Source organism: Pleurodeles waltl, chromosome 2_2, assembly GCF_031143425.1.
Source record: "Pleurodeles waltl isolate 20211129_DDA chromosome 2_2, aPleWal1.hap1.20221129, whole genome shotgun sequence".
Classification (NCBI taxonomy): Eukaryota; Metazoa; Chordata; class Amphibia; order Caudata; family Salamandridae; genus Pleurodeles; species Pleurodeles waltl.
Window position 1 is genome coordinate 546841556 of NC_090439.1, and position 72089 is coordinate 546913644.

The following is a 72089-nucleotide window of genomic DNA, read 5'->3' on the forward strand; positions in this document are numbered from 1 at the left end:
CAACTAAATCAAAGTTCATGGTCTTTAACCTGCATAAGTCATTTAGGGGGATAATGACTATAGCAGGCCAACCGGTAGAGAGAGTTAGTCAATTAGACTCTCTGGGGATTAGATTAGCAGAAGACCAACAGTGGTCGGCACAGATTGGGGAGAGCTTGTCAGTCCTCAGGCAGAGGTCAGCAGTGATAGGGTGGGAAATTGCTAATATTTTGGAAGGGGAGATCTCACCTGCTATTACAGTTTACAAAGCAGCGGCAGTGGCGCTTCAACTTATGGTGCTGAGCTTTGGGGGCACTGCAATTCTAGGTGTCTAATGACGGTAGAAAACCGCTTCATATGTAATTTCTTGCTGCTGCTGATGAGTACCCCTCTTATACCCCTTAGATTTGACATAGCTTTAAACGAGGTTCACAATGAAATTGCTCTAAGACCTCTTATGTACTGGGTCCGTCTTTGGACTTCCCAAATACTTGTCCACCTATCAAACAGCAATAGATGAGTTCCTAGTGGACGACCGTGCATTAAAAATCCCTTGGTTTAAATATATTAGAGATATGAGTAAATTCCTTAAAATGGAGGAGGTGTGGAGAGATCCTCGTAATTTGACCAAGAAAGCAAAAGCGCGTTAAACGAGGTGCTACTGGGAGACTATCCTGGTGCAAATTTGGTCCAAAAAAACCCAAGGTAGCAGGACGCTACAGTTTCTGTTATCATAAATGTAGCTCCAAGTTTGAGGCCTATATGGATAATGTAAACCCCCCCAACACCAAAATCCTCTTTATTAAATTTAGATTAGGGATCTGCCACTTAAGACATTTACTGCGAGATGGAGCACAGAGGATTGCAATCTGACCTTTTGTCACTTTTGCCAGGAGCAACCAGAGTCACTCGCACATTTCCTGTTTTTCTGTCCTAGATATTTGGTTCCCAGTAAGAAGGGGATCATTCCTCTATGCAGGTCAATGGGGATAAGGGAATGCAATACATCCTTACGCATCTTGGCAAGTGACACAACTGATAAGGTAGTCTTTGCAGTTGCAAGATACTTACAAAATGCATGGGCCATGAGAACCAGAGAATCGCTATAACTGTGTGTTTTAATAAACCTATTTTTACTTAATGTAGCAGCAGATTACTGACTGGAATTAAGACACAAAGGTCCATCAGATTTTAAGAGTGATGTCTGTTTTGTATTGTTTTAACAACTATGCGATTTTCCAATTTATTTAAGAAGGAATTTTAGGGTCTCTTAATGTATTATGTGGTATTCCTCGTTTTTTTTTTAACTGGTTTACTGTATGATTATGGTATGGTGTCTATTGAATACTTTTATGGCTTTTAGCTGAAATAAAGTTATTTATTGATTGATTGATTGAAAACCTATCACTCATAGATAGCACATAGATGTCAGCAGTAAACATACTACTTGTTTAGCTGTTTCATAGGAAGATGGCTGGAAGATGAGGAAAATAAGACTGGAAGGCAAAAGACACTATGGGGGTTGTTACAACTTTGGAGGAGGTGTTAATCCGTCCCAAAAGTGACGGTAAAGTGACGGATATACCATCAGCCGTATTACGAGTCCATTATATCCTTTGGAACTCGTAATACAGCTGGTGGTATATCCGTCACTTTACCGTCACTTTTGGGACGGATTAACACCTCCTCCAAAGTTGTAATAACCCCCTATGGCTTTCATTACAACCCTGGCGGTCGGTGATAAACCGGCGGTAATACCGCCAACAGGGCAGCGGTAACAAAAATGGAATTATAACCACAGCGGAAACTGCTCAGACAGACAGCCACTTTCACACGCCGACCGCCACAGTGGTAGCAACAAGCACCATGGTGGAACCGCCAACAGCCAGATGGAAGACAATGTACTGCCCACACCATTATGACCAGCCTATCCGCCACCTTTTCCGGGGCGGTATCAACAACATCAAAAGCATGGCGGAAACAGAACACAGAAGTCAAAGGACTCACCTGTGGAGACACAGGAACACCCACGATGCCATGGAGCCTGAGTTGCACATATTTCCCATGCTCGTCTACCTTTTCTTGCATTACGAACAACAACCCCGGCGAACACGACCACGGTGAGTACTGCCGCCTAGTACACAAGGGAGGGTGGAGGAAAAAGAGAGTGACACACACACGCAACACGCAACACCCCCAACACCATACACACAAACAGATGCAGTATCATTACATATTCTCCCCGTACCCCTGAGGAATAATGCAAGTACAAAATGATTTGAAGAAAGTGAGTGTAATACAAAAAAAATACTAGGAGTAAGTGCATCAAAATCCAAACGTATATACATATTTACAAATATAGGGACACTGCCCAGTCCTCAATGTCCATTGGCCACAGGGATCAGGTTGAAAATACACAGGTACCTCAGGGGGACAGGGAATAGGGTGGCACCTCATCCGGAAGATGTTACAACACCACTGGTCCTGGAGGGGGCTGCATGCCCTGTGCGATGTCCTGGGGAGTGCAAAGCCACAGTCTCTCAAGTGGGTGGTTTGCCCACTACTTGGTTCTGGGGAGTGCAAAGCTACAGTATCTCTAGTGAGTGGTTTGCCCACTGCTTTTTCCTGGGGAGTGCAATGCCACAGTCTCTCAAATGGGTGGTTTGCCCACTGCTTTGGTCCTGGGGAGTGCAAGGTCACAGTCTCTCAAGTGGGTGGTTTTCCCACTGCTTAGTCCTGGGGTGTGCAAGGCCACAGTCTCTCAAGTGGGTGGTTTGCCCACTTCTTGGTCCTGGGGAGTGCAAGGCCACAGTCTTTCTAGTGGGTGGTTTGCACACTGCCAGGTCCTGGGGAGTGCAAAGCCACAGTCTCTCAAGTGGGTAGTTTGCCTACTGCTTGGTCCTGGGGAGTGCAAAGCCGCAGTCTCTCAAGTGGGTGGTTTGCCCACTGCTTGGTCCTGGGGAGTGCAAGGCCACAGTCTCTCAAGTGGGTGGTTTGTCCACTGCTTGGTCCTGGGGAGTGCAAAGCCACAATCTCACTAGTAGGTGGCTTGCCCACTGCTTGGTCCTGGGCAATTCAAAGCCACAGTCTCTCTAGTGGATGGCTTCTCCACTGGTTCTGGAGGGGGCATTGTGCCCAGTGTGCTTCATCCTGGGAAGGATGTGGTAAGTGGATGACTTCTTCCACTGGTTCTCGAGGGGGCATTGTGCCCTGTGATGCAGATCTTGGGGAGTGCAAGGCCATAGTCTCTCACCTGGGTGTCAGACCCACTGGATTTGGTGGGGCCAGGACACACAACAGCCCATGGAGGCAGGACTACACACTGTTTGCCGGCGGTGACGGCTGCTCAGTGTTGGCAGTGGCAGGGCTGATGATGATGCTGGCAGTGGTAAGGGGAGGCTCCAGCCCATCCCCTGCAACCTCGGACGGCTGCCCATTGGGGCTTCTGCTGCTGGCAGTTGCGCTGGTGGCGGTGCTGGCAGTGGTGGGGGGAGCTCCAGCCCATCCCCTGCAGCCTCGGATGGCTGCCCACTGGGGCTGCTGCTGGCAGTGGTGCTGGTGGCAGTGCTGGCAGTGGTGGGGGGAGGCTCCAGCTCATCCCCTGCAGCCTCGGACGGCTGCTCACTGGGGATGCTCCTGCTGGCAGTGCTGCAGGTGGCAGTGCTGGTGGTGGTGCTGGCTGTGGTGGGGGAGGCTCCAGCCCATCCCCTGCAGCCCCAGCTGGCTGCCCACTAGGACTGCTGCTGCTGGGAGTGGTGCTGGTGGTGGTGCCGGTGGCAGTGCTGGTGGCGGTACTGGCAGTGGTGGGGGGAGTCTCCAGCCCATCCCCTGCAGTCTTGGATGGCTGAGCCACAATGGTTGGTGGTGGGGGCTCCGAATGAGTCCCAGCACCAGGCCTCCTGTCCTTCCTGCCTGCTGGTGCAGGCCACTTGCTCTTCCTGTCAGCAGCCGGGGATTGCTCCTTGCCTAGTCGCAGCAGGTGCTGCCTTCTTGCCCTTCCTAGTCACAGCTGGTGGTGCCTCCTTGCCCTTCCTTGATGCACCTGTTGCAGGCACCCTGTCAAAGTTACTGCCTGGTGCCCGAGATCCTCTACTACCTGCAGTAGCTGTCGCCACTACTGTGCCCCTGGACTGGGTGGCTGAGGTGCTTGCCTGGGCTTTCTTCACCCTGGCCTGACGTGAAGGACGAGGGGAAGGAGGGATAGGGAAGAGGTCAATGGTGGAAAGGAAAGCTTCTTAGGGACATTGGGGCGGGAAGAGGGTGAAGGTTTGGGAATGGAGGAAGAGGAAGTAGTTGTAGGATGTGTCTGTTTGCTGAGTTTGAGTGCAGGTGCATGGGCTGGATGCTGTTGTGAGGTGGATGGCTGTTGGGTGTCTGAGTGCTTGTGTCCCTTGGGAGGAGGGGGCACAGACACAGTGGGAGAGGACACAGGGGACGTGTGCATGGAAGTAGGGGTGGTGACTGCCAATGAGGGGCGTGTAGTGATAGGCATGATGGTGGTAGTGGATGAGGATGTAGTGCATGCAGGTGTGAGTGTGGACACTACTGGGAGGGAGGTGGACGGGGAGGGGGACACAGTGGAGGCAGTGGATGTTGGTATGTCTTCATCTGGATGGTGTTTGTCTGAGTGCCTGTGGGATGATGTGTGGTGCTTGTGTTTCCCTGCACCACTCCTGTGTGTTGTCCTGGGTGCATGCTCGCCTGCCTGTGTGTTTGGGATAGATTGGGGTTGAGAGGAATGGGATTGGGCAGGGGAGGTTGGAGCGGGAGGCTAGAAACAGCGACAATGGCTTCCATCAGGGAGAAGGCCAGAGCCTGTATTGATCTCTGTTGGGCTTCCATGCCAGAGTGAATGCTCTCCAGGAATGCATTTGTTTGTTGCAAATGGGCTGCCAGCCCCTGGATGGCATTCACAATGGTTCACTACCAAACAGAGATGGTTCGCAGGAGGTCAATAGCCTCCTCACCAGGGCAGGAGGGCTAATTGGGGCAGGGCCTGAGGTGCCTGGGACAAAGGAGATGACTACCCTCCTGGGTGAACGGGCATGGGAAACACACTGAGGGGTTGCTAGGAGGACGGTGCTGGTACAGGGTGGCGGCTGTACCTGTAGTTGGGGTGGGCACAGAGGTGTCTGCCACCACCAGGGAGCTTCCATCGGAGGAGGTGTCACTGTCAGAACTGCCCCCTCCAGTTTCCGTTGTGGTGCTCCCCTCGCCCTCCGTCCCACTGGTGCCCTCACCGTCGGTGGATTCGGTCTACTGGGTCCTGTGGGATGCAGCTCTGTCCGTCGCCAGTGCCTCTGCTCCTTCGCTAGATGATACTAATGCACATAAGGACAGGGTGACAAAACAAAAAGGGGGGACAGGACAAAGAATACCCTTGGTCAATGACGGGAACAACACCACCATTGGTGTACACAACAGACTCACGCTCAGGGAACAGACCTACGCACTAGGCAATGCACTACCAGTCACAATGCTAGTCACCAGCCCATGGACAGGGATACCTAACGCCAATTGCAGCATGCCTGAGACCCACAGACCCCTGCCCAGTAGTGGAGGCCTACTAGCTTGTTTGGAGGAGGTTGACATCAGACCCTGCCCAACATGGGCCCTACCCTGCACTGGCCGGCCTGGCCTAGGGGCACCCACAGGCCCACATCCCCCACCCGGATACCACCCCACCATGAGCAAGTAGTATATTGGGGCACTGTACTCAGCCTTTTGTGGCTGCTGTGGTGCCCCCAAGTGCCCATACAGCTCTGGATCGGCCACCGCCAGTATGTAGGCCATCGGGGGGGGGCAGGGTTCGACAGGCAGCACTTCCTCGTTGGGAGGCCATTCCCAGCCGGGCCTCCACCATCTTCCATGCCCAGCGTCTCAGGTCCTCCCATCGTTTGCAACAGTGGGTGCTCCACCTGCTGTAGAACCCCAGGGTCCGCAGGTCCTTGGCGATGGCACACCATATACCCTTTTTTTGATGGGCGCTGACCTGCAGAGAAATACACATGGGAAAAGGTAACAGTCAGACTGTCCTGCCTGTTACACTCATGGCCCACCATAGCCCTCACATCCCCTTATGCACAGATGTTGCCTACCATACATGCAGCACGCTGCCCATGGCCCTTACCCCAACACCCTCCCACACGAGGCCCTCACACACAGCACTCCATGCAATCATGCATTCCATGCATCGTGCTCACAGTGTACTCACCTGTTGGTCTGGAGGCCCATACAGCATTCGGTACTGGGGTAGGACCCCATCCACCAGTCTCTCCAACTCCGCGACAGTGAAGGCAGGGGCCCTTTCCCCAGTGACAAGAGCCATGGTCAGTTCCAGACACAGGTCACAGCAGCACTTGCAATGTAGGTCCTCTCCTGTTGAAGGTCATGTAGCAAGTGGGAGAACAGATAGAAAATGGCGGGCACATCCAAGGTGGTGCATACCATCACCGCCGACGTACATCACCATTGGCCACTGTAACCCATAGGGCCCAATGGGATCCAATGAGGATTTGCACAGAGGTTTTCGACCGCCTCCCTCAACGGCGCACAACGTCAGCAGAATTACCTTATTTCCACCTGTCCCTCCATACAGGATAGGTGGATGCCATTTGAGGGGAGGGGGCAGGCCATGGCACCTAACTGGGTCACAGTACACATAGGCACCATGTGGGCCCATAAAACAATATTGTGTTGCAGTCACAACATGCAATGCAGTGTAGTGTTTGGAATATGGAATAGTGACCAGCTACTCACAGTTTACCCCCTATATTGCAACCGCTGCGGATGACTAGGAGATGGAGACATCCCCCCGTTTACAGGCCCCTGGTGGACATGTGCCTAATTGGAACCTGACCTGATATCTGCTATCCGTCAGCCCACTGGGATCCTCCCTCTTGTGCAAGTCCTATCTCTGCTCCATTTTCTGGGAAGTGGCTCCTTTCAAGTGAAAGTGGGCTTGGCAGCAGGAACGTCTCAGCCAATGTTCTCAATAGTGCTGACCAGTGTATTAGCTTCCCTGATTAAACACATGTGCAGCTACATCGTTTTCCCCCAGGTGTAGGATTTGGCCACAGTGTAAGCGGATTTCTATGCAATGGGACATATCCCCATCATTATTGGGGCTATTGATGGTACACATATAGTATTTGTTCCCCCCCCCCCCAGAGAAATGATCAGGTGTTCAGAAATCGAAAGAGCTTTCACTCCATGAATGTGCAGATAGTGTGACAGGTGGACCAGTACATCTCCCATGTCAATGCAAAATATCCTGGGTCTGTGCATGATGCCTTTATCCTGAGGAATAGCAGCATCCCATATGTGATGGCTCAACTCCAGAGGCACCGGGTGTGGCCAATAGGTGAGCCCTGGTTCCCACCAAGGGGTTGTTGGTGTATGGGTATGGGTATGGTGTGGGCCCTAAGGGTTAGTGTGTGTAACAGTTGGCCCTTGATATTTTCAGATGACTCTGGTTCCCCCAACCTCTCATGGCTACTGACCCCTGTGAGGAATCCCAGGACAAAGGCAGAGGAACGTTACAATGAGGCACATGGGTGAACAAGAATAATAATAGAAAGGATATTCAGCCTCCTGAAGGCCAGGTTTCATTGTCTCTATTTAACAGGTGGATCCCTGTACTGCTCACCCAAGAAGGTCTGCCAGATCATCGTGGCATGCTGTATGTTGCACAACCTTGCCTTATGTCACCAGGTGCCTTTTCTGCAGGAGGTTGAGGCTGGAGATGGGCATGTGGCAGCAGTGGACCCTGTGGACAGTGAAATATGAGGAGGCAGAGAATGAGGATGAGGACAACAGAAGTGTAATAATTTGACAGTACTTCCAATTACACAGAGGTAAGACACTGTAATTACACTTTACATTGACAGTTTTGTATGTGACATTGTCACTGGCAGGCTGATTTTCCCACTTCTATGGCCACTTACTGTACCCTTTGGCATCTCTATTTTCAGATATTTGTGCCCCACTATCACTCCTGGTGTGTTGACTGCAGCCAACTACAGGTCATTTCTATGTATACATTACTATACAGTTGTAGTGCAGTGTTTAAAGCTTGTTAATCAAATACATGGTTAAATGATTTGACAGACTCCATACTTGTATTTATTCAAATGGTGTTTATTTGAGTGCTAATGATTAGAGGGGATGTGAAATGGGCTGGGGTGATGGAGGAAAGTCCAGGATACAGTCCAGTCTATTTGTATCACAGGTGCATTGTCCAAAGGGGCATCGAAGGGGAGCAATGGCAGTTCAAGATGGACAGGGTGACAGAGTGGGACACAAGGTTGACATTCAGGAAAGTCTTATTTCCTGTAGGGGGTCTTGGCAATGTTTTTTGGCTTCTGTCTGGATCGCAGGGACCGTTTGCAAGGTGGTTCTTCTTCTGCAGGGGGTGGGGTGCTGGTGACCTGTTGTTCCTATGGCAAGGCCTCCTGTCCACTAGCGGCAGCAGATCTGGAAGTCTGTTCATCGGTTTGGCTAGTGTCTGGAGCCTGGTGGTGTGCCACTGCCTCCCTCATGGTGTTGGCCATGTCTGCCAGCACCCATGCAATGGAGACCAGGGTGGTTTTAATGGACTTCAAGTCCGTGATCCCCAGCTGCTGGGTCTCCTGCAACTTGTCCAGTATCTGGCCCATCATCTCCTGGCAATGGTGGTATGCTCCCAGGATGGGAGCCTTGGGACTGCCCTCACCCTGTCGCACAGCAGTCCTCCCAGCTTCCCTGTTGTCCTGTGCCTCTACCCCTTGAACCGTGTGCCCACTGCCACTGCCCCCAGTTCCCTGATCATCCTGTGTTTGTGAGGTGGCCTGGGGTCCCTGTAGTGGTGGACACACTGCTGATTGACGTGTCCTGGGGAAGGTGAGGCTGCTGGGTGGGTACTGTGCTGGTGTTTCCTAAGGGGGGAGGCTCTGTGGTGGTATGGAACAGTGCCTGGGTTACCGACTGTCCGGAGATCCCTGATGGACCAGGTTGGTCCAGACGTCCAGAGCTGCTGTCATCACTGTGGGCCTCTTCAGGATGTAGACTGGAAGTTGCAGACACCTCCTGTCCTGTGACGTTAGGCGGGGGACCTGTGGGGATGTAAATGCAGTGTTCTTGTTTCTCTGTGTGTCATCTTGTGCATGGGTGTGTTGCCCTGTATGGTTGTTATTGCCCTAGCAGCTTTGCCTTGTGTGAGCAGTGATTTTGTGGGCTAGGTGATTCTCTCTAATGTGCATGCTTTAGTGATGGGTGTCCATGCAGGTCTCTGAGGGGTGTCCATGCATTGGTGTTGCATGCAGGGCTTGGTATTGGGATGGGTGAGTTATGATGGTGGGGTATGTGGGAGGTGGTGAAGTGATGTGAGTGAGGGTAAGGGTGGGGGTTGTGATGGGAGGTGGGGGGTGAAAGTAGTAAAGAGTTTACTTACCAGAGTCCAGTCCTCCTGCTACACCTGCGAGGCCCTCAGGATGCATGATTGCCAAGACTTGCTCCTCCCATGTTGTTAGTTGTGGGGGAGGAAGTGGGGGTCCACCGCCACTCCCCTGTACAGCTACTTGGTGTATTGCTGCTGTGGAACGTACCTTCCCCCGTAGGTCGCTCCACCTCTTCCTGATGTCATCCCTTGTTCTGGGGTGCTGTCCCACGGCATTGACCCTGTCCTCGATTCTCCGCCATAGCTCTATCTTTCTAGCAATGGACCTCTGCTGCACCTGTGATCCGAATAGCTGTGGCTCTACCCGGATGATTTCCTCCACCATGACCCTAAGCTCCTCCTCAGAGAACCTGGGGTGTTGTGGTACCATAGGTGTATTTTGAGTGGTGTGGGTGAGGGTGTGTGGGGTGCTGTGTTGGGTTGTGTTACGTAGGGTGCGTGGATGGTGTTTAGGTGATGGTGGTGTGTGTCTGTGGTCTTGTCTGTGGTCTTGCTATCTCTCTTGTGGCACATGTTTGTATTGGTAAAGGGTTGTGGGTAATGTGGGTGTGTGTTTTATAGTGGTGTAGGTGTGTGTAGTTTGAATTGTCCAATGTGGTGGGGTTTTGTTAGGTTGTGTTTATTTTGACCACAGCTGTATGTAGTGCCAATGGTTTACCGCCATTGAATGTCCGCTGCAGTGATTCGTGGGTCATAATGCTGTGGGCGTAGTTCTGTTGGCGTAACGGTGTGGGTTTTGCTACCGCCAGTTTATCACTGACCTTTGGTCTGGCGGACTTGTGTGTGTGTGGCGATATAGTGACAGATTGCTATGTGTGGGTCATAACATAGGTGGCAGTAATCCGCTGTGGCGGCGGTATGTTGGCGGCAGTCAGCATGGCGGTAAGCGGTACTTACTGCCAATGTCATAATGAGGACCTATGTGCCTCATTTACTTAAAAGTGGCACAGAGAGGCGCTACACCAAAACTTGCAGCACTGCGCCACTTCAGAAATGGAGGGATGTGCTGCATTTAAACCACTACGGCGAACCCCTATGTTTTCCCTAACACTGGCACTAAAATTAGCTGCATAGCGCTGATGCCGTCCTGCACATAAACAATAATTAAAACAATAATCAATAGTGTTTTGATCTTCCTATGTGTGCTGCATTCTGCAGCACACATAAGAAAAGAAAAACGAGGAGAAATAAAAGTATTTTTCCTCATAACGCCATGCTTTGCCGCTTCCTCAGGTTTACGAATACCCAAAAATCTGGGGCAGGGTTAAAATGAAATTAGTTTTTCAGTAGAACACACATAGTAGCACCCATTGCATGCCCCTCTGCTGCAGAAAACAAGCCACAGCTTGACCAAATAGACTGAATAAACTTCAGGCATGCCGAGGCAGCGGTGTGAACATTCTGTATAGCACTTAAAAAACAAGCTTCCTAACTTCCACTACGACCATAAGACCACCACTGCTGAGCCTTTTATTTATCAGAAGATTGCTGACCAAGTCATCTGCCGTGTCCTGCCAGGTGCAGACTAACAATTCACTATTAAGCATCCAATATTCTGGATGTGCAATGTAAAAGAAAGACAATGCACACAACATGTAAATCACGGCAAGACGCTGTACCTCTCTGTGAGACTTCCCATTGGCTTTTATCTAGCTATTGCAAGCTGCTATTTCTGTTCATGATCTGCTTTTGTTGTGCCACAAAAGAGCTAAATTATATTTATTGTATTTGTTTTACTTTGCAGTTTTCTAGAGAGAAGATGGCCAATGTGCGTCAGAATACTGTGCCATAATAATGCAGAATACAACACAAAGACAGAACAATTGAATAAAACACAAATCACAAAGAAAACACATGAAAAAGAGATGATTAAAGTGTTTATGTATCTAAATAGTAACAGATTTACATAAGACTTGCAACCTCAATCTGAGAGCCATGCTTTGTGTAAACTTGGAAGACTGCACCAGCTGTGCACTCACGGCCTCATTACGAGTATGGCAATCTTACAACCACCACACTTTCAGTTGTGGTGTGGAGTGACGCCTATGCAGCGGTCCAACTGCCCTGGTGGTCTGACTGCCAGCTCTTCCAGGATCTTGGAACCCGATGGTCTGGCAGTGGCAAAGATCCTAATCTGCCAGGGCGTTGCTGCATGCAGAGCTGCCCTGCGGATCACAACCTTGTTCCTAGCCAGCCTTTTCATGACAATAACACTGCCATGAAAAGGCTGCCGGAGAACAGGGGGCCACAGGGGGGCCCCTGCACTGCCCATGCACTTAGCATGGGCAGTGCAAAGGCCCCACTGCCCAGCACCATCGCCCAGCACCATCGCAATGTTCACCGTCTCCTTTTCAGACAGTGAACATTGCAAGGGTGCTGGTGCACCCTACTGGCTACAGTATTGCCGCCGGCTCGATTACAAGCCAAAGACAATGCTGTATCTTGTTTCCCACTAGACTGGCGACGGAAAGCTAGGTTTATGCCAGCCAGCCTAGCGGGAAACTCTTAGTGGGTCCGGCGGAGAGATAGTCAGTGTGGCAGCAACCACCCCAATTGGAAGTTCACCGGATGGTGAAAACCGTCCACCGAACTCCTAATCAGGCCCTCAGAGTACAACCCTTGTTATTCGAAAAACCATGGTGAACTGCGTTGAGCTTCAGCTCCTCCTGCTGAATAACCCTGGTGACTCAAGACAAATGTGCCCTTTGCCACCCAGATCTAGGGACATCTCTTAGTGGTTACTGTAATTCTTTATAAACTGGTGCTTTTCTGGAATGCTCATCCTCCTTGCACTCAAGTCCTGACATAAACAACCATGACTTTTAAGGTAAGCCTGTGCTATTCCACATGGCCAAAGAATCCACAGGTGATTTTATTGTTAAAGCTAGCTAGGTGATCACACCTATGGCTAGAGTGACTAAACACAATTTTGCACATTTTTCTGCATTGGCGTCACTTTAAGGTTTACTTCAAGACAGAAAATTCCACTATTTATTTGTATTATATTTTGTCCTCCTTTTTATGCAGGTTATTCCGTTAAAGGGTGTGGGGGACTTCTCCACATTGCCATAATTGAATTGGCTTTTGTAATGATTTCATGTACATTTGCTTACAGACGTCACTGATTGCTGCTGACCATAGGAATCATAGCCTCTGGCAGTATAAATAGGGAAGTTGGCCCTGATGAAAGCCCTAGATGTTTGTGGCTCTTGTTAGGGGGGTTGAACATTTTTGACCTACATTTAGGGTAGAATGACTTCCTTACTCTTTTTTAATCTTACCAGATAGAAAGAAAATAAAGTTCTGGATTCTAGTTGTTAGGCCATTTAAATTTTTCCCTCTGCTTTTGTCCCTGGCATCCCTTTGTTATATCCAGGTACACATGACAGTGGTAGTGTTGACAAACACACTACCTGCACCTTCATTTTTGCGGAGAAACCCACTCATATCAAGATTTTTTACAAGAATGAGAAGCGTACTTGATGATTTAGCATGACACCAATAGGTGGGTCAGGGTTCAAAGTCTTATTAACAAACAAACCAATATTTTGTTTTTTTAACTGGCGGAGGAAGACAAATCCATATTCACTAAAGGAAGAAGATGTTATGGTTTCCTATGTGACTGTAGTTACTTTAGTAGTGCAGTTTGTGAATAGCAATGAGCTTACTCATTTGTGGGTGAGTCCATGTCCCTTCTTGAACCCCTTCCTTCCACTCCCTTAACCCCTCCTTACTTCTCCCCAAATCTCTCACATTTAGTAAAACGTATGTCCCATTTTTCAGCCACTGCCCTGGTCTCGTCCATATTTAGCGCCATATTTATGGCCAAGTCATGCAGCGCAGCACAGCAGATCACCTTGTTGTGCTGTGCAACAGGGTAAGGGCAGGAATTTGCCACATTTAAAAGAATACAAATTTCGGGCAGTGAAATGCGCGACGGGTGCTGCTGCACCCGCTGCACATCAACATTGCCGCCGGCTCTATTATGAGCCGGCTTCAATGTTGATGTGACTTTTCCGCTGGGCCAACGGATGGAAACGCTGTTTCTGTCTGCTGGCCCAGCGGAAATGTCAAAATAGGGTGCCACGCATACCGCCAGCACTGGCGGTATTGTGTCGCCTGCGGCTTCGGCTGTCTTTTTTCAAGACCCCCGAAGTCTTAATAAGGGCCATAATCTTGTAGTCTTTGTTGTACTATTGTAATACTATTAATGTACTACAGAATGCAGTTCATGAATAGGGCATACTACAGTTTCTTGTTTGTAGAAGTAACTACGGGTGTGCAAAATTCATGTAATATGCTTTCAATAATGCAAAAAGTATGCAAAATTGCACATAACTAGGCAAAATGTAAATTCATGATTTTGTGTTATATGTTAGTGTGAAATACATTGTTATGTCAGTATTTTAGGCAAGGACACATTTAAACAAAAGCACAGCAAACCACAGCCACTCACAATGTGTTTTTCTTAGTCATCACAGTAAATGTTTACCCCAAATTGCATAATTTGTGGTAATTGTTTCTGCTAATGGTGCTTAATTACACAAAGTGGTATAATGGTGAAATGTAATGAATTTTACATAAAAAACGTTATATGAAACTCCCAAAATTACATGACATACAACAATATCATCTGATTTTGCCCATACTTAGTAGCAACGTAGACTAGTACATTTGCCTCCAACCCCTTTGTTGGAGTGAAGACTTGTAGAGCTACACTTTTGAGAATCTTTAGACTTAACTTTTTTTTACTCAAAAGCATAAGAGTAAATTACACATGTAAATTACTCTAATGGGTAAATTAGCTTTATGACTAATACAAACAAACTTTTTGACCTCTTTAGTGAAAATAAATATTTTCAATCATTTTAAACACAGGGGAAATATATCTCCTGTGTTATTTGATTATCAGCATAGTAAATAATATTACATGTGAATGGGGTACATTGATGTAGGTGCCTATTGAAGGGATCTAACAGATTCATTTATTTAACTCATACAAACTTTCTTAGACCTGAGTTTGGTGCCATTATAATAGAACAGCCATCATTTATTATGAGAGGCTTTTATCACACCAGGTATGTTATTCTACTAACAATATTTGAGCAACTAAATTTTTACAAACAAAAGGTGTGATGTGACTTACATTCGTGCTTTAATCCGGACCTACAATTAATATAATTTTGGTGGCCCATCCAAAACCAATGCTTTTGCCAGGATGTGTTTACTGAACTGATAGGCTTAACTAAACCCACCCAAATTGGGTAGGCTGGATATACACACATTATGAGGTTTGTATTCTTCTCTACAGGATGGTGGCTTTTGAAGGATATTGGAGTAGACTGTTGTTAGAAATGGGGTCTTTGGTTGGCAGTTCAAGGAAGGACCCTCACTCTAGTTAGGCTAAAGGAGAATCACCCTCAGCTAACCCCTGCTCACCCCTTTTGGTAGCTTGGCACGAGCAGGCAGGCTTAACTTCAGAGTGCTAGGTGTATAGTATTTGTACCAATACACACAGTAACTTAATGAAAACACTGAAAAATTACACAACACAGGTTTAGAAAAATAGAAAATTATTTATCTGAACAAAACAAGACCAAAATAACAAAAATCCACAATACACAAGTCAAGTTATCACAAAAAATGCAAAAAGAGTCTTCATGTAATTTTAAACACAACGCTAATGCTGTAATCCTGAAAATGTACCGTGGGTGCATCAAAAATAACCCCGCACTGGCGAGTGTGCATAAAAAAGGGCTTGCGATGCATCGATTTCAATCACGAGCGAGACCGTGCGTCATTTCCCCTTTAGTTGGGTCGGCGTGCGTCTTTTCTTCTCTCTGCAGGAGAGTGATGCGTCGATCTGGTCAGCACTCTTGGGTTCGGGCAGGCCTTGCATTGTTTGTACATGCCCAGCGGTGTTTGCGTCAGAAATTCAGCCGCACGATGGTCCAAAAACCACTCAGCGCGGGTTGCAATCTCACCAGCCTCCATCAGCGATGCTGCGTGTTGTTTCTCCAGCCGCGGGTGTTGATCTTCCGGTCGCATTGCAGGAGAGCGTTGTTTTTCAGCTGCGAAGAAGGAGGTGTGTCGATTTTTCAGCCGCAGATCGGAGTTAACTCGATCTTTTACCTGCACGGCGGTCTGTGCGCGGATTTCTCACTCTTGGGCTGCCAGCTTCTCTTTTCAGGGTCCCAGGAACTGGATGGGTATCACTTAGCAGAGTAGGAGTCTCTCCAGAGGCTCCAGGAGCTGGCACAGAGAAGTCTTTGCTGTCCTTGAGACTTCAAACAACAGGAGGCAAGCTCTAAATCAAGGTCTTGGAGAGTTCTTCACAAGAAGTAAGGCAACACAAAGTCCAGTCTTTGTCCTCTAGCACAGGCAGAAGCAGCAACTGCAGGATGGCTCCACAAAGCACAGTCTCAGCCAGGGCAACTCTTCTCCCTCAGCTCTGCAGCTCTTCTGCAGGCAGAGGTTCCTCTTGGTTTCCAGAATTGTTCTCAAATCTGTGGTTTTGGATGCTCTTCTTATACCCATTTTGCCTTTTGAAGTAGGCCTACTTCAAATCAAAGCCTCTCTTGTTTGTGAAATACTGCCTTGCCCAGGCCAGGCCCCAGATACACACCAGGGGGTTGGAGACTTCATTGTGTGAGGGCAGGTACAACCCTTTCAGGTGTAAGTGACCACTCCTCCCCTCCCTCCTAGCACAGATGGCTCATCAGGAAATGCAGTCTACACCACAGCTCCCTTTGTGTCACTATCTAGTGAGAGTTGCAACCAACCCAACTGTAAAACTGACCCAGACAGGGAATCCACAAACAGGCAGAGTCACAGAAATGGTTTAAGCAAGAAAATGCCCACTTTCTAAAAGTTGCATTTTCAAACACACAATCTTAAAATCAACTTTACTAAAAGATTTATTTAGAAATTGTGAGCTCAGGGACCCCAAACTCCATGTCTATCCGCTCCCACAAGGAATCTACACTTTAATCATATTTAAAGGTAGCCCCCATGTAAACCTATGAGAGGGACAGGCCTTGCAACAGTGAAAAACTAATTTAGCAATATTTCACTGTCAGGACATATAAAATACATTCCTATATGTCGTACCTTAACCATACACTGCACCCTGCCCTTGGAGCTACCTAGGGCCACCTTAAGGGTGCCTTACATATAATAAAAGGGATGGTTTAGGCCTGGCAAGTGGGTACACTTCCTAAGGCAAATTTACAGTTAAAAACTGCACACACAGACACTGCAGTGGCAGGTCTGAGACATGATTACAGAGTTACATAGGTGAGTGGCACAGCCAGTGCTTCAGGCCCACTAGTAGCATTTGGTTTACAGGCCCTGGGCAACTCTAGTACACTTTACTAGGGGCTTACCAGTAAATCAAATTTGCAAATCATGGATAAACCAATTACATGCACATTTTGTGTAGGAGCACTTGCACTTTAGCACTGGTTAGCAGTGGTAAAGTGCCCACAGTAACAAAAAAAAGCAAAAACAGAGTCCAGCATACATCAACAACCTGGGAAACAGAGGCACAATGTGAAGGGAGACCACACCAAGGATGAAAAGTCTAACAACTGTTATGATGATTTAGAGTTGGTTGAAGAATTACAAGTTCCATAGGCTATTATGGAATAGTAATACAGCAGGTGAGATATCTATCACATTTATGACAGAATAACCCCCTCCCCAAACTTTAAATCAGGCCCACTGTTGTCTACCCCTAGTTGTAAGTAACAATTATATTGAATTAAATTCATTATTAAAAAATGCTATCTTCCTCAGGTTGAATTACCTCTTCCAGAGTCTATAACCATGCCATCAGTTAGTGTTTGTGGATTTAGTACCTTAACTGCTGAAATACAAAATGCTCCACTATATTATGTTTCCCTGATACAAAACCAAGGACTTTAATTTTCCACATACAGTCTGTGACATACATTGTAAACAAGAAAGGAAAATGAAACCCAGATTGCAATCCATTTTAGGGACATGATACACAATTGTGAAGGACAGAATAGAGTTACATTTATTAATAACTGATACAAATGTGCTATGAAGACCAATTCATGAGTGTAGTGTTTTCAAAACTAAAGGGCTTTGGTTAGGGTTTCGTCATTTTGTGAGGCTACTGTACTCAAGTGATGGGTAAACAAATCGATATAATGAGGCTAGAAGCCCCTCTGGTTCAAGTGCCATTGGAATTTAAAGACTGCGATTGATAAATTTCTGAAGATTTTAACACCTCAAGGACAGGGAATACACCTTTTATTCATCCATCCACCTGGCCTGGGTCATGACCTACACCAAGGCCTTAATGACAGGATTAGCAAAAGCAGAGTTAGGTTGTATAATAATTTCAGATCATACCCCAGTCGTGGTTGAACTATATGGTATTGCCACATCCTCTAGATAAAAGAGATGGTGGTCTTCAGAAGATACCTACTGTAGGATACAGCTAACACTGCAGAGGTCAGAAGGGAAACTCAAGACTACTTGGACTTTACACACACTCTGGAGATTCCAATGAATCGTCTACGGGGCTCTCCAAGCAGTAATTATGGGTAAATTAATGGTGGTAGCAGCAGCAAATAAGAGAAATGGAGGTTTATCTTATCAGATGAGCCCATTAACTCAAAGAAACCGTAGTGTCAAAGAAACACCCACACATTGGATAGGCTTTGCAACCAATAATGAAGATAAGGGGCCAACTCAAGGAGCTTCCAGTTAACAAATATTTGTCCTTACGCTAAGATGTAAATTCTACAGAAAAGATAATAATGCACACACTGCTGGTGAAATTAAGGTACTCAGAGGGAACAGGTAAATAAGTAAAATCGTAACTCAAGGAGGGAGCTGCCAGCCTGCTCAGAAATGGTTTCCATACTCCAAATATTTCAAACATCTGTCCGCATTCCAATGGAATCCATACACAACAACATGTCATGTGTATAGATAACCCCAGATACAACACATCTCCCTCCCTACAGTGAATAACAACAACAAAATGCAATAGAATAAGATGCAGAGAAAATAAAACTAAGCAAAAAATGAAGAAAATAAGATCTAATTCATAACTGGAGAAATACATTTTTGAGTATATATGGAGTGGAGCACATTAGACCTCCAGTTTATGACCCCCAGAGCAATAGGATGGTTGAGAGGTGGAATAGGCATTCGAAGGAGAGGTTACAGTTGGCTTAGGGTCTGGGAAGCCAGTGGAGGATTGCTGTGAAGAAGTTTGTGTGGGTATATCGCACAACACCCAACAGTGCCACGGTGAAGGTGCATTTTGATATTACGTGGGACAGGAAAGTGAGAGGTCTAATTTCCAAAGGAGTGAAAAACAAAACAGTGCCGTAAATATTGTTGGACCAAAAAACAAGTTTGGAGTAGGATAATGGGTGCATGTGCAAAGAGGTGAAGGGAGGACAAAAGTTTGGCAATGTTTTTGGAACCTTTACAAGTGAAAAAGATGTATACTGTGCTAGTAAGTGATGGCAATGTGTGGAACTATAAGAAGGTGGAAAAGGTTGCTGAGTATCTGTTGGTTTTTTAAACTTTATTTATGATTAGGCAGCAGACGAGTTATCACATCAGCATTCATAGTATTCAAAATAAATACCAATTTATAACAACCAAATGGCATAGCTTGGCAACCCCAACATTATTTCTCCCATCCTTCCCATCAGCTTTAATCCCGGAAATATTATCCTGCTAGTATTCAGTGACTAAAAACATATCACAGTGTATGTGTATAACATTCGCTTAGAGATCGTACCAAATCACCGCTAACTTGGGATTGCTGTTGATTAACCTGAACACATATACTACTACATCTTGAATCCCGCAATCCTTTCATTTTGTCCAGATCTTTTAACAGCCACGTCCACTTTGCATATAATTTTTCAGGTCCCATAACCCTCCCCATCTTCTGATGCCATTGAGACATAGTAGGTACCTCGCTTGATTTCCAATTAAAGACTTTGCTACTAAGATGGCTATGAAGCAGCATCGAACCAGCAACGTTGGGAGCTTATCTGCCATGAATAAAATACCAAACAGAGCTCCTGGTGAATCCGGGTCAATCACTTGACTTGGCCTCTATCTCCTTGAACACACTGACCCAAAATCCATGCAGTTCTGGGCGTAGGAAAATCATATGGACCCATTTCCAGAGTCAGATCTGTATCTAAAACAACTCCCATTAGTATCTTCAAACATGTGCTTGAATTTCGCCGACATATAATATAGCATCCGTTTACTAAAAAAAGATAATACGTTTAAAGTTTGCAGCTCGGATCACTTTCCCTGTGATCTGATTACAGAACTTCCATTGTGTTTGCGTTACCATCCTAAAACTGATCGTCGTTATTTTATTCAGGTAATCTGAGACATTATTATCTCCCAAACTTATAGTCAAAACTCTGTCCTAATTTCTTATATCTACTAGGTGAGCTGTTTCCGAGACCTCCATCAGACAACCCATCAAATACGTGTTGAATCTGATTAGAACTAAAATACAAACTTGAGGGTTTTACATTATTCTCTTGGATGAGTTCTTGCCAAGAAACCAAGCGGTTATTCTGGCAGAAGTCCCCCAGCCTTGTGTAGCCAAGTCCTCCCCATGTATTAATCATGGCCTGACTCAAGTGGAGGCCCAAGTTTGAGCTATGCTTGAGCTTTACCTCTGGATGAAAATGGGGCACTTTAAACCAAAGCCAAATATCATTAAATCATGCTACTATAATTCGAGGTGTCTGATACCTAGGCCCGTATTTATACTTTTTGACGCTAAACTGCGCTAACGCAGTTTAGCGTCAAAAAATTTTGCGCCGGCTAACGTCATTCTGAAGCGCCATGCGGGCGCCGTATTTATTGAATGGCGTTAGCCGGCGCAAGCAGACCGGCGCTGCCTGGTGTGCGTGGAAAAAAACCACGTACACCAGGCAGCGCCGGCGTTGGGAAAAGTGGCGCTAGGGCGTCTTAAAAATGGTGCAAGTCAGGTTGACGCAAAAAATCGCCTCCACCCGATTTGCGCCATTTTTAACGACGCCCAGACGCCATTTACATGACTCCTGTCTTAGTAAAGACAGGAGTCATGCCCCCTTGCCCAATGGCCATGCCCAGGGGACTTAAGTCCCCTGGGCATGGTCATTGGGCATAGTGGCATGTAGGGGGGCACAAATAAGGCCCCCCTATGCCACCCAAAAAAAAAAAAAAAAAAAAAATTATACTTACCTGAACTTACCTGAATGTCTCTGGGATGGGTCCCTCCATCCTTGGGTGTCCTCCTGGGGTGGGCAAGGGTGGCAGGGGGGGTCCCTGGGGGCAGGGGAGGGAACCTGTGGGCTCATTTTGAGCCCACAGGCCCCTTAACGCCTACCCTGACCCAGGCGTTAAAAAGTGGCGCAAATGCGGGGTTTTTTGACCCGACCACTCCCGGGCGTGATTTTTGCCCGGGAGTATAAATACGACGCATTTGCGTCGCCGTCATTTTTTTTTACGGGAACGCCTTCCTTGCATCTCATTAACGCAAGGAAGGCGTTCACGCCAAAAAATGACGCTATTTGCCCATACTTTGGCGCTAGACGCGTCTAACGCCAAAGTATAAATATGGCGTTAGTTTTGCGCTGAATTTGCGTCGAAAAAAACGACGCACATTCGGCGCAAACGGAGTATAAATATGCCCCCTAGTTCTTTTTGGGTGTCTGGGAATTCATCTGAATGCAACCGGATCCACCGCAATTGTTCTCAGCATTTCATTTCACTTAAATAAAAGTTGCTTTCATCTGGCATATTTCTCAGAGATGATGTTAACCAATTTATGCCCATATTTCTACTTTTTTAGCATCACATTTGTGCTGCTTTTTGATGCAAAATCAACCCAAACGTACAAAATACAACTGTATTTTGTAAGTTTGCACAGATTTTGCATAAAAAAATTACGCAAATGTGGCGCTAAAGAAGTAGAAATATGGGCCTTAAAATCCCCTGTAGTGATAGTCTGTCCTCTTCCTGAGCCAATTGTAAATTCAGAAGCTTAACTCTTGGACGCTTATTTTGCCAAATAAATGTACAAATATCTTTCTCAACTGTTTCAGAGAAGGAATTTGGAATCGTTATCATGATATTAGTGAAAGCAAATAAGAAAACTGGGAGAAGATTCATTTTTTCAAGGAAATACGTCCTATAATTGTTAACAGAGGCTATCTACCCATTGAAGCAAGGTCTGTGTTTCATCTATTAAAGATTTCTAGTTAAGATGAGACCAGCATAATCTGATGTGACTCCAACCCCTAGATGCCTTATAGGGTGTCTAGCTTGAAATGAAGCTGTGATACTGTGGGAAGAACCTCAGCCGAGCACCCAGACAGCAATGCATCGGACTTAGCCTGATTGATTTTTTATCCCCCTAAAGCCGTAAATTCCACAATTTTATATAGAGCATATTGAAAATTCGGCTTATTAACTGCCAAATAGAGTACAATATAATATGCATAGAGCTTAGGCTTGGGGGCAGTGGCAAAAGGGGGGGCAAATAGTCCTTGCATGTGGCACAAGCCAAAGGCTTGATGAAGAGCACAAATAAAATTGGGGACATTGGGCATCCCTGTCAAGTTCCGCGCTTGACCATTAATTCCCCTTCCAAAAAGTTATTTATAAATAGTGAGATCTTAACCCTGTGGTATAATTTGCATATCAAACTAACCAATTTATCGGGGAACACAAACGTAAGCAGTATAGCAAAAAGAACTTCCCATCTGACCAAATCAAAGCCTTCTCTGGGTCAAGCATTATAGCAGCGGCTTTCAACTGCTATTGGGAGAAAAATATAAATCACTAGGACAAAAAAATTGGTATTTGCGGCCATCAATTTTCCGGTGATAACCCATTCTGGTCCCCATGTATAACTGCTGATCCTACAGAGGAAATAGTTTTGGCCAATATTTTTGCCAGACGTTTATAGTCACTATTGAAGACACTTATGGGATGATATGAGTTTGAATCATCTGCCAGTTTATCTTTTTTAGAAAACTAATGACTACTGACTCAGTGACTGAACTCAGCAAGGGCCCCCCCTGTAGAATTTGATTAAAAAGCTGTACCAGAAATGGGGCTAATAGATCTCAGCTGGCAGTCCATCTTTCCCCCTGGTTTTATTAATAGTCAGTTGGACTTCCTCTAAAGCATGGGTACTCACAAACTTTTTCTCGGGCCAAAATTGCAGTATGGTTTGTGGCCGAGGGCCGCACTGAAGTGACAGCGGGGGGCGGGGCTTAGAGGGGGTGGGGCTTAGAGGGGGAACAACCACCCCACCCCCTTATTCAAAACAATGCTAAACAATGCTGTATTTTGAATCCAGGTATAACTACAAACCTACAAAGGGGACATTTTGAAAAACATTTTTATTATCAGGCAATAGTAATCTTAAGAGGCATGGCATGGTAATTCTTGTGAACAGGATATTCAGCACAGGCCCAATGCAGCACAGTTTTCTCTGAGTCTGGAAAATAGGTATGTCAAAGGAAGACATACTACGAACTTATTTTGCACTTCATGTCTCTTATTAGTGTTCTGTAATCTGGTATTATGTCTGAAACGGCAAGCCTTAAGAGCTGATCCAGATGTAAGTCTGTTAGCTTATTTCTGAATTTACTCTTCAAAAGTCCCATTGTGGAAAACGAACTTTCGCAAACATATGTTGACCCGAACATACAAATTATTTTCTGGGCCACTGTAAAAAGAACAGGAAATTTGTCAGAAGGCACAGTGTTCCAGAATTCTTCTGGTGCCTGCCCCAAAAAAGATGCTTCAAGAGCTGAGTTATGCTGCATGTCTATCAGCTCCATTTGTGCTTGCGGTCTTTTCACGCCAATAAGTTAAACAGCATCAAGATTTCGTGCACTCACCATCCAGGGGTTTTCAACCAGCCTGAATAGGGGGGTGAGGGTTCTGAATTGAGAAAATCGCCTTTTGATCTCCCCAGAAATGTCCTCAAGACATGCACCAAGATTTAGCGTTGGCAGCATTTCTTGTGCATTTGGAAACCTCTGAGTCACAGCCAACAGTTTTGGAAAGTGGCTGAAGTCAGCAACATCCAGTTGTTCTTTGAATAGCACAAGCTTACTTTCAAATGAGTAAATACCATTCATCATGGACCACACAAGCTTTTGTTTGCCTTGCAGCATCAAATTAAGAGCATTGAAGTGTGCAAATAGATCTGAAAGAAAATGGAGCATTAAAAGCCATTTCACATCCTTTAGTTCTGGGAATGTTTGACCTCTGCTGTTTGTAAAGTGTTCAATTTCAGGAAGCAAAGCAATGAACCGCTCCAGAACTTTCCCTTTGCTTAGCCATCGCACTTCAGTGTGCCTCAAGAGGTCTGTATATTCAGCTTCAGAATCCTGCAGCATAGCCTTAAAAAGTCTATGGTTAAGGGCTTTGGCACGAATAAAATTAACCATTTTCACTGCAAGTTTTAGGACGTTATTCAGTTCTCCATGCTTTAATTTTGCACACGGAACTTCCTGATGAATAATGCAGTGGTAGTCTATTACAGGCTGTCCAGTGAGCTTCTTTTTAAGCAAAGATACAAAGCCTCTGTCATGGCCTACCATAGCAGGCGCGCCATCTGTTGTGATGCTAACAAGACTGTCGAGTGGTATGTGATGTGTTTCGAAGTAGTTGCAGATACTGTCCAGAATATCTTCTCCTCTTGTTTGCCCGTGCAGTGGTAGAAGGCACAGGAGCTCTTCTTTGGGATGAAGTGATTGGTCCAAATACCTCACCCAAACTAATAACTGGGCCACATCGCCTATATCTCTGGACTCATCCATGGCAATGCTGAAGAACGGTGACTCTCTGACAGCTTTGATCACCTGCTCCTGGATATTTTGACCCATTGCCTCTATTCTGCGTGCACAAGTGGAATCCAATAGCTGTAAGGCACCAATTTCTTTTAAAATGCTGGATTTGTTGCTATAGTTCTCAAACAAAATTTCAGCTGCTGAAAGGAAACATTTCTTCACCAGCTCTGCCTCTGTGAATGGCTTCTTATGTTTGGCAAGCAGGTAGCATATTTTGAATGATGCTTCTGTAACAGCCTCAGATTCCTTCATTTGGCTATAATGGGATCGTAATATGGTGGACAGGATATCCGTCATGTTTGTGAATGAGTAACCTCCTCTGCCAAACTCTAAATCAGGCCCAGTACATAGTAACGATCATAAGTAACTCATGTAAACAATGCTTGGCACTAGCGGGTAATTAGTTGATGGGCATTGTTGCAAAAGTGGCAGTCAGTACCATCTACTCTACTTTGAGGGACATAACCTCTTCTACAGTTTTTGAATGTTTCTGCCACCACATGTTCTGGTGAGGATATTCTGTATGAAGGTTGCATAGGTCCTAACAGGCACCAAAGACAAGCAGTAAAAATCGTCCCTCAATGGCTCGGTAGCCGCTAGTGTCCCTAGGTTAGATTTGGAAAAGGCAAGGGATGATTTCTGGAAGATTATGCCGCCCACATACTTCCTTTAGACTCTTTATGACATGGGGTGGGCAGGTGTTATTTCCATAGCAAATATCCAACTGCTTCAGAAGGGGCCATTTATCAGAGAGCATGTGAGCAATTAATGACCTCGCAAGGACAGGACCACTTGTGGGGGTGGCTAACAGCACACACCTATGCAGTAGACCATTGTTTTCTGTATTACATCACATGACTCTGCTCATGAACATATGCACAGTGCCGCTCTGGATTGCTTCCCATTATGGCCTCAGGAGCATACTTAAGCTTTCGGAGCAGACATTTTCAAAATAAAGGGCAGGAGGGGGCGAGGGATGCAGTGATCTCAAGGGGGCATCATTTACTATGATCATGGTAACCCAGGACGAGCAGTGCTATGTTTTAGTGATGTCAACCAGCTGATAGTGAGCCACTAGGTAATGTTTTGTCACTCATGTCCTATAGGATTTTAAGTGTGGGGAAAGATACAAATAATGCTCAGAGTCCCTCACAACAGGGAAACTTGTAGAGAGGCCCGGCTACCGATAGCGTGTTGGCAACCATGTATTTGTTTGTATTTTTAAAAGGGTTAACAAAACATTTCAGCATTGTTTGAATAGGTAATTGTGTTCTGAGCGGCTGAATTTATTGAAATATTGTGAAAATCAGTTTGTCTTTTTCGGGGGCCCATGGACTTTTTAACACGCAGGCGGGTTTGAAGTCTATTTTATTAAACAAAAGACTGTTACATCTCACAGTTCGCGCTGACTGAGTTGATGCTGAAAACATCTATCGTCTCGCGGGCCGCCAAGCTAGGTCCGTGGGGCCTCTGGCGGCCCGCGGGCCGTACTTTGAGCACCGTTGCTCTAAAGTTATAGGCGCAATGAAAGCCTCTGTTGGTTCTGAAGTTAACGTAGGGATTCGAATTTTAGACAGCCAGCTATTGATACCTGAGCTAGGACTCATAAATACAGAGTAAATGCCTGCATAATGCTGCACAAACACCTGCGCTATGTCTGGGCTCTGCCCATGAGTTACTTTGGTTAGAAGATCAATGATTTTCTCAATTATATTAGTATTTGCACAGTGTTTCAAGGAACATGCCAGATATCTTCCAATAAGTTCATTTTCCTGATATCTTCACTGATGATAGGAGGAATGATTGACTATTTCTCTGGCCGTCATATATTCTCAAAATTCTGATTTTACCTGATCTAACCTTCCCAGAGTGGTTTTATTCTGGGGCTGGGGTCACGTTTTTGCTGCTTATTCCAGACTGTTGACGAGGTCAGTATATTCCCTGGTCTTCTCTTGTCTTCGAGTAACTGAAAAAGGAACTGCCTCCCCTCTAAAAAAGGCTTTCAATGCTTCCCAAACTGAGCTGTCCAAGGCGCAGTCAATGTTAATCCTCAAAAACTCTTAAGTTTCCTTTCATCTGTGTAACACAGCTGTCATTTGCAAGTAGTTCTTTATTGAAGCACCATCTTGCCTTTGATATAAGTGCGATCTTTAACAGTATTGTTAGACTGATCAATGAAGGATAAGAAAATGCATTATTCTGAATTATAGGATCCCCCACCGAACAGATTGTGAGATTAGAAAGAAGTCTAACCGTGAAGCTGTGCCATAGTGTTTCGAGTGACTTGTATATGAAGATACATTTTGAACATGCCAAGGGTCTATAAAAGCAAAATCACGTGCCAGAGCTTGCAGTGCTGAAATTGATTTAGGTTTGTTCAGTTGCTTATTTGTCAGTGAGGTATCAAGCCTTAGGTCTTGAATTAAATTGAAATCTCCACCAATTATTATGTGCCCCATCTCATGTTGTAAGAACAAGTGAAGTTCATGCAGTGGGGAAGACACATCCTCTATGGGACCATAATAACTCCTATAAAGTAATATTTCTCTACCCATACACACTTTTACCAAAATCCACCAGGCTCTTGGATCCCTCATACTTTTAGGAACTTCTACCTGTACTGTTTGCGCAATTAAGATTGCTATGCCACAAAGTGCTGCCTGTGCTGAAGCGAAAAAGGAATGCTGTATATCAAAAGGTATTCGGCGGAGACAGCCATCTGCCCTCAAGGTTGTCTCTTGTAAAAATATTACATCCGCTTTTAAGGCCCTAAACCAAGCCAACAAGCCATGGGCCTTTATTCTATTATTAAAGCCATTCACATTGCACAATGCCATTTTCACTTTATATCTAGATATTGACAGTTATATCTCACCCATTTGTTTACTGCCATTTTCTCAATTATCACCACCCATTTACCTCGCGGCATAGTGACCCATCCCACCCTTCCACCTCTGAACCCTGGATACAAGCCTGTCATGAGCCTCCTACACACCTCCTTCCCCACTTCCCACCCCTGCCCTTCTGCCCCAACCCTCTACCATCCTTACCCTGTGCTTGGTGCACTGGTATGCTGCCCCAAAAAGTCCTATGAGGCAGTTTGCGGCAACTGTTGAAATAAAATAACCAATTAGCACCAGAAAACACATTCCTCTTAGAAAGGTACATGTGCCACATTACTTTGCTTTCCACCCTTCCCCAAAACATGGCAGGCCTCTATATCAGCACAGATCAACATTTTGACTTTATGACATATCCTTTTGACATATCCTTCCCCCTTCCCCTGCCTGGTTCACCTGTAGAGCTGGTGTCTCCCAAAGCTGACTCCATCAATTCATCTCCCCTGTACACATTGTTTCACCCTGACTCATAAATTGTACATAACAGCTCCTGTGCTTGCTGTACAGAATGTAAAATCTGTAAGCAACCCTTGTAGAGAGCCTTCATCTCTGATTACTGTATGATAGCAGCAGGAGCTTCACTTGCTGAAAGCTGCTAATCAAGCTCTTGAACTCTTTTCTACAGTGTGCTATCAGAGCAGACATATCAGAACCATTTAATGAGAAATCACCTGGTATATGATAGGATTTGTCATTAATGGCTTTAGATATAATCAGTTATTTTATTCAATAGTCACCAAAGCCCACCAGGGTCGTCCTTGGATATTTTGCATTTGACAATTTAATATTAGTAACGTGATGTGCACGTGTGATAGTTAAAATCAGTTTCTGTATCTTTGCCTCTGGATACACAAATGTTTTCACTAGGTCAGAGATGGGATTGATTACTGTTTGTCCATTTTCACCCCCTTCCGGGACCACAGTAAATCTCAGATTTGTGCATTCTGACCTATTCTCTGCCTTTTCAATCTTCACCTGCAATTCTGTTGGTTCGGCTTGGAGTTTCACCACAGTACAGTCCTGCTGTTCTTTGACATCTTCTACATCCGAAACTTGCTGTTAAACATCAGATATCCACGTGGTCAAGTTCTGCATATTATGATTAATAAGATTATGGTGCTGCTTAGTTCTTTTGTTTGCCTCTTCCTGTGCCACTTTTAATGTTCTTAATTTGGACAGAATCTGAAGAAGAAATGCTTCTGTAGGAGGCCCTGCCTCCTTCAGCCTCATATCTTCTGCATTCAGCTTGTATTACTTCTGAATGTTGTACTAAACCGGCTGTAGCCGTTACATCCTGGATACTGGGGGTGGTAATGTGCAGCTCCTCGTGACCCTTCTGCTGCCCAGCATCTTTTGGCCCGGGTGCCACCAAGGCAACTTTTCGGGGGAAGGTACTGCCTCCTGTTTTCTGAGTGGCAGATTCACCCTTCCACTGTTCTGCAGCTGGAGAGTTGCCAGCCATACTTAACAATGGAGTATCCTTCCAGGAATCTTTTGAGCCAGTCCCGGCAAACAGGGATTACTCTGTCCCTTCATTACCTCTTTAGGTGCAGCCTTGAGTAATCCAATCAACAATAGAGTATCTGAAGCAGCAATCACACTTCGTGCATGGGGCGCAGGGCTGGAACCTGGAGTGCTTGTCTCTATATTTGGGTTCTCTCACCCCCCCTTTCTAGTGGCATTGGTGTGCCTGCCCCTGGTTATAATACTACTGGATGTTCTGTTCAACTTTTTCAGTAGATAAAGAAGAATTGTCTAATGAAGAGGAAGGTGACTGACTCTCTGTTATCATTTTGTCCAAGCTTTGAGCTGTGCCAGCCAGCCTGGCTGTTGCATTGCTTGCATGTTAATTAGGAATGTCTTACATCTTATATCTATTGTCTTTAGTTTTCCAAAATCTTGCTCCAGTGAGTCAAAGATTCAGCAATATTGCTTCCATTGCAAGCCCATTAGTCGCTTGAATGATTCAAACTGGGTTCACTCGCAATAGTGACGTTAACCAGAGGAAGCTACTCTGGCCCATCAGCAAAAAAATAAAAAAATTATAGCCCATGCCCGTAAGTTGGGATGCAATAATACACTAAACCGTTACTCCATGCAGGCGACTGCTGTCAGGGCAGCAATAGAACTATCACTGCTGAATGCGCTGCTGAATTATGTCCCCACACAGCAGCTATTTTATGGGACTGCTCAGTGCAAAGTAGCTGATCTCAGTCTAAAAATACTGTGCTCGTAGGCACTCTCTATGCGGGAGCCGATCCTTAGGAACATGATCCTACTTGTGAGATGAGAAGAGAGGACTGTGATGCAGCTCAGTAAAAGACCAGATGGAAGCCGTTCTGGCATAGGGATCATGTGATGGGATGAACTAGATTTTGTTTTATAGAGGGTGCCAATATGCTGTAATAGATGAGGCAAAAAATCATAATTTGATCTTATTTTCTTTATTTTTCTCTTTGCTCTATTTATCTCGACATATTCTTGTAATTGTATTCTGTTCCAATTGTGTTGTTGTTATTCAATATATTGAGAGAGATGTGTTGTGTCTGGGTTTATCCACACACATGACATTCTGTCGTGTATATATTCCATTAAAATGCAGAGGAACATTTGGGATGTTAGGAATGCAGGTTGCAGGGAGTGGGAAGACTGTTGCTGAGCTGGCTGCCAGATCCCTCCTGGAGGTATGATTTTAATTAGTAAATAAATCTCCTCATGCCGGCATTGCTAGGCAAAATAGTGTCCCTTGTGAGTGCCACTGACATGCGCATGCACAGTGACTTCAGTGGTAGTAATGTAGGTAGGACTGTAATGGAAAAGCTGCGATCGCAGCCTCATCAGTAAATTATCCATGACTTGCCATTGATTGATCTATAACTCCCCAACAAGTCACTGAGTAACCTCTTTTCCGCTCCATGCAGAGATGCTGTGTCAATGGAAGAATCCATGGTATGCCAGATTCCACACTGAAATAGCTGCTGCTTGCCTGCTGCTGGTCCCAAATTGGTTGCTTTCCTCCTGGGATGAGTTCAGTCCTCATCGCCAGTGAAAAGAAGGTACTCACAGGAAACAGGTGAGTAAATAAATATTTATATACTAAAATGTTGGCCAAAGTATTCTTGGACATGATATATTGATACCAGGTGGAGTTTGTCCAGGGATGACCAAGAGGAATTATCACCTTGTTGGAACATTTAGCAGGAGAAAATAAAGATGGCACTGCATGCCCTACACATAGAAAAAGTGTTTAAAGGATGAGTAGGTCCTTCATAACTGAAATAATGTGAACATTTGTGATTGGAGAAACTTATATAAATTATTGGAGTTGGAAATTTGAGTAGTTTTCTGTGGCATAATTGTGGAACGTTTTGGGGAAATTATGCAATATTATGATTAATAACACAAAATGCAAATCTGTCATCTAGGGCTATATTTTAGAGCAAAATGCATCCTAAAGTCAGTTTTTGACTAGTTTCACAGTAAAAAAAAAGTGGCACAAGCAACACCCGTCCGCGTTCTGTCCTTTTGCATTATTCCTATGCCCTTGCTGTAAAATGTTGCCATGGTTGGCACTTAATTAAGTAACATGGCATAGGTTAGAGATTTGTGTGTAACCAGTGTAACATGAAATTCCCCAAATTACATGAATTACATTGATGTAATTTTCACAAGGGTCTAAAATGAATATGGTGACAGCTACATATCACAAGCCTATATCTAGGCTATTACTCAAAATGGAGCCTTTTAGCTGGTTTACCATAAGTAGATGGATAAGGCCAGGCACCGGAAATTCCCCCTTTTGTTTGTGATGACCTTTGAGCAATTGGCAATGGTTTTCGCATTCCATGGCAACTGTAGTGGTAATATTGGATGACAAGAAGAACCATATGTCCCTATTTGTGGAGTCAATTCTGACAGTGCAAGATGTCCCAAGTTTCTTACAACTCTGATATCCATTCTAGCCAACACTGAGACAGGTTTAGGATATAAAATAAACATAGGGAAATTGATCCTACTGTGGATTAATCTGGGCATTTAGGAGAAGGAAAATACTAATACTAAATTGCAAACCTTCTTTAAAGTTTCCAGAAAACTTGGTGAAATACTATACAAGACCATGCTAACACCACAATACAAGAAAATTAAAGATGGACTGCTTAGGTGGAAGTACACATGCATATCATGGTTAGGTAGGTACATGCATATCATGGTTTGGTAGGATTTCTTCCATTAGAATTAATATTGCCCCCAAGGTGCTCTATACCTTTCAGGCCCTCCAAATCCAAACTAGCAGGGAGGTAATTGCATCTCTCTAGAGCAGTGGTTTCCAACCTTTTAAGTTCTGGGGACCCCCATTTAATCATTACGAAACCTTGGTATCCCCTACTGAGTCATTACTGGAAGCTGGGGATCCAGGCCTAAGCACTGTTGATGATTTGAACATCAAAACAATACACACACTCTTTTAAAAAGCATCCATCAAACAAATACACAAATCATGACATATTTTATTGTATTTAAAAACACATAGTATTTTTTAAATACCTACATTTAAATTTTAATAGAAAGGATGGAGCTTTTCTAAATTCAACTGAAACAACTCATTGTCCATACTGTATTGTGTTTGATGCACCTACACTGCTCCCGTGAATCAATCTGAGGATTCTAATGTAATATTTAGCCTCCAATTTCCAATTCCTCCACATTTATACTATGTTTTGAAATGTTCAAATATACATTTAGCTTCTTTACATATATACACTATATTAACATTTAATTTTCTAAGTAGTCTGACCCCCTGAGAAGGCTTCAGGACCCCTCAGGGTCCCCGGACCACAGGTTTGAATCACTACTCTAGAGGGCCCTGATGGTGTTGTGTAGCAGGGGGAGCCATCAAATCTGTATACTAGCAAGATTGCATAAAGTTTCAGAATACAGGAGAGGGGGAGGCTTCTCTGATGATTACAGAGTGTCTCAGTTGAGGCTGCAAGGTGATAACACCAGAGAGACCAGTCAGATCTTTGAGGGACATGGTATGGGTATCTAAGAGAAGCATACCTCAGAAACTCTATTGAGCCACATTAAAGACACGCTTTTTGAAATGTGAGATTCTGTAGTTAAAGTGTGACACTTCATGACATTTCCTTCACACCAAATGCTCATTATTTTCAACCAATACTTCACATGCGTTTGTGAATGGGTATTATATAAGAAATGAAATGAAATGGAATAGGAAAATCAGGCGACCTTGTTGAAGTGGTTTAGATATGATCATTTGAAAAATTTAAAATAGTGTTAAGAGTGCTTGTATAGAAAAGGTTTAGGTATCGACTACTGAGGACCTACACCCTGCTTCTTGCAATTAGACAATAAGGTCCCTTCATGAAAATGATAAAAAAAATCACTGGCATCAAGAGAATAGGCTCCTCCCCATATCAAATCATTACAACTTCAAGTAATACAATTGAGTGGAGGTACACATCTCAATGAGAGAGGAATTGGGTGAGGAGAAAAAATTCCAGTGGGATTGGGGGAAGTGCTAAAGATAGATATAATGACAATACCTAATTTGTGCAGCATAGGGGGTCCTCCATAAAGGTGATGATGGGCTGGTATCTTATCACTGATGATGATGATCCTGGATTTGTCAGACAGATGATGGAAGGGATGCCAACAAGAGGTCAGACCCATTGCATATTTAGTAGACGCACCCAATAGTAGAAGAATATTAGAAAAAGGTTCTCAACAATTAGAGAAATGGTAGGGTTGTCAGTCTCATATAACCCCAAAAAACAGCATTTCTGGCTTTATGGGCTGTGGGTTGGGATTCCACTAAAGGGACTGGAAATTGATATTTCAACTTCTAAGCTTTTCAAGCAAAAATTGACACTTTCACCATATCTGTGATTTTAGACAAGCTGTGACACAATGGCCTTGTAACAGCTGATGAATAAACACATCAAATTAAAAGAAGGACTGTTTAACTAACTAGCTTCTGCTACTACGTTATATGAAAAAATGCAATGAATACTAAAAGTGCCTACCTGGACGAGAGCCTTATACCTGTTCATCTAGGAAAGGGTATTTGGCATCGTGAACCATACAAAAAGACTGATGGTAAAGAGTTTAGCCATGATTATTGAAATCCCAGATTCCTAGACTGGATATTTTAGAGGTGGAACCACTGGCTGGTGAGGGTAAAAAAGGTTGGGCCTAGGGTGGTGTGTGATAGTTTCTTTATTGGGTAAGGTACAAGATGAGTGAAGAATTGCTGTTTACTGAAATGGTGACCGAAATCAGTTTGACAGTTCTGTGCAATGTTCACTAACAACTAGTAGACAATTTTTCCAAATAAAATCCAGAGGACCAGTGTTCACTTTATTAACAGTGTGCAACTTGTTTAAGTTAATGGTATATTCCTTAAGCCATACCACTCTTAAGTCTTCAACATGGCAGCATTTTGAAGCACAGTGACATTTTAAGGGCTTACTCATATTGAGATGAGAGAACCTCCAGCACAGAAGGAATTGGTGATGTCTTGGTATTGCCTTCAGGAATTGACTCAAGAAAAAAAGCCAAAAACCCTCCAGCCAAATAGCTATGTCATATAGAATAGATTTCACAAGTAACCCCGTCTAGAACACCTCTACCTGCTGAGTTTTGCTTCAAAGTCTGGCCACCATTATGCCTGGGTGAGGGGCCTTGGCTCTGTGTGTGAGTATATTGAATTATGCTAGGTCTACAAGTGCAGATTATAATGTCCATATGGAGGTGACAGGGCAAGCATGTCAAACATATCCCAATGATGTGAAATATATCTTATTTCATGTTACACAGATGCTTTATGTTGTTTAACAACCATAATGGATTGACTATGTCAATTTCAAAGTCCATTTCATCTGTAATTTCAGTGAATCAGTATCAGGGACTCACAAAATGTTCCCACAGGAGTGGGATGGATACACGCTGCTGAGTCCCAACTCCCCCACCAGGCTAAAGCCACCTATTAAAAGATGATCAAGGCAACTGGGACCCAATGGGGGAAAGGAGAGTAGGAGGAAAAAGACATGGCTCTGGACCTTCCTTGGAAGACTGCTGCCTGGAAATACGCCGGGTGTCGCCCCCTGGTGGATGGGATTAGAATTAGTGTTGTGAAATGTACTGATGTACCAGCTATCACTCAGTGTTGTAAAGGTTATATCTGGCTCATCATCTTTCCCCTACTAGCTGAAGGTTTCTCAAGGGACATCTAATGGCAATGATAGGCAGGAACAGGAACCCCTGGAGCTGGACAACCTAGAGAGATATGTACAAGTAGTAAATAGTTAGTCTATCCATCACAGACATACGAACTACACATTCACTTAAGGCGATATAAAACTATGTTCACAACTATGCATACCACAAGGCATACCAGGGTGTGCCCTGTACCTATTAACTGATGTCTTTAAAAAAACAAAAGTAGGTTAGCACACACAGAAATTAAACCTAGACATAGGTTCTCACATTCTATATTGTACATGCATGCTGTAAACCTTCAACACTCCTGGAACAAGGAACCCAGTAACTAGGTAAGCTACTTCACTCACCAGTCACGTAGTGTGCCACTATAAACAATATTTTAAGCATTTATTCGCAGCAATAGCAGTCTTGCTAAAAATGCTTCCTAGAACTTTCCACATGCAGCAAATATATCATAAACGATGTCAGTATATCTTTGCTTTATGGGTACAATTCAATTGTCACATTTCTATGTAAATGTTTGTTACAGAGTGGAAGGTAAGAGTTTTGTCCACATGGAGCAAAACAAGCTTCTCAGGACTTTGGGAGAAAGAACGTTCTCCAGTACAAATAAGTATTGCTAGAGTGCAAGCGCAATTACCGTCTTCAAATTCATAAGAGTTTAATCTTTGTTTTCCTTTTTTAAGTTTTCAGGGAAGATGTATGCCACAGAGAGAAGCTGCCAGAGAACCAGATCCAGGAACACTGAGGGGCATATTTATACTCTGTCTGCGCCGAATGTGCGTCAAAACTTTTGACTCACATTCAGCGCAAACGTTGCCCCGTATTTAAACTTTGACGCCCGAGCCCGCGGATGACAAAATTCCGCTGTGTGCGTCATTTTTTGGATGCGGCAATCCGCCTTGTGTTAATGATATGCAAAGTAGGCGTTCCTGCTAAAAAAATGACTTAAATGGCCGTGCGTCGTATTTATGCTTTTGGGCAAAAATGACGCACGGCCGGGAGGCAGAGCCGGAAAATGATGCAACGCCCGATTTGCGTAAAAAATTAATGCCTGAGTCAGGGCAGGCATTAAAATGGGGCAAACACACCTGTATTTAATCAGATCACACAGAAGCAACAGCAGAGCAGCAACAGGGAGACATGGAGGTGATTCTAATCCAGCGTGCAAGCAGACGCAGAGCCCAGCAGCAACAACAGCAGCTACAACAACACCAGCAGGGTCCTCAAAGGCAGCGCAGAAGGCAGGAGAGGATATTCCGCCCCAGAACAACCCTTCAGGGCCTCAGGGAACACAACATCATCCAGAGGTACCGGTTGAACTGGCAGGCCATTCAGCAGCTGCTGCGCAACATTGAACCGCAGTTGGCCCCCACTTTGCTGACACCCCGCACCATCCCAACAGAAACCAAGCTGCTTGCCGTACTTCATATGCTGGCAAGTGGCTCTTTTCAAACAACTGGTGCATTCTCCGCCTTTTTACCCAAAGTACTGGATGCCATCACTGGACTGACACCCCGCCACATCTTCTACCCTAACACACTGCAGAAGCAGCAGGAAACAAAACAGGGGTTCTACATCATCAGTGGCTTCCCACATGTCCTTGGTGCAATCGACTGCACACATGTACGCCTTGTGCCACCTGCTGCAACTGAACACCTCTACCGCAACAGGAAGCACACACATTCCATCAACGTGCAGGCCATAGTCGATCACCAGGGATTGATCACCAACATTGTGGCTAAATATCCTGGGAGTGTACATGGCTCCTTCATCTTCCATCACTGCACCATCAATGAACACTTCCAGAATGGACGGTATGGCAATGGACTACTTGTTGGTAAGTACAAAAACATACCTATATACACACTGCACAGCAACCCTCTAGGACACACAACACATACACCACAACAGCAACATGTGAACAGGAACACACTGAGGTCGTGACATCGCTAGCCATGTTTCTTAGGTCACCATTGAAATTGTCACACATCGGAAATTACTGTACAGCCTAATGTTAAGACGTCAAAGATCACAACGTGTGGAGCCAGTTGCCCAAATGTCACCTTGAAAAATTTAAGTGTCCCAATGACCTTTACAATAATCCATTGCATAAGTCTAAAGTTATGGGATGTCCAGGGTACATTAATAGGAACGTGTTACCACCACTGTCAATTTTAACCTGTGTATGGAATGATCATCTCACCCCCAGTGAAAACACACAGACACCTGTATCACAAGTCACAATGCTAGGGAGGGCACACTGTACTGCAAATGCAAAAACATACTGCTGACAGCCGGTTAGCAGACAAACACTTGTTCAGCCAAGGAAACAACACAATGCAGATGGTACATCCTACAAGCCTGGGATGCTACATTATAACACAAAAGAGTCACAGACAGCACAAGACAACTACTGCCATGAAAGGTGATTTCAATAGGGCCAGCTACATCAACATGATCCCAATCATTTTCTCTTGCAGCTGATCAGGGGTATGGCATCCAGCCATGGATTATGACACCATTTGGCAACCCGAGTACTGCTGCAGAGCCTGCCTACAACGATGCACATAGGAGGACATACAGCATTGTCGAGAGGACCTTTGGCATCCTCAAGTCAAGGTTCCGGTGCCTCGACAACACTGGTGGTAGCCTCCTATATTCGCCGGTGATGGTCTGTGGGATCATCCTAACATGTGCAATATTGCACAACATTTGCATCAAAAGGAACATTCCCCTCCTGGAACCAGAGCCACACATGCCTGAAGAGGAGGAAGAGGAGGATGCTGGCCTGCCACATGAGGGGGAACTACAGAACACGGCCGCTGGTATACGCAGGCGGCAACATATCGACAACAATTTCTTTTAAATATACTCACCTTCACAACTTTAGTTAACTAATTTAAATAAACACCTATATTAATCACCATATCATGGTCTGGCTATTCATTTTTGCACACCTTCATCTCTACTTATCAGAATAAGAGTGTTGCCTCATGGAGCATTGCTGAGATACTGATTAGGACACTGAACATCCCAGAGCTAATGTGATACCTAACATACAATGGTCACATACACACACACTGTTAATGACATATATCATGTACATTTCTCCTTTGAAGGCCAGTAGCAGAGGACCACAACTATTTCACACATACATGTTGAAATCAAGGTCCATCGCAGCATATGGCACACCACTAAGACACCATCACTCAATAAGGGGAAAACAAGCCTCATACATGAGGCAGTCGGTGTGCTTTTGCATCAGTAACAGGAATGTCTGACCAGACCCTTGACAGCAGTAAGTCCAACTGCATCCAATATTTGCAAGGACTATCTGTGACCAGAGTTCCATAGAAGCAGAACATAGTGCAAGTGCCACACATAGGAGCAGCATTGCACACATGACATTCCATGTACATGTCAGCCCATTTCCTAACTCCTGACACACCCATGCATCTGGTCACAACCCACCTGTCAGAAGAGGTCTCTGGAATACTAAGATGTGTACCCTGATATTCCCTCCTATACACACACAGACCAACATTAGCAATCCAGTGTGCTACACCCTTTCCTATGGTATGCCATTGTCATAGAACATCTGACTGCATGGACGTCAGGTTAATTTATACACTGTCTTCTAGTTTCAAAGCCCTGTTAGCACCTGTAGATTGCTTCCCCTGTGAAAATATCTGTTGGCCCTTAGAATGCAAATCTCACCTACGGGACTGGTGAGAAAAAGATGCAGCCCACACCTGTGATCACCTCCATGCACACCACACATTTCAAAAAGCACTGCCCCTGTTGATGCCTGGGACAGCATAGGAGTTGCCATTTAGTCAATTACACCGTTAAGCATTGATACTAATTAATCTGTGTAACACAGCCCTTAGGTTCATTTGTCACCTTCAAAAAACACAGGACATACACAGTTTGACATGTCAACTCTCTAGTTTGTCCTCCAAACAGTCTGAGTCAGACCACTGATTATGTAACTTGTCAAATTGCTGGATCCTGAATCACCCTACATTCTGTCAGCCTGATTGGCATCTGTCTGTGCGTCACACTAAAGTATCCCTGTGTCTACATATGTACCACACTTGCATTAGCAAACCTCTCATTCATCAGGGGGTATTGGGCATGGGCTTCTTCAATGCATACCCAAATACATTGTATAGCATCATCTGCCTTTTAACTGTACCATTGAGTAAAATCCTCTGGGAAAAGCAAAATTAATGGCCCATCCTTTGTCTGGGTCTAATTTATGCATGAATGACAAAGTGTGACAGTGTCCCAGGGTCGTAGGCAGGGATTGGGTACGGGGCTTTCAGCACAACCAACAACCTCTGATAATGTCCATGAAAAATACACACATGTCAAGACCATGACCGTTCACACACAGAATCACAGTGCTCACAACATATTGATGGGCCGTGTGTGGTGAATAGCTGCGAGAATAATCAGCACAGAATCTATGATGTTCCCAGATCCAGTGGGAATTGCAGAGGCTAACCTGTATACAAATGTTGTAATGACACCTGCAGGAACATGACACCCCAGACATTATCTCAATCAGCACACCAAGGTTGCCCTGTTGACTGTCTCATTAAACGTCTTTAGTGACAGGGTGGGAACATCCCCATGTAGGTTCACATGTCCACATCCACTTTGCTCACATTGATCAACCATGGATACTCAGTAGATACAGGAATAGCTGCCACTGACTCATGATGAGTCCTGGACCGAACTGTGAAAATTACTCCCCAAACAATATACAGGATCATAATTGGACCACGCACATGAACAAGACACCTATGTGCAATTGATCACTGGAAATATGTGGACATGTGCTGTCTTGTATGCTGGTCCACCACAGCCACTTGATACTTGGGGCTCACTTCTATGGCCTCAACTGTGGTGTCATCATACATTTGAGATTCACCCTTGCCTGTCTGTGCAAACAACATGGTACCCACTTCCTCAATGCATGTGTCTGACTCACTGTGGGATTTACCAACTAGTGCCTAGGAAGCTGTTACCAATACTCTAGGACATAGGATGTAGAAAATGTGGACCATTGACATGAACAAGCATCTGCCATCTATCTGGTGAATGCTATATCACATGTGGTGTCTACGTTACCCTAAATCTTGGAATTCCACATTACGGATGTTGCTACATGTATGACTAACACATGCCCTCTCTCATTTCCACAATGACTTGCATCTAAGGATTGGACACATGGACGTCACATTCATACAAGCATATGTACAAATATGCTTCATGTGATACACACACACTTGGTCAACAAATACATTAGTTGCCAAAGCACACACTTTGAGCCAAAGGCATTTAGGTATTGTATATATGTGCATCACATTGCTATCCTCTCCTTATGCCAAACATGCACAATTTGTGCAATATATATATATGTAGGCCACACTTATGACCAACTAGTGTGTCAGCCAACCGTAAAAATTATGTGAAGGGAGTAGCGGATCATGGTCCGCTGCAGTATGATGTCACACATGTGAACATACACCATCAACACCATCGTGTCTTTAATTAGCCTATCTCTGATGTGTCCCAAATGTAACATAACAAAAAAACAAGAAAAATTGTCCAAAACCAGTTAATGCACTGAAATTTTGACGTTCCTAGCGTTATGCGTAATTTTTTGTCTACCAAAACTGTATTTGCATCATTTTTTTGACACACAGGAGTGAAAATTAGCCCGCATCCAAATATTTGTACAGGCCATGTACTATTATGTGGATGCGGGCTAATTTTCACTCCTGTGCGTCCAAAAAAATTACGCAAATACAGTTTTGGTAGACAAAAAATGATGCATAACACGAAAAAGGTGGGATTTTTCATACAGGAAGTGATGTAATAGGATATCCTGTTTACAGATCATGTACAGTGGGTGTACTTTCACTTTCACTTTGCAGTCTATGATCCTTCTAGACTGTGTGGCTGTGTAGAGAGTGGTGTCCTGAGATTTTGTGCTTTTATGATCTGTGTGCTATCTGTAAAGTCCATTTGTAAAATTAAATATTGTTGCTGTATACTGTACTACTGTGTTTTGTCTACATTTGTCCATTTATCTTGTGTTTTTGTTGTTTGTGGGAGTCTGTTATGGGTAGTGTTAGTTTGGGGATAGTTGGGCTCTTTTAGTGGTTAAGTTTACTTATCATCTGTATTTGTACCCCTACATTCCCCCTTTTCCCCTTTCTATTTCTTTTACCCCTATTCCCTTTCACTTTTCCAGTATGTCTGGTAGGCCACGTCTTGGCAGGATGGGTGAAGAGGAGTTGGGGGGGGGGGATTTCATATGGCTTGTGTGCCATTTCTTGCCACTCATGATCCAGGCAGGGGGTAGGGTGATACAGAGGTATCAAACAGAGGCGCACAGAATCCGGTGGGGAAAGGTGCTGCATCACCTGCAGCGTGTGTATGCCAGCCAGAGGAGTGACTACCAGCTGAAGCACCGGTGGGCTGACCTGATCACCAGGGAGCAGGATCTCTTGGACCACCTGGGAATCATGATTGGTGGCAATGTTGGTGAGTACTAATCATGTAAATGTGCATGATTAAATGCTCTGTAGTGACATAAGAGGATTTGTACTATGTCTGCCAGCTAACTTGCTGACTGTGTGTAATGCTGGTGAAACATAAAGTGATAATTAATGCACTATGGCAAGGATCACAATTGCTAGCTGTCAGGTAGCACATGCTCAGCAAACTTACAGGATACTTTTCCGTGAAGTAAATTGGTGCGGTCTTTTTGTCAGAAAACCAAACAAAATAGGAGTCAATCATGTCTATATAGGGTACTATTGACAGAGAAGTAAAGATGTACCAACATATTGGCTAACTTTGTTGAGGCAATAGCTAGACTGACTTTAGAATCACTACACGATGCTGAAAATGAGTGCTGCCTTCACGTCAATTGATAATAGCAAAGTGGCTCAGACATATGTCTCATGTGAGTCTAGTGAGTGTGGAAGGAAAGTGTTCACAGAAGTACTATGAATGTTTGCGATTATTGTGTTCCTTGATCTTTTTGGATACATGTCAGATCTGGATTTGAAAATATTGTGAAAAGGTGTAAGGTGCCCTCAGCTAACATCTTAGAATGTTTGTTGGAGTTAGTTGTGCCACATTCCAAATATGGATAGCAGTCCAAGTGTATGCACATGGCTTCACATCTCCATGGTTGGTGCAAATCACCATAGCTGGGCCACATCAATTGAATCAAATGTAACAACAGGGGGCCTTACAAAAGTCCCTGCCCCTCCCTCTGTACATTGTACCTATGTGTCATTTATATGTCATGGCCACAAGGCATGTCTGACTGGTAATGCAGTCCTCAAGTAACCAGGCTTTGGATGTCTCTCTTGGATGCACATGATGAGATGATTACACTCCATATTTTTTTCTGGTCACCAATTAAGGGGCATGTTTGCAACCACATGATAGTTAGGGCCCATGTATGTGTGCAGATATGTGTGTAACTGTCACAGGAGACCCATGCTATGTACAAGTTGGGCGTGATATATCAGATGCAGTACCATCATGTCTGAATGGCTTCCATTTCCTTATTCAGCCTACACATTGTATATGTTTATGAAACTGTTGCGCTGTGCACAGATTTTGAGCACATTTCTTCCTTCCATACCTTACAGGTGGACCAGCACCCTACACTGTGGGAGAGGTGGTGACATTTGAGGACCCCGACCGCTCCAGTAAGTGTTGATATGTCTGTTATGTGTTGTGTTTGCTGGTTATGGACTCGTGTATGTTGAACGCTTAGCAAGGTGTGATGCATTGGGTAATCATTTCTCTTGTTCCATGAGTGGGAATTCAGTTTCTTACATGTTTTGAGTTGGCCAATGCGTATCCAATGGTATTATGAAGGGCTTGTAGGCCATTCCTGTAGGCCCCACTGTGAGTACAGAGGTTAGTCATGTTGATGACACTTGTATCAACAAGAGTCGCACTGGAAGTCAGCTCCGATTTAGTAAGCCTGTCAGACCCACATTCTCCAAGATTGCTACAGCAAATAGCTTTCCAATAGACATCTGCTTCCCTATTTACCAACGTAATTATGAAAAAGTAGGTAGAACCTTCTAGCAGCATTTACTTCCACATGTAGTGCTACAAGTATGTGGAACTTGAGTGCAATGGCCTAGGTGTGCATGCAATTCATGATCATGGGTGTTCTTGCAACTATGTGTCTGATGTAAGTCAGGCCTTAGTGTAAGTATATGTTGTGTACCAAGTTCGGCATTTCCTGACATGTGTGGCCCTATGATTGGTCTAGGGTTTGCTGACTCCTAATTGTTGATAGATCTTACCTGTGGTGTGTGTGTAGAGCCAAACACGTGTGGAGTTTTCTTTACCCTCCTCGGTGTACATGTTGTTGGGAATTGATAGTTGTTTATCCACGCCCCCACCCTCAAACACGGGCATGGGTTTGTGAACGGGGTACCTAGTACTGATGCTACCAGTATGTTACACATACATATGAATAAGTGACTGTTTGGTTGGAACCTAGTATACACACTCAGGTTTGGCACTTGGTACTATACTGGCAAGTCCAGTTACAACTTGCAGACCATGTGGCTTTAGTTTTGCTTTCCGTACACTGACATTTGTAGCCAGGTCTTGGCGGAGGATATGCAGCATGATTCTAAGCTGATAACTGGCAGAACTTAGATTGCAAGTCAAAGTCAGTTGTTACCCATCTTGTAGGTTATGGATGTGCTATGTGTGATGTGACCTTTGTAGGCTGGCCTGCCATGTACTTCCTCAGGGACATTCAATGATCTGTATTGTGATATGAGCTGTTACAAGTACAGTAGATGTATTGTCTGATGAACTTCTTGTGCCATTTCACACTATGCAGTTACTAATGTAGAATATCTGCATTTGTATACACAGCTGCAAACATGACTCCAGACCAGGTCCGTGAATTCCAGTGCCGGGCCATGAGATACCAGCACATCCTGCTGGTGAAGTCGGGGTTCAGGAGGATGGCCCGGAGATATTGCCATGAACGGCCTCCGGGGCATGGAGAACCTTCCCACAGGGTGGCCCTACTTTGCCCACCACAGCCACCACCAGCACAACCACCAATTCAAGCCAGGTGGCCCTACCCACAGCTGGGACTGTTGGTCCTACATCTGCCGGACTTCCAGGCACTTGGTACTATACTGGCAAGTCCAGTTTCAACTTGCAGACCATGTGGCTTTAGTTTTGCTTTCCGTACACTGACATTTGTAGCCAGGTCTTGGCGGAGGATATGCAGCATGATTCTTAGCTGATAACTGGCAGAACTCAGATTGCAAGTCAAAGTCAGTTGTTACCTATCTTGTAGGTTATGGATGTGCTATGTGTGATGTGACCTTTGTAGGCTGGCCTGCCATGTACTTCCTCAGGGACATTCAATGATCTGTATTGTGATATGAGCTGTTACAAGTACAGTAGATGTATTGTCTGATGAACTTCTTGTGCCATTTCACACTATGCAGTTACTAATGTAGAATATCTGCATTTGTATACACAGCTGCAAACATGACTCCAGACCAGGTCCGTGAATTCCAGTGCCGGGCCATGAGATACCAGCACATCCTGCTGGTGGAGTCGGGGTTCAGGAGGATGGCCCGGAGATATTGCCATGAACGGCCTCCGGGGCATGGAGAGCCTTCCCACAGGGTGGCCCTACTTTGCCCACCACAGCCACCACCAGCACAACCACCAATTCAAGCCAGGTGGCCCCACCCACAGCTGGGACTGTTGGTCCTACATCTGCCGGACTTCCAGGCCCCAGCATTGCTGCCGGTGCAGGACAGCCCACTGGGCCTGGCACCACACACACACAGACCTCCTCCACTGGTACCCAGACTGCCACAGCTCCATCTGTTGATCCTGCAGCCTTCCACAACATGGAACGTAAGATGGACCGTGTGCTGCACAGGTTGAGCCACCTGAGCCGGGATGTGCGCCACATTAACCGGCGTGTTAAGTCTATCAAGAGGACCCTCCGGAGGGCCAACCTCTAGACATTTTTTGATGGACATGATTCCCTCCCCTCCCTCCTCTTTCCTTGTTCTTATAGTTAGTGGTCTTAGGGGGCTTAGTGTTAGGTTAGTATAGGCTGTTAGTTTAGTTAGTGTTAGTGGGTGGGGGGTCCAGATTCTTCATATTTTTACTTCTTAAGTTTGTGGGTGGGTGGGGGGCTATGTTTGGGTTCTTGTGTGTTTAAAAAAAAAAATATATATATATATATATATATATATGTATATATATTTGTTTAGAATAGTATAGTATGTGTTTAGGTAAGTATGTGTTGTCCTCCATGTGTCCCGTCTCATAAGGGGGGTGGGGGTAGATGTTTAGAACATTTCGTTACATGTAATAAGTAAGTGTAGCTCAGGTTAGTTAGGGACAGTTGTGGGTAATGAGTAGTAGGTAAGATTTTTCCCTCAGTTTCCTCTTCTGTGATTAGCATCTAATAAATATTTGGTTAACCGTTAATAGTATGTGTTGAATGGTACTTGATCGTGGGTTTGGATTCAGTGTACATTAATTTTGTACTATTACATTTGTGTCCTATGCTACAAACAAATCCCAACTGAGCTGTACGATTGTCAGCTAGCCCAGAGCTACCTTGCAAAGTGTCGACCCTTCGTTGCAACCACCAATCACAGTTAATATGGATGACAATGTGTTTCTGTTGATAAGTGTGTTTTCAAAGTCACAAACAGTGCTTGCAGACTTGGTATTGGGGAAACAGTTTTAGATCTGACTGCAGTGTGATGATCAAGGACACCCTTATAAGATGAGTTCTCATTGGCACTCTTGTATTCTTGTCTTCATGACTCTCATACATCATTTGTGACACAGTTCAGCATGATTACCTATTTGTATGAAGACACCTTCATTTATGCAGTTTTTGTAGTGTTTTCTTAGATTAGTCTGCACTGTTATATGTATTATTTTTGCATGTTGACAACATTTTGCGGCCACTATTTGATGACTTAGATATCCCCTGAGGAAGCATTCTTCTGTCTAACACAGCATGATGGTGTATGGTTTCTCACTTCATCAGATATGTCCCTCAAGGTTGAGCAGAGTATGATGCAATCATGTGCACTGTGCAGATTTATCTGACTACATAATATCAGGACAGTTGTATTGACAAGCTATGTAATTTGACAGTAGTCACATTTCAGTTATCCCAATCAATTGTGGGTGTACTTCATTGGGAGAACACAAGGCGCTCTGGGTAATCAGGTAAACGATTATCATAAAAAATAATGTCCTTAGATGGTGCACCCTTGAAAGACCCCACCCCTGGGTCATAATAAGTGTAAAACACTCGTAAAGACAGTTAATTACAAGAGGCACACATGAATCAATCTTCCGTACTTGATAAAATGTTATATGTTCAAATGAAACAGTGCTCATACACAAGTAATCATTCAATCATGAATAGATTTATGTATTACTGTAGAAGAAAAGAAAAAATGAAATTCATTCTATTTGTCAGTGTCCTACAAATGCGTATCAATGTCCAAATCCCAAATGTCCAAATAATTAGAAATAATTGCTTCCAGCTTTTTATGTGTTTCAAGTTCAAAGTTCTGAAATTTCTTCAATTCAGATAAATCCTTATGCCTCAGATATCTTGCAATTCGTGTTATTTCCACTCCTTGTTCAAATTCACAGCCAACACGTGTTTCATCAGGGAATCTCCCAATGACTTCATCAGGGCTGCAATCGTACAAATATCCTTTATTATAGTTTTGGTCCATTCATATGGATAAAGAGACCATCACCAGTGTGATATGGATGGTGAGATGGGTAATCATGCAAGTTCTTAAGGCATCTTTGTGTTATGCGATGTGTTAACGTGCATTATTATTATTGTGTGGCGTGCCACCCCGTCAGATATAGAGGCATAAAGAGAGTGCTCAGAAATGGGGGTTAGTAGAATATATGTGCCCAGAAAAGGGTTGACTAATAATAAGTCACCTATCAAGCACGACCTCCATCCCTACTAGTGACTTAGCTAGGTATAGTGCAACAGTTAACCCAAGCTCTTACCATCATTCTATTAATCCTCAAGAAATATACCTTAAGTGATCCTTATTATCACATCCAAAAAACTCCTATTTTGGAATATCTATTAATAGAAAAAAAGGACACGCTCGATAAAGACCAAACTATGTAAAATACTCGAATAGCCCATAGTACTTAGCTGACTGAGGCCACACAGCTGAATATCTAATCAAACATCACTATCTCTAATTATCTATTAACCCTGACCATATCTGCAAGTAAGGTGTCCGGATATATATTAATATGTGAGGAAAACGCAACACAGATAGATATAGTCACAAGCTGCGAACACTTGTTGAAGGGCCCCTATTGCCCCACGTGTTATTCACTATTTTCAAAGTTATTAGTAGCGCACTCGATGTCCTCACTCTAGTAAAAATACATCACCGCTCTTTGTGAACTCACCGCTTTCTTGAAAGTGCAGAGTATCCTTTCAAAAACCACCCATAGCGAGTACGCGTAGGGTTGTGCCGTATCGAGCCGCCATCGGTATCGTCTCCGCGATTAATATACCCGTAGGGCTGGACGCTAATTACCGTCTCGCGTGGAAGTCGAAATCCACACCATGGGTAAATAATAAAAAGGCCTGCCATTTTTGTAGTTTGAGGAGGCCAAGGGTAGTCATAAATATAGAGAAGGGACTAAAACCTACCGTCATCTAGTTAGTAGTGTAACAACCTTAAGAGAATCATGATTCACGAGATAAAAGAAGGACTATAAGATTGGTGGCCATGTTGAAACTGACATGATGTAACTATACTCAAAACTACATTTGGCACACTAAAAACTACTTCTAGCAAAGGCCGGAATGATATTAAGTGTGAAGACTATTTGGAGTGTACACCTCTTGATTATGAGTAACCTCCTATTAGTGCCAAAAGTCAATATTATAAACATGTATCATGCATTACTTGATCTAATAATGATTAGTATATTGTTAATTACCAGTGTGTGCGATTTTACATAAAAAGAAACCCTCAGGTGATAATATTAAAAATAAGATATTTACTACCAGAATTAGTAACTTATGTCTGAACGAAGTACTAGTCAGTAACCCACATACATGAATCAATAAGCTTTTTGAAAATTCATGAGGTCAACAAAATAGAGCATACACATCAAATTCATGATTCGCGACAGATGTCATATTTTGGACAATATTTACATTTACAGCTCAACAGAAGTCTCCATGTCAAGTACCAGTGCTTAGTAGAGACTAATTACATGTAAGATTATTGGTCAAATTTTACTTTATACAGTGTATTCAAATTAATTAGTAGTCTTTACTAAACACACTAACAAAGGATTGCTACAATATCTACAAGTCTACATGCTATTTCTATGGTATTATCAACCTAACGTTTCACCCATGCTATCTAATCCCCAAGAAAATATTCAAGTTCCCTATCTGTATTGAGACCCCTTTCAACTGCTTTTAATCGTAAAATCCACATGACCTCTTTCCTCCTTAACGTCAGTTCCCTATTGCCCCCCCCTCCCCCCCCTTGGGTCAATACTTATGCTTTCCATGCCAAAAAACTCAAATGATTTGTGAGGTCCTTGCTGTTCACATGATAGTATATGGGCTATTAATGGGAATCTGTAATTTTCATGTGCAAGTGCCCTTGCATGTTCTCCTATCCTAGTTCTTAGTGGACGAATTGTGCTCCCAACATAGTACTGATTGCATTTACAAAGCACCATGTATACCACAAAAGAAGAACCACAATTGATATGTATTGTGATCTTGAAGGCTCTACCTGAGAAATCTGTAAACTCTGTTCTTTTGCGACTGGCCCATTTACACAGGCCACAGTGACCACAATTATAAAAACCTGACGTTCTTGATGACAACCAATTTTCCCTCACACGGTTAACGGGGTAGCTTGGACTCAGAATACATTTCAAGGTTCTACCCCTACGGTATGCAATTTCAGGTTTGGTTCCCACTGTATCTCTTAGGGAGTCATCTTGTTATAAGATGTGCCAGTGTTTATATACAAATTTACGTAACATTTTTGCATTCTGTGTGTAATCCGTTATTAATCTAACTTTTCCTTGCTCATGCAGAGTAGTATATTCCTTAGGCTTCAATGTGTGTTCTCTTTGTATGTTTTTGATTCGCCTTTTTGCATTATTAATAATGTGCCTATCATATCCTCTTTGTTCAAAACGCTGACACATATCCTCAATGCACACCTCAAAGTCCTTATCTTTACTGCAGTTGCGTCGTGCTCGAATCATTTCACCATATGGTAACGCAGATATCTGGTGATGTGGATGGGCACTTGCAGCATGCAGTATAGAATTGCAGGCAGTTGATTTTCTATATAGCCTGCTTTGAATACTATTCTTGTCGATATACAGTTACACATCCAAAAAGTCAATAGAGCATTTTCTATACTTTTACGTAAATTTAACATTCATGTCATTCACATTGAGATATTCACAAAATGTTATGAGTTGTTCATTACTTCCGGTCCAAATCATAAGGCAGTCGTCAATATAACGACCCCAGTACAGGATGTCTGAGTGCCATTCAGCGGCCTCAGGGCCCCAGACCCACCTCTCCTCAAACCAGCCCATGAATAGGTTGGCGTAAGAAGGGGAGAATCTCGAGCCCATCGCCACTCCCTGCTTCTGTCTGAACCAATCTCTCTTAAACAGAAAAAAAATATTATTTAGAATTAGCTCAATCATGTCTAATGTCATTATCGTGTGTTCCAACAGAGTTACTGATTTTCTATTAAGAAACTCCTCGATAGCCTTCAGACCCAAATCATGTTTTATGCACGTGTATAAAGAAACAACATCCAAGGTGACGAGTGTCATATTATCGTCCCATTCAAAGTCACTTAAGATGCTTAAAATGTGTGTGGTATTCATAATGAATGATGGTAAGTTGTTAACCATAGGTTGGAGGAAAACGTCTACGTATTCAGATATTTTTTCGGTAATTAACTGACATTTCAGTTATCTACTGCACAGTTGATATGTCACATTACCCAGAGACAGATGTAGTGCTCTCTGTACATTCTCCATGATTGTGAGTCCATTATCATGACATCTTACATTGTGATCCAACACAAGGGTTTACCAAAAATGCTTTTGACATGCTGGGGTTGCTGTTTCAGACAGTGCAGAGGGACAGGATTTGCCAATGAGTAGGAGAGAGACAATCACTGGGCTGGGTGACAAGACATACAGTGGTTTGCCGAACAGTGCTTGAGTACAGTTGTTGCAAGACTGGCAAGTTACAAAACACAGGACCTTGGTAATAGTTGGTCATGTGGCAGGGACTAGTGCTTCCGGGTCATTTTCCTTGTGAATGTGATCTGTTCCATGTCTTCTTCTTCTGATGTGTGTGTTGCCTCCTCTGTCCTTGTTGTTGTTGGTTGTGAAGGGGCAACACACACCTCAGTGTTAGAAGACGTGGAGTCAGACATCCCGGTCGCTGCTCCCTGTGAAGGTCTTAAGGGCAGTACTGCAGCAAGGAGTATCTGCTGGTTCTTGAGAATAGAAGCCACATCACGATGGTAGGCAGCCAGGTCGGCCCTGAGGGGTTCAATGTTGCATTCGTGCACGCGTTGACAGGATTGCTGTTGTAGGTGTTGGGTCAACTCTATTACAGCTGTGCTGATTTCCTTCTGGGTTTTCTAGAGTTCCTGCAAGTTAGATGTTAGGGCTTGCATAGCTGCTGCCTGATCTGCAGATGACATCATGCACAAACGCATCCCCTCAAGGCTGGCTGCCATATTTTGCATCCCCACCCTCACCTCCTTGGCCAGCTCCCGCTGTACTACAACTACAGTTCTCTCAAAGCTGGTGCCAGTGTCGTCAGAGTCCTCAGCTGTATTGGAGCTAGCAGGTCTTACAATTGGGGTGATGGGTGGATCCTCTGTGATGGCTGCTTGTTCTGTGCTCCTCCTTGTGACTGAAGGTGGGGTCTGGAGGGTTTCAAGGACCTTTTGGATAGTCTCCTGTGGAATGTTTATCGGCTCATCATCCATGTCATCAGGGCGAGGGTCATCACCTCTAGGTGTTGGTTTAGGCCAAATCGAGAATTGCCACCTTCTTGTCCTACTCAAGCATCCGTCTACATCCATTCTCATGGTGAGACCTTTCACTGGCTGTGGGTGTTCTGATGGCCCTGGCAGCACACTTAACAATCTGGACCTGCCCCAATCTCTGATCTTTCACATCCACTTAAATGTATTTGACATGTGGCATATCCTATGCATAGCAATGTTATGAGCCGAAATGGATGTTGACATTGGTAATGTGTACTGCTGATGTTGGGGAATGTGTGTTACATTGGATTGCCCTGATAATCGTATCAGTGTCCTACTTCCTCCTCTGACTGTGCAGGTGTATTTCAGTGACCAGTTACATGTGTCCCCCCTCAATGCTGTTGTCTGAGCAGTATGACATTTGGGATGTTACATTGCTACCCAGGCACAGGATGGATCCTACCATATGCAGCATGGGTGTGTCCTTAGTGCTGTGCAGCTCTTATTGTTGTTTACATTGGCTGATGTTTGCAACATCTATGGGCATTGACATTTGACAGTACTGGGGCCTTTGTCTTGTTTCTGGGGATTGTTAAAGTTGTCATCCTCACCCCCTAATTTAGGTGTGTATGATCCATGGGGAGGTGACTGCCATTCGCTACTTGAGCTGCACACAGAGTAGAGGTGGTAGTGTCAACTGTTGTCGCAGTTACATTCCAGTTCTCGGCATGGCTAGAGGTTGTTAATAGGGCCCTAGTTAATGTAGGAGGTATGGTGGCTGATGTGTGCCGGGATGTCAGTTTGACGTTGTGGCCTTCCCTCCTGGCGTGGCTTTCCCTTTGCTCCATCGTTGGCATGGCAGCATGCCCCCATGGAACTGTTGTTGGTGTTGTGTAATGGTGTGCCCCAGGTCTTCTCAGAACGGGCCATGCCCCCCTGCCGTTCCCCTTTACCCATGCCACTCCATGTATAAGATGACTTCCATGCATTTTGTGGCCGGTATCCCCCCCTGCTCACAGTTGACATTATTGCATTATAATTCCCTATGCGACTTACCCTGCATGTGCGTTGTCTCCTGGCAGTCTGCGCTGTCCTGTCCTTGAATCCCTGTGACGATCTCCTCAGGGATGACGGCTGCGACCATGTCCTCCATGTGGTCCAGGGCCTCCTGTTGTGCTGGACTCCAACCTCCAGTCTGCAGTGCTGCCTTCCTATTCCTGGCCATCTTTTCCTTGGTCCTGCGCTTGCAGTCATGCCAGAGTTTCTTGCACTCGATGACTGTTCTGCGTACTTCAGCCACACTGTTAATTTTATTTTGTCAACAATTTGTTGCTATATAGCCTCTCTCCTACTGATTGGCAACTTTGAGGTGACAAACAGTTGGTGCTGGTGTTCCGTCACCTCTTTAACCAGAATTTCCTGCTCCTCTGCACTGAAGCAACACTTTCTTTTCTTCTTAAAAGTGCTCTGGTTCTTGTGTGGGTCATCCTGGCTGGTTCCTGGTCTGATGTCATCTTCCTGGGGTCTGTAGTGGCATCTGGGATCCATTTTGGCTGTCCTCTGGTGAAATGGCAGTGTTCGCGTTTTTTTTTTTATGCTATTGCTTCAAAAAATGGCACATATCCGGTTTGCGGGGTCGTAAATTGACCCACAGTCATTTCCAACGCGTTAACGTTGTTTTGCTTTACGACTTGACGCTGTGGTGTGCGTAAAAAATAATGACTCCCACCTGTGGTTTGCGCCACCGTGCGTCAAAGTATAAATTTGACGCCCGCACGGCACACCAAAATGGCATTAGCCGGCAGTAATATTTTTGACGCAAAACTGCACCGGCGCAGTTTTGTGTCAAAAAGTATAAATATGTCCCTAAGCGTTCTGAGAATCAGGTGAGTGCAACCTGGAAGTCAAGGGAAGTGAAAGACTGGAACGACAAGTGTCATTTCTGGCTTCCTTCTTGCTTAAGTAATGCCCCAAGCAAGGTTGCTGCTGTCTCGTGAGGCTACGCGAGAATTCAGCTCTCTAGTGTTCTTGTGTTTTTGGTCTCTCCTGCATCACCAAGATCCTGCTCTGGTGTGCACCGCATACTGGCCTCGATGTACAGCCACTCCTCAATGGCCCAAAGGTAGGTCCTCTGTGTAGGCAGGCATGGCAATCAGGGTCTGCCATTTACCAAGCATGGTGGCACCAGAACATCATGGCTTACTGGTCTATATCCAGTGCTCCAGAATGTGTTTTGTGAGTATTAGAAGTTTAAGGTATTACAAATATTTTTTTAGGAATAATCAGAAGACAGTGGATTTGTGAACCGTTCTAAAATAATATAGCATCACAGTTCCCATCCAGTAATTATATAATAATTTCTTTAGGGTGTTTTTTCTAAATAGTTTCTTGCAAGTATTTCAACTTTCTTATCCTTGTCTTAGCTGAAACAGTCTTAGTTCAGCTTAATTTATTAGGGAAAACCTACATGGTAAAAACCTTTTCATGTGTTTTTTAATATGCATAATATATATGATAGATTAAAAATACGGTGCACCATGGCGCAGGGTAGGAGGCGATAGCGTAATTTTATTTTTACGCTATTGATGTACTCTGCAACAGTTGCACCAAAAATGTGTTCATAGGGACCTATTATAAATTATGGAAGCACCTTTCTCTCAGCAGGCGTTAAAAGTTACAAAAAGAATGGCGCAAGGCAATCTGTTAGATTTCCTTGCACCCTTTTTTCAGCCCCCTAATGGGGGAACGCCCCCCTTGCAAACATTGTACCTGGCACAGGCACAATGTGGCACAAGCATTTACAAAGTGGCATGCATTGCGCCACTTTGTGACTATGGCTCGAGGAAAATGCCCCTTCGCAATGCCCCTTTGCACCAACTTAGCGTAAAAAAATTACACTATGGCGGTTCTAAAGGCGCATTAGGGGCTCGTAAATCTGCCCCTAAATTCTTTATCCTTTAACTGTAAGTGTATTTAGTTTAGCTGCATCCTTGTATACCCAAATGCTCCCTAAAAAGTTGTCTTAAATCACAGTCCTTGTTACCAGAAGGCAAGACAAAGGTAGTTCTGAGAAACCTCTGGTTTGTTGTGAGGGTTATACGCATATTTGACCATTTTCCCCCAACTTGCCAGGTACAATTCAAACAAACTTGCTTACTTTGACTTCTTTACATGATACGAGAGAAGTAAACACAATATACTAATGTTGACACTGATTTTAGTGTTGAATTACAATTGGACATTTGTTTCACTATGAACAGGACATGGTATGTTTTGTTGAACTTTTACAGAGTAACTTTCTGCACTGTCTATTGTGATCTAGGTCAGCCTGAAGAGAGGTTCATGTGGGCTCAAGGCTTCCTATCCGGGGAAATTAAATCTGACTGCAAGAGCTGGCTCCCCTTAGCTGTTGCAATGCGCGCTCTTTCGACCTTGGTGCCCTTTCACCATTTTCTAAGACTCACTTTATTGCTCTAACCTGAAGCTTCATATTTTAATCATGCTGTATGTTTACGTCTGTCAGTTATATTTATGAACACTTTCGGTGCAGTGTAATGACAGCCCTCACTTTGAGTATTTCAAGTCAATATTTTGAAAAAAAAAATACCCGCAGAAAATGAGAATCTGTTCGAGGCGAAATCAGTCTCCTATTTTCGGAAGGTTAAACCTGTGAATTGCGCAGTTTTGAGAAGAATGCGCCTCGATTACGACACAGTCTCTTGTCTTTTTAAAGACAGTTTACTTTTGGTTAGACAGACTTATGTTTACAGATTTGGAGGGAGCTGAAATAAAAAAAATACGAACTAACCATGGTGAGCAGCTCATTGAATACCTGGAAGATGTTTCCTCATGAGACTGAAAAAAATATGATTGTACATACTTATAGCCATAGCCCAGTACATTACTAAACCGAGAAAAACGGTTCGCAGAAAAACGCCAGTGTCTTTTTCGATTGTTTCTGAAACACTTACAGAAAAAAACCCTCTAAATTTGGCCAGTGCCATAAATAGCACCAAGACTGAGCCCTCTGAGTTTGGGCATAACATGTCGATTTTGGTGCTTTCCCAGCCCGAATCTACATCTAATTCGGATGCTTAGGCTGCTTACAGGTAGCAGCTTCTAGGAGAAACACTCATACTCCACAGATTACCTAACGCTACCAGTTCCACTGGGATTGATGGGCACTCTCGATGAGGCCCTAAGAACAGAAACGCAGAACAGAGTTGTACACTACATGTCCATAATATGGGCCTCATTTACGAGGTCCTAGCGCCACCGGAGTGCCACTTTTTGCGATGCTCCAGTGATGATGTGCGGTGCTCCATATCTAAAAGGTGGGGTTAAGCCACTATTCCTAGTTTAACACGGGCTTGTAGACATGGGCCGCACGGTGCAATTTTCTGTGATTAAAGGGTGTGCAATAGGCCACATTCACGCAACATCCGTTGCTTTTTGACACTAACTCAGAATTAGGAGAAATTGTAAACCTGAGGCAGCGTCAAAAACAAACACCATTCCGTGCTGCAGCACGTCTGCTCTTTAATCTGCCTAGGAACACATCAGCTAAAAAAGCTCTGATCGAACTGCACTGGCTTCCAGTGGCGAAAAGGATAAAGTTTAAGGCTCTTTCCTTCTTCCACAGAGCTCTATATAAAAAGGATCCTCATTATCTAAAATCATTATTTCACTATATACACCCACAAGAGTTTTGAGATCGGCCTCTAAAGCCCTGGTAGTGGTACCCAAAGTAAAGAGAACATCATGGGGAGGAAGTTCCCAGAAGTACCAGGGAGCAGACTTTGGAACTCCCTACCCACGAATATTCACATGATGAATCAGGAGACTGAATTTAGGAAGGCCATTAAAACCTGGCTATTCTAAATTCTTCTAAGTTCCCCCTCTCCAGGGAAGTTTGAGATTCCTCCAGTATGTTTTTAACTTTTCAAACTGATCAGCGCTACGAGGCCTCCGGGTAGCTGGCGCTATATAAGTCTCAATAACATAACATAACATAACAGGATAGGTGTTAGAGTGGTGCTTTGAGGAGAAATACTTTTATTTCTCTTTGTTGTTTGCCTTTCTTCTGTGTAATGAATTCTGCAGCACACATAGATGGAGCAAATCGCCATTAAAGATTGTTTTTGTTCAGGAAGGTGTCTCTTCGTGCACAAAAACAATCTCTCCCGCAATGCAGCAATCCTTGCACCATGGTGCAAGGTTGGCTGAGTTGGCGCTAGGCAGATAATTTAGTGCCAGTGCAGGGGGAAAAACAGGAATGTGGTATATTCTTTTAATACTGCGCATCCCTGTATTTTGGAAATGACGCTGCCAACATGTGCTATATTTTCAAAATCACAAGTAGAAGCTATAGGTCTGAGTCCTGAGAAATACACTTCTATGGGTTCATCTATTCTTTTCTTCCTTGAGTAAAACTTAAATCTATTTTACTTTTTTTCATGCCTAATGCAAATTTGTCTAGAGGCATACTAATACTCATCTAATTGACCAGATTTAATGAGTGGAGGTAAATTCATAAACTCCTAGATACAACAACCACCTAGACAATGTTTGAATAAGGCAAGTTTCCATTCTGCAGTACAATCTTCTCTTTCAAATGCAACCACATATGGTTTCTCAGACACAGCAAGAAAAGGAGTACAATTTCACCCATAATATACTATTATGTAATAGCTAAACAAGTTAATATACTTGCAAGAAATGCTTGAAATACTGTGGAAAGTCACACTTGATATACACTACTTTTTTGGTGTGTGCATTGCCATAGAGAATAATACACAATGGGTTTTAGGAAGACTGTTCCATATTAATTACCATGTGTAGAAGAGTGTTAGAAATGGGGTCTTTGGTTGGCAGTCAGGCTACCCGTGTCCAAGCAAGGAACCTCACTCTAGTCAGAACAAAGGAGAAACACACCTTGTTAACCCCCCACTCACACCCTTGGTAGCTTGGCATGTGCAGGCAGGCTTAACTCAGAAGCAATTTGTAATATATTTGAACCAACACACACAGTAATACAGTGAAAACACTACAAAATGGACACCACACCACTTTAGAAAAGTTTAAAAAGATAGCCAATATGTATCTAAATCAGACAAGACCAAAATGACAAAAATTCAACATACACAAGTTGAAATATCAGTTTTCAAAAGAAAAAGAGTTTTACTCCATAGAAAACAATGGAAAAGTTGATTTTGCACAAAGTACCTGGTTAGCATCACAAATATAGATGCACTGGCGAGCGTGAGTCAGAAAAGGCAGCGATGTGTCGATTACTTCCTCGCAAGGGAGGCCGTGTGTTGTTTCTTCTCCAGTCGGGTTGGCGAAGTGTAATTTTTCTCCCTCTCAAGAGAGTGATGCGTCAATTTCCAGATGGGGCACCTCGGTTCCATGCAGAGTTGGGTTGACTTTGATGCCCAGGGACGATGCAAGGAAAATCCGGTCACACGGTGTTAGAAAACTGCGCTACGTGGGGTTTGCATCTTTATCAGCAGCCGCAAGCGGATGTTGTGTGCCGTTTTTCCAGCCGCAATGCATCGATCTCCCAGCCGCAATGCAGGTGGAGCGTCGATTTTAGCCGCAAAGCCAGGGGCACATTGTTTACCAGCCGCTTTGCAGATGGAGCGTTGAAAATTTCCCTGCACCACGTTCTGTGCATGGATTTCCAGCTCCTGTGTGCCAACTTCACCTTTCAAGGACCCAGGGAGTGGATACAACACCACTTGGCAAGACAAGAGTCTCAGCAGAAAGTCCTGATGTTAGCAGAGGAAGTCTTTAATTGCCCTGTGAGTTCAAAACAGGAGGCAAGCTCACTTCCAGCCCTTGGAGATTCCTCACAAGCAGGAATATACCACAAAGTCCAGTCTTTGTCCCCTTTCACAGGCGGAAGCAGCAACTGCAGGATAGCCCAACAAAGCACAGTCACAGGCAGGGGCAGCACTTCTCCTCAGCTCTTTAGCTGTTCTCCTTGGCAGAGGCTCCTCTCGAATTGTGAAGTGATTTAATTTTCGGGGGATTTGGGTCTAATATTTATACCCCTTTCTGCCTTTGAAGTAGACATACTTCAAAGGAAAGTCTCTGTTGTTCACAAGATCCCGCGTTTCAAAGGCCAGGCCCCAGACACACACCAGGGGGTTGGAGACTGCATTGTAAGAGGACAGGCACAGTCCATTCAGGTGTAAGTGACCACTCCTCCCTCCACTCTAGCACAGATGGCTCATCAGGATATGCAGGCTACACCCCAGCTCCCTTTGTCTCACAGTCTAGAGGGGATTCACAAACAGCACAACTGTCAAACTGACCCAGAGAGGGAAGCCACAAAAAGGCAGAGTCACAGAATGGTTTAAGCAAAAAAATGACTGCTTTCTAAAAGTGGCATTTTCAACCCAACAATATAAAAAACAACTTCACTAAAATGTGTATTTTTAAAGTGTGAGTTCAGAGACCCCACACTCCAAATTTGTATCTGCTCTCAAAGGGAAACTGCACTTTAATACGTTTTAATGCTGCACCCATATTAACCTATGAGAGAGATAGGCCTTGCAACAGGGAAGACTGAATTTAGCAGCATTTCACTGTAAGGGCATGTAACACACACCAGTACATGTCCGACCTTTAACATACACTGCACCCTGCCCATTGGCCTAGCTAGGGCCTACCTTAGAGGTGCCTTACCTGTATAAAAAGGGAAGGTTTAGGCCTGGCAAGTGGGTACACTTTCCAACTCAAATTGCCAGCATACAACTGCACACATAGACACTGGAGGGCAGTCTGAGACATGTTTACAGGGCTACTAAGGTGGGTGGCACAACCAGTGCTGCAGGCCCACTAGTAGCATTTGATTTACAGGCCCTGGGCACCACTAGTGACTTTACTAGGGATATACTAGTAAATCAAATATGCCAGTCATGGATAAGCCAATTACACATAAATTTTACATAGGAACACTTGCACTTTAGCACTGGTTAGCAGTGGTAAAAAGCCCAGAGTATCAAAAAACAGCTAAAACAGAGTACAGCACATATCAACAACCTGGGAACCAGAAGCAAAAAGTTAGGGAAGACCAAGCCAAGGATGCCAAGTCAAACAAAGATGCACTATGTGGTGTCCAATGTATGTTAGGGGTGAGTGTCACCATGAATATGCTGTGGTAGAGAAATATTATATGAGTACTGCAAAGTATATATCCTGATTTATGCAGAAAGGTGTGCGCATCACCAAAAATGTGTCATCGATCTTATTAATAAACATCACTTATGTGGAAAGGTGTGACCGTCACCGGAAATGTGCTACAGATCTTTCCTAGAAGCCAGTTCCTTTAGGGGGTGTCTGTAAGCTCCTCCAAAAGTGCATAAGATGAAGCATGGACGTTGCACTCCACCTAATGGTAGCAGAAATGAAAGAGGACAGCCGCCAGTACTGCATATTGAATGTTTGTATCCAATGAGTGGTTTGTTAATATAAAAGTAGCCAAACTCCTTTCAATCAATTAATCAATCAATCATGAGATTTATAGAGCGCACTACTCACCCGTTAGGGTCTCAAGGCGGTACAGGGGGGGAAGCTACTGGTCGAAGATCCATGTCTTGAGGTGTTTCCTGAATGTCAGGAGGTCCTGGGTCTGGCGTAGGTGGAGCAGTAGGAAGACAATCCTTAGTCACATCTCTGTGGTTTGATGAAGAAAGGGAAATGATGGTCTCCTTTGATGTATCTGTAGTCACAGCTCTGTGGTTTAATGAAGAAAGGTATCAAAAAAAAAAATCCACTCTTTGCCAGTGGAGTAAAAATAACCAAAGCAAACATCAGCAGCAATAATTACAGAAGCTGCAGTTCCACAGAAGCTGTTTATTCAGTCTCAGAGAGGAATCCTTACAAGTAGGATGGTAACATCAATCCCATTGGGCCTCCACCAGCCGCTCATGTCCCTTCACCAACATTCTCCCTCACACTCCTTGTCCTTTTATAAATTAATTTTAAACATACAATGTGATGTTAGACTAATGCACAAGCATGCCACACTTGGGGCCCTGCTCGCGCACTAGGTCCATTCAATTAAAATATCAATACAAGAAAGTACAAAACAGAAATAAGTGCAGTGTTTGTGCTCTACACAACAAATTATGTTTGGGATTTGTCTTCTCCTGATATAACTCTTTCTCCCGGAATAGAGCCTGTGAACTACCTGCTGCTTTTAAAGTTCTATCTGTGATAGAAACACAAATGTGTATGAGTAGTTAAAATAAAAGGTTTGTATGACAAATAAGTCATTCATCCATCCTCTTTGAATTTTAATTAAGTGTGTTTTTCCTGCTAGAGACAACTGCTTTCTCAAAGCCATCAATTAAGGATATAAAACTATGAACCTCATTTAGACCTTGACAGTATTACCGTCAATCCACCATGGAGACGTCCCAAATACTTCACCAAGCTGATGGTGTTCTAACCACTGTATTTAGGTCTTTGGCTGTTCTACTGCTGGCCGTGTTGCAGGAGTCTAATACTTACTGCAGACTCCAATGCTGGTGTATGTTACTCCATCAACATCAGAGCAGCGGGATTGTGCCAACCATATTTAGATCCTACAGTCGTGCCGGTGGTGTACCACGTGAGGGACCCTTGATGACAGGAGTCTGTCGCAGGAACCATTCAGCATTGTAATACAGCTGAGGCTATTGGATGGATTCTAGCAGGCCACAGCTGATGGATATTGGACAATTGTGAACAAGTGCAAAACACACTTCATTTCAGACCATGATCCTTTGCTGTTGCACTGCAGCAGAGCATTTTGAGGATGAATTTGCCCCAAAAGTGTTCTTTTTTTCTCCCTCTGCTTTTTTTTTTTTTTTTACTTCTCTCACATTTGTTTTATTTCTCATCAGTGTTTTGGGCACTGGTTATTTTGGTAGACCTTCACTATGACAGGGAGGAGAAATCCAAATTTTACAGAGGGAGAATTGTTAGTCATGGTGGATGAAATTATTAGAGCAGAGCCACAATTGTTTGGAGCACAAAGACAAAGTACTACCATATCTCAGAAAAAGGAAATGTAGTCCAGAATAGTTAACAGAGTGTATGCAGTAGTTAACAAATCTGCGCACACAGGAGGAAATTAGGGAGAGGTGGGGGTGACCTGCGGTGTAGAGCCCATTCCCTGGCCTCCAACAATCACCTGGAGGGCCAGATGACTGGTGGTGGTTCTCCATGGCCCCAATTATGCCTCTTTCCTCAAGAAGAGAAGGTCTTGCAGATCCCTCCTCCTGAAAGCATGACAGGAATCCCTGATGGAGCTTTGCAATGTCACACTAATTACAAATAGAGTTCTTGCACTTAAGTTAGATGTTCAGAATGTTTGATACCCTTATCAAAACATATGTATCTTAACTTGAGTCACCAAAATTGCTAGTTTCATTTAAATTACTAGCATCATGGTTGTATCTCTCTATTAAACAATTAACAATATGTATTTTCAGATTGTGTGTTGTTCTCCATGGATCACTCCTTGCATTTGCCTAGTCCCTTACTTTTTCTCAATGTAGGTTGTTCTACCCCAAAACAAAGGTTCCACACTCCATCAGTATGCACATGAAGGTATAGTGCTTATGAGTAGTATAACCTATTTACATCATACACATACAATAAATGTGTGCTCATTTTCACTGTAGTAATGTAAATAAGTATGTGTTATTCATGTTTTCACATGTATTGGCAATTGTGTTATCAAATGACTACAACTAGCATGATGCCCTGCTTTTGTCTCTGCAAAACAGTAGCACAATGTGATGTAGCTCAACCTATCCTTCCTTCCATATATGCACAAAGTCTAAGTATTATATAATCATTCACAATTTCATGGTATGTGTTGGACCTGGCCCTTTTTGCAGGGTCATCCTTAAATGTTTTGCCTCCTGCCTCCTATTTTTCCTGACCTGTTTTTGTTGGCTTTTGAACTCTGAGCACTTTACTACTGCTAACTAGTGCTAAAGTGCATATGCTCTCTGTGTAAATTCTACTGTTAATTGGTTTATCTTTGATTGGCATATTTAATTTACTAGTAAGTCCCTAGAAAAGTGCACTAGAGGTGCACATGGACTGTAAATCAAATGCTACTAGTGGGCCTGAAGCACTGGTTGTGCCACCCACATAAGTAGCCCTATAATCATGTCTCAGACCTACCACTGAAGTGTCTGTGTGTGCAGTTTTAGACTGTAAATTTGACTTGGCAAGTGTCCCCACTTGCCAGGCCTAACCCTTCCCTATTCCTATATATTAGACACCCCTAAGGTAGGCCCTAGGTAGCCCCATGGGCAGGGTGCAGTGTATGGGTAAGGTAGGACATGTACTAATGTGTTTTATATGTCCTGACAGTGAAATACTGCCAAATTCAGTTCTCACTGTTGCACAGCCTATTTCTCTCATAGGTTAACTTGGGGGCTGCCTTTAAACATGATTAAAGCATAGATTCTCTTTGGGAGCAGATAGACATGTGGAGTTTGGGACCTCTGAACTTACAATTTATACATCTTTTAGTAAAGTTGGCTTTAAGGTTGTGTGTTTGAAAATGCCACTTTTAGAAAGTGGTCATTGTTGTGCTTGAACCATTTTTGTGACTCAGCCTTTTTGTGGATTCCCTGTCTGGGTTAGTTTGACAATTGGGCTGTTGGCACCTGTCTCCAGACAGTGACACAAAGGGGGCTGGGGTGTAGCCTGCATATTCTGATGAGCCATCTGTGCTAGGAGGGAGGGGAGGAGTGGTCACTCGCACCTGAAAGGGCTGTGCCTGCCCTCACACAATGCAGACTCCAACCCCCTCCTGTGTGTCTGAGGCCTTGCCTGGGCAAGGCAGGATTTCACAAACAAGTGAGACTTTTCCTTTGAAGTAAGTCTACTTCAAAGGCCAAAATGGGTATAAGAAGAGGACCTAAAACCACAGACTTTAGCCACTTCTTGGGGTAGACACTCTACCTCACATACACTTTCTGGAGAAGAAACTTGTAACCAGAACCTACATACTGCCAAGAAGAACTGCCTAGCTGCCCAAAGGACTCACATGACTGTTTTCTGACAAGGACTGCTGCCTTGCCCTGCTGCCTTGCTGCTCTCTGGCTGTGATGAGAAGTGCTCTCCAAGGGCTTGGATAGAGCTTGGTTCCTGTTCCCTGAAGTCTCAGGACCAAAAAGACTTCACTCCGGCAACTGGACTCCTTATGCGGTGAAAGTTCGATGCACAGCCTGCTAAAAACGATACACAGCCTGCCCCACGGTGAGAAATTCACTAAACACCTAACCGGGACAATGCAGCTCGACTTTGCAAGGAGAAGATCGATGCAGCACCTGTGTTGCGACCAGAACTTCGACGCACGGCCCACCGTATCGACACACATCTGACCTGGGACGACGCAGCCCGACTTCCGGAGAAGAATCAATGCAGCGCCTGCTGTGTGGGAGAAATTTCCACTCAACACCCACTGGATCAACACAGCGCCTGTGACTTTGCTCCGCAAGCCCAGGATTCCACGCAAAGACTCCAGGGCACAAGAAACCCACGCAACCCGAAGAGGAACCAAGTGTGCGCTCCAGAAATCAACGCAAAGCCTTCCCCTACATGGAAAATAATGATGCAAGTCAGTGTGCGAAGGGGCAAAACCGATGCACACCTCCCCGTTTTCCATGTACCGCCTCCTCTGTAGTCCCTTGCTGAGATTTTGAACGCAAACCAGGTGCTTTGTGCTTGGAAGAGACCTTTATTGTTTTAAGATACATTTACTTGTCTTGCAAAGACTTAAGACACTTTGGCCCTCATCATGAGATTGACGGTAAGTGCCGCTTACCGCCATGCAGACGGCCGCCAACATACCACGACTGCATATTATGACTCACACATAGAAATCCGCCACTATACAGACACACACACAAGTCCGCCAGCCCAAAGGTCAGTGATAAAGTGGTGGTACCAAAACCCACACTGTTACACCAACCCTTCCTACTTGCATGCCATCACATACCCCCACCCCTACCCTCACCCACATCACCCCACCACCTCACATACACCCTACCATCACAACCCACACCTCCCAGTACCCAGCACTGCATGCAACAACAATGTATGGACACCACTCACAGCCCTGCATGGACACCCATCACCACAGCATGCACAGTAGTGGCAATCATTTAGCCAACCAAATTACAACTCACACAAGCCAAAGCTGCCTTGGTAATAACAACCATAGAGGGAAACACACCCATGCACAAGATGTGACATGCAGTAAGAATAACACTGCATTTATAATACCCACAGGACCCCCACACAACGTCACCGGAGAGGAGGTGCCAGCAACATCCAGTCCACCCCCAGAAGAAGCCCACAGTGATGACAGCAGCTCTGCATGCCTGGATCAGGATGACCAACCTGGCCCATCAGGGACCTCTGGACAGTCGGTGACCCAGCCACATTCCCAAACCACCACAGAGCCTCCCCATCAGGAAACACCACCACAGCACCCATCCAGCGGGCCCATCCCTCTGTCCCCAGGCCACGTCAATAAGCAGTGTGTCCACCATTACAAGGACCCCAGGCAACCCCACAAACACAGGACAATCAGGGACGTGGGGTCAGTGGCGGTTGGCACACGGTTCGGGGACAGAGGCACAGGACAGCAGGGAAGCTGGGAGGACTGCTGTGCGACAAGGGGAGGAGAGGCCCAGGGAACCAACTCTCCATGAGGTACTCACCAACATCCTGGGAGCATACCACCATTCCCAGGATACCATGGGCCAGATACTGGCCAAGCTGCAGGAGACCTAGCGGCTGCAGGAGGGACAGTACCTGGGGATCAGGGACCTGAAGGACATCAACACCACCCTGGTCACCATTGCAGGGGTGCTGACAGGCATAGCCAACACCATGAGGGAGGCAGTGGCACATCAACGGTCCCTGACACTAGCCACACCGAAGAACAGCCCTCCACCTCCGCCAACGCTAGTGGACAGGAGGCCCCACCACAGGAACAACAGGCCACCAGCACCCCACCTCCTGCAGAAGGAGAACCACCCCACAAAAGGTCCCTGCGATCCAGGCAAAAGCCAGAGAACATTGCCAAGACCCCGCCAGAAAATAGGACTCCCATGATTGTCACCCTTGTGTCCCACTCTGTCACCCTGTCCACCTTTAACTCGCATTGCTCCACTCACTATGCCCCCTTGGACAATGCACCTGTGATACCAGTAGACTGGACTCTATCCTGGACATTTCTCCACCATCAATCCACTCTATTGCAATACCCCCTACATATTTTATCACAGAATTAAACACCCTTGGAACAAATGCAAGTATGGAGTCTGTCAACTGACTGAAATATGTAGTAGTTTAACAAGCTGTAAACATTGCAATTCAATTGTACAGTTATATTTACATAGGTATGACCTGCAGTGGGCAGAAGTAAACACACCAGGAGCCAGAGTGGGGCACAGATATCTGAAAATAGAGATGCCAAAGGGTACAGTGAGTGGCCATAGACATAGGGAAATCAGGCTGCCATGTACAATGTCCAAAAGAAAACTGAAAAGTAACGTGAAGTTACAATGTCTTACCTGTGTGTCACTGGAAGAACTGCTGTAATGTTATTACATCTGTTGTCCACATCTTCTTCCTCTGCCTCTACTTCCTCACTGTCCACAGGCTCCACCGCTGCCACAAGACCGTCTCCAGGCTCATTCTCCTGCAGAAAAGGCACCTGGCATCTCAAGGCCAGGATGTGCAACATGCAATGATGATCTGGCATACCTTCTTGGGTGAGTAGTATAGGGATCCACCTGACAGATGGAGACACCAGAACCTGGCCTTCATGAGGCCGAAGGTTCACTCAATTACCCTCCTTGTTCGCCCATGTGCCTCATTTTAACATTCCTCTGTCCTTGTCCTGTCATTCCTCACTGGGGTCAGTAGCCATGGGAGGTTCGGATCACCAGATTCACCTAAAAACATTGAGGGACAACTATTAGAAAACACACTAACCCTTAGGGACAACCCCATACCCAGACACAGATGCTTTGAAGGGCACAGATGGTGCCCTCCTTGCATAAACACGTCTACACCAGTTCAGGGATCCCCAGCCCCTGCTCTGGTGTGAAACTGGACAATGGAAAGGGGAGTGACCACTCCCCTGTCCATCACCACCCCAGGGGTGGTGCCCAGAGCTCCTCCATTGTGTCCCAGACCTCTGTCATCTTGAATGCAGAGGTGTGAGGGCACAATGGAGGCCTCTGAGTGGCAAGTGCCAGCAGGTGACGTCAGAGACCCCTCCTGATAGGTGCTTACCTACCTAGGTGGCCAATCCTCCTCTGAGAGCTATTTAGGGTCTCTCCTGTATGTTACTCTTCAGATAACGAATTCAATAGCTCACCAGAGTTCCTCTCCATCTCCCTATTCGACTTCTGCCAAGGATCGACCGCTGACTGCTCCAGGACACCTGCAAAACTGAAACAAAGTAGCAAGAAGACTACCAGCGACATTGCAGCGCCTAATCCTGCCAGCTTTTTCGACTGTTTCTTGGTGGTGCATGCCCTGGGGGCTGTCTGCCATCACCCAGCACTGGAAGCCAAGAAGAAATCTCCCGTGGGTCGACGGAATCTTCCTCCTGCTAAAGCAGGCACCAAACTTCTGCTTCACCGGTCCTCTGGGTCCCCTCTCCTCGTGACGAGCATGGTCCCTGGAACACAGGAGCTGGATCCAAGTGACCCTGACAGTCCAGTGGTCCATCTGTCCATATTTGGTGGCGGTAAGTCCTTGCCTCCCCACGCCAGACAGTAATCCTGTGTACTGCGTGAACTGCGGCTGCTAGGGCTTCTGTCCACTTTTGCAAGGAATCCTTTGTGCACACCATAGCCCAGGTCTTCAGCACTCCGTTCTGCATTGCTCAACTCGCTGAGTTGACCACCGGCTTTGTGGGACCCTCTTTTGTAGTGTTGAGTGATTGCTATGCTCAGTTTTCTTGTACCTGTGTTCTGGTACTTCTGCGGGTGTTGCCTGCTTCTGCATGGGCTCTCTGTGTTGCTGAGTACCACCTCTGTCTCCTCCTCCAAGGGGAGGACTCCTGTTCCTTCCTAGGCCGGACAAGACCCATTTTCTTAAACAGTGAACTTTGCAGCTAAGCTAGCAAGGCTTATTTGCGGTCTTTCTGCATAGAAATAACTTTGCATCCTCCAGCATTCTGTGGGACATCTTCTGTGCAAAGGAGAAGTTCCTGGCATCTTTCGTTGTTGCAGAATCTTCAGCTTCTTCCACCCAGAGACAGCCATTTTGCACCTTCATCTGGGGTTTAGTGGGCTTCTGCCCCCTGGACACTTTTGTGACTCTTGCACTTGGTCCCCTTCTTTTACAGGTCCTCAGATCCAGGAATCCGTCTTCAGTGCTTTACAGTCAGTTGTGGTCTTTGCAGAATGTCCTAGCACAACTTTAGTGTGATCCTTTGGAAGTAGGGTACTTTTACTCCTACTTTTCAGGGTCTTGGGGTGGGGTATCTTGGACACCCTTAGTGTTTTATTACACTCCCAGCGACCCTCTACACACTACACTAGGCCTGGGGTCCCTAAGTGGTTCGCATTCCACTTTCTTAGTATATGGTTTGTGTTGCCCCTAGGCCTATTGCATCCTATTGTATTCTACAGTGTTTGCACTACTTTTCTAACTGTTTACATACCTGATTTGATTTTCCTTTGTGTGTATACTTTGTGTATTTTACTTACCTCCTAAGGGAGTATATCCTCTGAGATATAACTGATACATTGTCACTAAAATAAAGTACCTTTATTTTTAGTAACTGAGTATTGTGATTCTTGTGATATAGTACTGTATGATATAAGTGGTATAATAGGAGCTTTGCATGTCTCCTACTTCAGACTAAGCTGCTCTGCTATAGCTACCTCTATCAGCCTAAGCTGCTAGAACACTACTACTCTACTAATAAGGGATAACTAGACCTGGCAGGTGTAAGTACCATCAGGTACCCACTAGAAGCCAGGCCAGCCTCCTACACTATGGACACTGTTGTTTGGAAGAAACCACTTACCAGAAAATGGAGCATTGACAGGACCTGCACTAGAGGGGGGATACCTGTCGGGTGGCGGATAGCTGACAGCAGGTCTGACTCCAATTGGACACACAGTTCTTGGCTCGATCAAGTCAGTAGGTTAGGATAATGTGTCTGTCCTCCATTGTCACTCGGTCCACCAGGGGTCTGTACACTGGAGGATGTCTCCATCTCATATTCATCCTCAGCGGTCGATGCCTAGGGAGGAAAACGGTGAGCAGAGGGTCATATTCATACATCTACTGCAATAATGATGCATCTCTTCATTTACAGAACCAGTATGTGAATCCGAGAGTCAGTTGATCTGCCAATATCTGCTGTGACGCAGTTAGGGACCATTGACTGTGCCCCCCTGAAATGGCGGCTGCCTGACCTGTGTGGAGGGACAAGTGGAAATGAGGTAAGTCCGCTGGTGTTGTGCACCATTGCGGGACGCGGTCGATGACCGCCATGCAACTTCACATTGGTTATCATTGTGCCCTATGGTTTCCAGGGGTCAATGGTGAAGTACTCTGGTGGTGACGGTACGCACCGCCGTGGACGTGACCGCCATTTTCTATCTGTTTACTCATTTGTACCTGAACTTCAACAGGAGATGACCTACACTGCTAGTGCTGCTGTGACCTGTGTCTGGAAGCGACCATTGCTCGAGTGTCTTGGAAAAGGGCCCCTGCCTTCACTTCCGAGGAGTTGGAGAGACTAGTGGATGGGGTCCAGTACCATTTACTTTATGGTTCTCCAGACCAACAAGTCAGTACACTGTGAGCATGATGCATCGGGCATGAATGTATGGAGTGTTGTGTGTGTATGCCTCATGTAGTGGGTGGGCTGAAGGGTCCTGGGCAGAGTGCTGCATGTATGGTGAGCAATGTCTGTGCGTAAGGGGATGGGAGGGATGTGGTGGGCCATGAGTATGACAGTCCGGATGGTATGATAAATACGTTTTCTGATGTTTTTTTTCTACAGGTCAGCATTCATCAGAAAAAGGGTATTTGACGTGCCGTCATCAAGAAGGTGTGGACCCTGGGGGTCTTTGACAGGCAGAGCACCCACTGCCACAAACGGTAGGAGGACCTGCGCACTGGGTAAGGAAGATGGTGGAGGCCCAGCTGGGGCTGGCCTCCCAACGAGGAAGGGGTGCCTGTTGTAACCTGACCCCCCTGATGTTATGCATCCTGGGGGTGGCCTATTCAGAGTTCAATGGGGGCTTGAAGGCGTCACATCAGCCACAAGGGGGTGAGTACAAATTCAGATTCTTGACTTTGCGCGTGTTAAGTTATTACCAGGGTGGGGGATGTGGGCTGTGGGTGCCCCTAGGCCAGGGCGAACATGGCAGGGTAGGTTGCATGATGGTCAAGCTCAGATGCACTCCATCCACAATAATGTTGGTGGGCATCTACTACTGGGCAGGGTCCTTTGGGTTTCAGGTGTGCAACCAATGGCGTTAGGCATTGTACCTCATGGGCTGGTGACTAGCATTGTAACTGGTATTGCATGGCCTAGTGCATAGGGCTGTTCCCTGTGAGTTGTGTACACCAACGGTAGTGTTGTTGATGGCATTGACCAAGTGTATCCTCTGTCTACTCCCCCCCCCTTTTTGTTTTGTCACCTTGTCCTTGTGTGCATTAGCATCATCTGGCGGAGGAGCAGAGACACCGGTGATGAAGGGAGCTGCATCCCACATGGGCCTGGAGGCCGAATTCACCAACGGTGAGGGCACCAGTGGAATGGAGGGCGTGGGGAGCACCACAACGGAGACAGGAGCAGACAGTACTGACACCGACTCCTCCTCCGATGGAAGCTCCCTGGCGGTGAGTACCGTCAGCGACTCCTCCTCCGATGGAAGCTCCCTGGCGGTGGTGGACACCTCTGTGCCCACCCTAACTACAGGTACAGCCGCCACCCCTGGTCCAGCAACATCCTCCCAGCAGCCCCTCAGCATGTTTCCCCTGCCCGCTCACCCAGGAGGGTGGGCATCTCCTTTGCCCCAGGCACCTCAGGCCCTGCCCCAGTCAGCCCTGCTGCCCTCAGTGAGGAAGCTCTTGACCTCCTGAGATCCCTCTCTGTTGGGCAGTCAACCATACTGAATGCCATCCATGGTCTAGCAGGGCATTTGCAAAAAACAGATGCATACCTGGAGGGCATGCACTCTGGAGAGGTGGCCCAACCGAGAGCATTACAGGCTCTGGCCAACTCACTGATAACAGCCATTGTCCCTGTCTCCAGCCTCCCCCTCCAACTTCCTCTACCCAGTCCCAATCCCCTCAACCCCAGCCTATCCCAAGCACACCTTCAGACCTGCATTCACCCAAATCAACACACAGAAGTGGCTCAGGCAAACACAAGCAACACACTTCATCCCACAGGCACTCACACGAGCACCATCCAGATGCAGACACACCAACATCCACTGACTCCACTGTGTTCCCCTCCTCCTCGTCCTCATCGCCTACCTCCCTCCCAGTAGCTTCTCCACTCACACCTGTATGCACTACATCCTCATCCACTACCTCCTTCACCAGCACGCCTATCACTACAAGCCCCTCACTGGTAGTCACCACCCCCGCATCCATGCACATGTCCCCCGTGTCCTCTCCCACTGTTTCTGTGACCCCTCCTCCCAAAGCACACAAACGCAAGCACTCAGACACCCATACAGCCATCCACCTCACAACAGCATCCAGCCCATGCACCTGCACCCAAACACAGCAGACAGACACCTCCTACAACCACTCCTTCTTCCTCCATTCCTAAACCTTCTGTCTCTTCCTGCCCCAGTGTCCCAAAGAATCTTTTCCTCAACACCATTGACCTATTCCCTATCCCTTCCCCATCCTTCACTTCGGGTCAGGGTGGCCAGAACCCAGCCCAGCACCTCAGCCACCCAGTCCCTGGCCACTGTTATTTCTGCAGCTACTGCAGGTGTGAGAGGCTCCAAGGAGACACCCGTCAGCACAGCCAGTGTGCCAGCACCGCCTGCCAAAGCCAAGTAGGGGACGTCAGCTAGCAAGGGCAAGAAGGGGACACCAGCCAGCAAAAGGAAGGAGACACCACCAGCCAGCAAGGGCAGGAAAAGAACACCAGCTGGCAGAAGCAAGGAGGCACCACCATCTGTAAAGGGTAGGAATGGTCACACAACACCAGCCATGGCACTTCAGCTGTCAGAGTCTGCAGGAGAAGGGCTGGAGCCTCTCCCCACCGCGGCCAGCACCTCCACCTGCACCGGGGCTAGCACCGCCACCTGCACCGCCAGCAGCACCACTGCCAGCAGCAGCAGCCCCAGTGGGCAGCCGTCCGATGCTATAAGGGAAGGGCTTGAGCCTCCCCCACCACTGACAGCACCGCCATCTGCACCGCGGCCAGCACTGCCACCTGCCCAGCCACCAGCACTGCCACCTGCACTGCCAGCAGCACCACTGCCAGCAGCAGCAGCCGTCAGAGGCTGCAGGGGAAGGTCTGGAGCCTCCCCCCACCGCGGCCAGCACCGCCACCTGTCACGCCACCAGCACCGCCGACCTGCACTACCAGCAGCACGATGGCCAGCAGCCCCAGTGGGCAGGTGTCCGAGGCTGCATGGGAAGGGCTGGAGCCTCCCACCACCACTGACAGCACCGTCACCTGCAGCGCAACTGCCATCCACTAAGCAGCTGTCACCGCTGGCGAGCAGTGTGTAGTAGTGACTACATGGGCTGCAGTGCGTCCTGGACCCGGCAACACCGGTCGGTGTGACAACCAGGTGAGAGACTATGACCTTGCACCATCCAGGATGAAGCACACTGGGCACAAAGCCCCCTCCAGAACCAGTGGAAGAAGGCATCCACTCACCCCCTCCTTGGCAGGATGAAACCCACTGGACACAAAGCCCCCTCCAGAACCAGTGGAAGAAGGCATCCACTCACCCATTCCTTGCCAGGATGAAGCACACTGGGCACAAAGCCCCCTCCAGAACCAGTGGAAGGAGGCACCCACTTGAGAGACTGTGGCTTTGCACTCCTCAGGACCAAGCAGTGGGCAAACCACACACTTGAGAAACTGTGGCTTTGCACTCCCCAGGACCAAGCAGTGGGAAAACCACCCACTTGAGAGACTGTGGCTTTCCACTCCCCAGGACCAAGCAGTGGGCATGGAGCCCCCTGCAGGCCAGTGGCGTTGTACCATCTTCCGGCTGAGGTGCCCCCCCCTTTTCCCTGTCCTCCTGAGGTGCCTGTGTTTTTTCGACCTGATGCCCCTGTAGTATTCTCTCCGTATTGAGACAGGAGTCAAGTGTGGCCTTGGCCTATGTGTTATGGCCCTGTGGGCCACCAACATTTTGGATTGGGCATTGTCCCTCATGTTGTGTATATTGTACATACTGTTTATTGATGTAAGGATATATTTATCTAAAATTGTACTATTACACTCATTTGAATC